At 40.3% G+C, this 72,089-nt stretch overlaps 3 protein-coding genes and 2 non-coding genes across 5 annotated transcripts; 4 read left to right on the top strand and 1 right to left on the bottom strand.

Moving 5' to 3' along the window:
• Positions 1-32,489: 32,489 nt before the first annotated feature.
• Positions 32,490-35,961, bottom strand: LOC110190116 (uncharacterized). Its single transcript, XM_020960434.2, has 2 exons — positions 33,934-35,961; positions 32,490-33,578 (listed from the first exon to the last, which is right to left on the bottom strand). Exons 1-2 carry the CDS (start codon positions 34,641-34,643, stop codon positions 32,633-32,635), a joined length of 1,656 nt encoding a protein of 551 aa, XP_020816093.2. The 5' UTR covers positions 34,644-35,961; the 3' UTR covers positions 32,490-32,632.
• Positions 35,590-35,661, top strand: TRNAD-GUC (transfer RNA aspartic acid (anticodon GUC)). Its single transcript has one exon. It is a non-coding gene; the product is annotated as a tRNA-Asp (tRNA).
• A 27,583-nt stretch (positions 35,962-63,544) lies between the features above and the next one.
• On the top strand, positions 63,545-67,571 carry LOC110190123 (capricious). The gene has a single exon (XM_020960447.2). The coding sequence runs from the start codon at positions 63,545-63,547 to the stop codon at positions 65,138-65,140; it is 1,596 nt and encodes a 531-aa protein (XP_020816106.1). The 3' UTR covers positions 65,141-67,571.
• On the top strand, positions 65,279-67,571 carry LOC110190131 (uncharacterized). The gene has a single exon (XM_020960458.2). The coding sequence runs from the start codon at positions 65,279-65,281 to the stop codon at positions 65,852-65,854; it is 576 nt and encodes a 191-aa protein (XP_020816117.2). The 3' UTR covers positions 65,855-67,571.
• A 102-nt stretch (positions 67,572-67,673) lies between these two features.
• TRNAL-AAG (transfer RNA leucine (anticodon AAG)) lies at positions 67,674-67,755 on the top strand. Its single transcript has one exon. It is a non-coding gene; the product is annotated as a tRNA-Leu (tRNA).
• Positions 67,756-72,089: the final 4,334 nt, after the last annotated feature.

Here is a 72,089-nt window from a genome sequence, read left to right as displayed (position 1 = left end):
AACTCCACTCAACTGAATTGTAGCTCCTGTGGTTTGGGTTGTTGAACTTTTGGCAAGGTTATCAGAGGAAAATGTGATGCTGGCAGTTGGCGAGGGTCACGTCAAGCTTTGTGGTTTATAAGAGATTTTGCAGCAATAAACGAGGATTAAGATTTAAGGAAATTGTATACAAAACTAAAGGAACCCTTCTTAATACAAATTTCTATAGAAAATTTAAATAGAAATACAAAAAATTGAATGAAAACTATCGAAACTAATCGAAACATAAAGGAAACTGTGTTAAGGATATTCTGGGACTAATTATCTAAAATATTTTGATATTATTTTATTAGTTTAACAAATTACAAATACTCTATCTGTAATATATGTAATTATTCCTCAAAAATCCTTTAATATTGTCCCCTAAACTCTAATCCTCTATCCCTGAGGTGTTTCCCAACCTAATCCCTAAACATGAGCTCTTCTACCCATCCCACTGACCAACCAAATCGCTGACAATTCCATCAATTTGCCAGACACGACTCAGCCATACCATTCATTCATTGGAATGGAATCAAAGCCAGACCGCAATCTCGCCTTCGATACCAATTTTTTGCCTTATCACCCGGCACAAAAGGCGGTTCTCTAATTAGCTGCTGACTGGATGGCTCCCAGACGTCCCCCGAATTCCCTGACTGGCTTTTCCGAGGAGGCGGCAATGGGAAAGGCATGCAATTGGCATGACATTGCCGTGTTAAAGCCGGGACAAAGCCCCCCAAAAACGAACTGAAAGCCAAGGAGGAGCGGTGCAAGAGGAGGGATCTCTGGACTATGTGGAATAGTTCACCCGGGACATAAAGGATAGAGATGGGTACAAGGAGAATGGTGGTGGTGTGGCATGTGGATGCGATGTTGATGCCGGCACGTAATGAGCGCATTACGCACCTTGAACGAGGCGAGGCGACAGGAACTGGATGATAACAAGACTTGCCCTGGCGACGTGCTCAACTCGTATTTTTCACACGTGGTAAAATACAACAAAAAATATATATACATAAAAAACTATATAGCTTCAAGCGCTTGCAAGTCACGTATCAGAAAGATTTGTTTCTAATATAAATAATATGCAAACTTGTTTACGAAAGATTTTATTATATTATTTATAATACTTATTCCACGGTGCAGGACTTTGCTGTCCAACTGGCTCGTTATCCTTGTCACATTATCGCCTTAGCCAAATACCTGGCGCATCTTGAGTGTGTGTGTGTGTGTGTGCCACATTGTTGCAATCAAGTCCAAGTCCCTGTCTATTACCATCTCTTTTTCGTCCAATTGCAGTGTCTGTCTGCTTGTTGTTGTGCACGCTCCGCTTTTCCGCTTTTCCTCTTTTATTTTTGCAGCTCCTCAGCCTGCGGTGAGGCTAAGGACAATGATCCTGCAACAGCCGCCCTCGTTCCACTTATGCGTGTGTGTGCTCAAGTAGCAAAAAGCCTCCGGCAAGAAAATCAAGCGGTATTCACATTTCTATGGCACTAACATGGCTTGAATTTGGTTTAATTATAAAAATATCAAGTAAAGGAAGAATATTTTGAACTTATTAATAATTTATTGAGCAAAAGAGCTAGAAAAACTTCTACCTATAGTTTTATTAGAGATTCCTAAAGGGTATCCCCAAGTTACACTTGATTCCTGGCTTCTTTGATGGAGAAGAGTCAAGAAAACCTTTTGCTACTTGCCTGCTAGTTTGGCGCTATGCCAAGGAAGGGGGGTTTTCTACTATTTTTCTACTATTTTTTTTATTATTTCTTTTTTTTTTCCTGCTAGTCTCGAAGGAGAAGGAGGAGGCCAATGGCGTTGCACCAGTTTTAAGGCCACGACAAACGCACAGCTGAGCTGCATTTTGCAACATGTTTCGGTGTGCCGAATGCAATGCCATGCCCCAAGCCGCAGCTTCCTCCGCCCCTTCCCCTCTCCCTCTCCCTCTCTCACCTGGGCTCTGATCTGGTTTCGGTTTTGCGGTCTCTCTCTCTCGAAATCTCGAAATCCGTCCGCTTGGCGCTTGACTCTTGCAGGTGTGCTTCACACGACTTGTCAGTGTCAGCGCGAATTTTTTCGCATGCACCGCGCTCTATTTCTTGCCGGTTTTTTTTTTCATGGCTTAGACAAAGAGTAGCTAACAATTTTTTTCTTTTCTTTCTATTTTTGTTTCTGTGTTTGTGGCCATATTTTTGGGTTAAATATTGAAAGAGCTGCTAAGGAATTTGCGTGGCCCAGATGGAAGGTAACTGAGAGATTGCAATGCATAAAGGAAAACAGAAGCCAACTTAATGGAAGAAAATAACATTACAGCTTAGGGGAAGTATTAGTAATGTTTCAAGTAAAATATAATCTTATTTAGCAACCTTAAATTGTAGCTTTAAAAGTATTAAAGATAAGTAATCGAAGAGAGAGCTCACTAAGTGTGTGCCTATCTTGCAGCACCTGTCCTTAATCTATTAATCTATTTTCCTGTAGTGCCTTGACCTCTGAACCCCTCCCCCATCAAAGGTCAGCGACCCTCCCCCAACAAAAAACAAGTGTCGCTACACATGTGATCGCCTCTCTAGATCGACCCTTTTTTTTCCTCAGCGCGATCTGCATATGGCTGGAAAGTCAGTCGACCAATTAACTAAACTCCGCCTAATTAAAGAGTTAATCGAGCTTGAAACTGCAGCCGAGAGACAGAGAGCACTGCACTTGGCAAATTGCACTCAAAGGCAGCTGCCTTAATTAGCTGAACTCTCACAGTCAAAAGGCGAAAGTTCCTGGCTCATAAATTTATGTAATTTGACGAGAAAATATAAAACAACATGAACAAAATACAATGCGAAATATCTAATGTGAGATAAAAATCGCAAAATCAAAGGCCAGAGGGGGACGATGTAGACCCCGGAGTCTATTAATTTGAAATGGCCCAAGATAAATTACTAAATGACTGTCGCTTACGTGTGATCCATCCATCAATGCCATCATTAAGGCAAGAGCATTTGACAGGATTGGGGAGACGGAGTCGGGAATCTATATTTTCTCTGTCCGTTTTTCCGAAAGGGAACTGCAAAGTTCCCAATCTCAGTGCCAGCAAACCGAACAACAACTCACTTCTGGTTTTTGGCTTAGAAGAAGGAAGATCAAAGTCTGGAGACCCCACAAGTCCGTAGTCTTTTAGCAACCGGACTGTCGGCGGCAACGTCTTCGTCTATGTCATTGGAACCCGGGTACCTTGTGTGTTTCCCTGGGTCTGGACCTCTTGGGGTTCGCTTTTAAGCTTTGGGAGTGATACCCTGGCAAAAGGGTTTCAAGAAGTTTGAAGGGTTCTGATTTAAGAGGAATTTATTGAAGCCATTTTAACTACTTATTAGAAAGTATCTTAAAGAAAAATGCATTAAGAAGCCAAACTACAACTTTAATTTATTTGTTACATTTGCTAATTTATTACTAAGTAGACTGCCTGAAGTACTTAATGGGTCGACCCTTATGCATATCTAAAACTAACCTAGGTTGCTGTCAATAAGGTTTCCCTCACAAAAGGCAAACCGCCGGCACTCGGGCGTGTCCAGGTATTTGTTGTTGATTATGTTTGATAAGTAACCGCCACATATTTTCCAACTGCACTTGTAATAATTTGTTTGCCATTCCGCCGCTCTGCCTTGGGTGTAATCAATGCCACTGTAAATCGCGGAGGGGACGACAGCCACGGGAAGTGGCATTCCTTTTGGACACAAAAAATGTGCCTCTGGTGGGAGCTGGCTTCCACCTTCCGTCACCCGACTTCCTGGAATCGTCCCTCTACTTGTGGCGTGCGGGTTTATCTTTTTGATTTCGTTTCTTTACTTTTGGTATTTTAATGAGTTTCAGCATAAAAAAAAAGCAAGAAACAAGAGACATCCAGGCAAAAGGTCTGCTCACATCAAAAGTTTATGAAACGGTTGCTATTAGCAGCATTTTCATCCAAGCTTTGATGTGAATCGAGTTCAGATGAACGCACGTGTGCCTCGGGATTTCCAATATCCTTCGATATTTGGCGCTCTTGATTTTGACCAAAAACAATGGTTAAATATGCAGATATGTTAATAAAGCATGGACCAAAGGGAAACTATTTAGGATTAGAAGCAGTTGACTGTGACGAAAATTAAATTATGGGGAAAAGCGAGAGCTATTTGTGCGAAATTTGGTTTTAAAATAATAAAAATGATATGTACTGCTTGGAAAATATTAAATCTCATGGGAATAAAGCCAAATCAATCATTACTTTAGAATTATTTTTATTAAATATTTATTGCTGGATTGATATAAGCTACATATATTTTATGAGATAATAGAATGGGATAATATACCTTTTTTATGATATTTACATTGCATTCTGTATGAAGATAAAAATACAATATACATAAGATCAAAGAAAACCTTATATTATAAAGCTTTTCTACCTTGTTCATATTTATTTAAAACATTAACACAAATTCTTAATAACTACCAACTTTGAAATAGTTTCTTCTTCTCCTCATTATTTTATAAATTAACATGTAAACTACAACAATTAAAGAAAACTTTTAAACCTTTAATAGAAAGATATACTTCTAAGAGTTATATCTCCTCGAAACCTTTCCACTTTTCCGTCCTTTGGGACTCTTTTTCAAGCTTTCGTTTGTCCCGCTTTAAAGACAACTTTTGAAATTTGCAATTTCCATTGAACCGCATTAAAAAATTCGCCATGCCATCGAGAGGACTGACCCACCCAGAAAAGTGGAATGAATCCGCATCCACCGAATGCAACTGTCCAACTTTCGCCGGGCCTAGATTCGAGCGACATTCAACATTCGACTACGAACATTCACCCAGGGAAAGGGCGGCTTTGATTGCAATTATTTTTGTACGCTGCCCCGCTGCTCTTTCACTTTCCAAAAAGACAAAAAGCCGAAAAAAGGCATTATAAAAAACAAACAAGAAAAAAGAACTTGGCATAATTTAGTCGCTTTGCCATTTAAATGGAGCACAAGTGTAACTAATCTCCAGGCGACATCCACTCGGTCTGCTTTTATTTCTATTTTTTGGTTGCCTTTCACAAACAAAAAACCGAAAAAAAACCGAAAAAAGCCAAAAGAAACCTGAATGGAGTACGTGGCCAAAAAGACTCCACTGAGCCGAGGTTTTTTGCCTCCTTTTTCTAGGTTAGCCACATGGACGGACGGACAGACAGACGGCTGAGGAAGGTGGCCAAGAGTGGGCCGGAGTGGGCAGGTGGGAAAGGCACCTGCGGCCAACAACCAGGCCAAACAGAAATATGCCAAAAGCGTTGACATTTCGTGCGGTTCCATTGCAATTAGAAGCTGTTACGAGCCAACCCAGTGAACTTCGATCCGAGATGAGAAACTGAGACTGCACTGAGGGAAAAGTATTGCAAGGTTTTGAGAAAATAAACATTGTTATTTTTAAAGCTAATGTTATATAAACTTAAAAATCTCCTAGCAAACTTACTTTAGCATATATTTGCTCACCTCTTTTTTTTACTTAGCTTAAAACTAACACGAGGCTGTTAATTTTTTTCCAGCTAGCCTTCGATTTTAGGCCAGTTTCCTTTAAATTGATTTATCTTGTCGGTGGACAAATAAAAGCTGGCCAAAATTGAATTAAATATTAGTTTAGCCACAGACCAAAGGCCGGTCATCCACATACATGGAAGCTGCTTCTCCTGCTGCTGCTGGCTAGCATTTAAATTTCTTATAAACAAATCTTTTCCATTATCTGGCCAGTTTTAGGGGACGGGGCACGTGCGGCAAACACGTGCCTCCTGTGGGTCAACGGAGGTCGAAGTCGGAGCCATCCATAAAGGCTTCGCTGGCTTTTAAAGAGGCCAACCAACCTAGCCAGAGAGTGCATATCAAACTATTAAAAACTTTGACCTAAATAGAATAAAAACAGAAAATTTACTTAGAGCTGGTAAAGTTAACAACCAGGATGACGAAGACTTGTATACTCTTTATGTGAAGTTTTGTGACTAATAATCATATTAAATCATATTTAAATTTTTAATCAGGTTTCCCTTTTGCATATATTTCATTTAAATAAACCCTAACCAAGTGAATAAACTACAAAATATGATGTACAGGGCTTTCTGCAGGTCGAGAGAGCACACCTCGTAGGGAATCCCAGTGAAGGGCCACTCCACCTGGAGCTCCTCCCTCCAATCTGTTAACAGCTTCCATGGCTCTTCCCTGCCAAAGTTGAGCGAAAAAAGTTATGATTTAGAAATTAAAGTTTGCATAGTACATACACTTTTTTTTTTTATTTCTAATAGTTTCACATGGGAAAGTTTTCACCTTGTTGGAAGGAAAACTAGAGCTGCTGCATGCCATAAAAAAAAAATAGAAACTGGCTAATGACAAAAGTATTAAGATTGTCGGGTTGTTCCCTAGCTAATCCATATGGAATGCTTTCGACTTTAGAACAGGAACGCATATAAAAGTTAAGTACAAGTTGCAAATCGGCAACTTTTTTGGAGGAGCAGGTGGCACTGTGTGTTGTAACTGTTCCATGTCCTTGTACTTGTCCTTGTTCTTATTCTTATTCTTATTCTTTATTCTCCAATATTTACTTGTAATTATATTATTCAATATCAATCAGTCCCCAAAATATTCAACAAAACATTAGTGAAAAAATACCATTAAATTAATAAATGTTTTTTGGTCAAGCCATCAAAAATAATGGCAACGAAAGCCACTTGACATTAAAACAATTGTGAATGCATTTGGACTCGATTTCAATGCCAAAATTAATATGCTACCATAAACTACATGAATGGGGCGGACTGTGCACTATATTTCCGTTTGCACACATTTTTACACTGTGAAAAACAAACACACATACTGGTTACATGATTTACTTCTCAGTTTTGAAAACAAATTTCGTGTTTTCTTTACTAATTAAGTCACAAAAGTCCTTAAGATAAATGTATTTCTCAAAATTGTAACTTATTAAAAAATTAATATTAGAATACAATTAAAAAAGATTTTCCTCAGTGCTTGGCGGGTGGAAGGGAGCAGGATCCATCCGGCAACCGCAGGAGAATATTCCCCAGGTGAAAGTATGTGAAAGCATGCCATAAATCGTTCCCCTTGTTGTGGGGCAGGGTGTGTGTGTGCATGGGGTGTGTGTGTGTGTGTGTGTGTGTTTGGGAGATGGTGTAATAGTATGCCAAGTGGGGGCGGGGCGTGAGATAGTGTTACAGCGGGGCGTGGCAGCACTCGTTCTGGCTAAAGGCGATTAGAATTGATGTGGGTTACTAAGCAAACATGAAAGGCTATTACGTTAAGCGTTGCGTTGCGTTACGTTCCGTTATGTTGTGTTACGTTTAAAAACGAAATAAAGACTCCCCCAACCCTTTTCACAGCCTCCCCAACAATATAACACCTCATCTCACCATAATCTCAAGATCTAATTAAATATTTTGGCAGGTGACAGGCCTTGAACAATTTATTTGCAAAAATACATCTCAATAACTCAAATATGTAGATTTAATACTACAAACAAAAAAAAATTAAAAGAAAACAATATTAATTACACATTATTAATTTGCCAGCTTTGGAACGTTGTCCGATGAACACGAAGGAAATGCAAAATGACTCGTTTCCTACAGATATTGTTTAAATGAATGGTTTTTAGCCACGAAAAGCAACAACAACAATAACGGGAAAAACACTTTCGTTATGCGTGCAAAAAAAAAGGAAGAAAAAAATTATATTTCTGCGTGGGCGCACAATATTCCGTTGGGTTACAGCATCAGAGATTCGGTGGCAACAACTCCTGCTTTTTTTCTGATCTGACCGGAGGCCTATCTCGATTATTGTTTAATACGCTGTCATTAATCAATTTGTTTGCCATTGTTTGGGAGCGTGCTTGTGCTTGTGTGTGTTTTTGCCTTGCCAAATTAATTATGGGCCCCAAAACTCGGTTCTGGCCTGATAAGCCTGATAACAGCAAAAAAAAAAAGAAAGCAACTCAAAACCAGTTCAGAATAGTGACAAATTTTTTTGTTTTTCGTTGGCCAACATAATAAATGACTTTGTTTTTCAACCAGAAAATAATGAAAATAATTGATTATGACATACACAAAAACTAGATGAACTAATTTTGTTATCCTTTTCACGGGTTACTTTATTTTTATTCAAAACGAGGATAACGTAAATAAGAAAAAATTTAGGTATCAAGAACAAAGACCAACGATTGATAGATGATATGACAATGCACTAAATCAATGAATCATTTTATATATTGCAAAGTGTATACTTATTAAACTAATATTATTACTGAAACGCATTTGAAAAGCAAGCAATGAAAACCATTATTTGCAATTTTACGATAACCAATAGGTCAAGATTTACAACAAGAAATCAAAAGTAAAAGATTGAGAAATCAAATAAAATTAAGGAAACGAAAATAAAAACGTTTGAACAGTTCTGCCGCCGAAAGACGACTGAAATTTTGCTACATGACTTCACTTATATATAGCATTAATAGTTTACTGTTAAGTCAAGGCCTACTTGATCTCCAATGGCAATGCTTAAAATATATATCTTTAATACCAAACAAAAGTGTGACCAGTTATATATTCCTTTTTGAGTGTGACCAATTATATCTATTCGTTTTAAAGAACAAAAAATAATACAAATGAAATGAAGTACTGCAAACAATAAATATTCATAACTATTGCATATTATTGCAGAACCTTGAAATCATTGCTATATCCCATCATTCTGGCAAATAGTTTACTATATATTTATGTTATTCATCAATCATAACCTAAGCACTTCACTCCGGTTCAAAGGGCGAGCTTTGCATATTTGTAATGCAAATATTTACATCAATTAAAGCGATTTATTTGCGCAATGAATGGACGACGACGAATGTGGAATGGAAACTAACTCAATTAAATGCGCTCGCATCGAAGTGCATCAATTATCCGGAGAGTCCTTGAAAGTTCTGTGTTCTGTGTTCTGTTTCTTTTAAATGGTATTTTCCCTCGCACCTCGAATGCACTTGATAAATGCAAATCGACTGAGGTGCAGTGTGGACGGAGTGTATCCAATGGATACACGAGTGTGTGCTCAGGCTGGCCAAGATTTCTTTTTGGCCATTTACAAATTGCTCAATGTCTCTGTCTGTACTGGCTGTAATAAATTATTTATGTTATGTTATTGCGGCGATGTCAATAAAGACACAAGTGCGCACAATCAAAAGCGAAACCCCCAAGCGAGTTGACACCCGAATCAAGCACAATTACTATATGGCCATAATGCCAGCAGCTGCAGGAACAACAATAACAGCAGTTAAAGCTCAATCCCAAGTGCAGGTCATAAAAAAATGGAAATAACACAAAGCACACAAAAGGCCGAAAAAAAGAAAAAAATTCCCATTTGACACCGAAATCAAATTAACATACAAAACTTACATTCCGCATTACAACGAAGCTTTTTGTAGCCCCAAACACACAGAAAACCACACAGAAAATTGAGTTGCAGTCGGGTTAACAAAAAAAAATATATATAAAAAAAAATCTAAAAAATCTCTGCTGGATGTCCGAAACCTATCATATAACACTTGTTCGACTCACTTTGTTTTTGGTCATTTTCTTGCCAGCCCAAAAAAAAACACATTCAATCAAATTGCTTGTTTTTCTTCTAGCCTTACACTTCATTTTTTTATACTCTTTCAGGGTGTATTTTTTTAAATTAAGTATTTACATTTATTAACCTAATAAAAATGAAAATGATGAAGCTTTTTAAAGTGAAATTAATTCATTTTTAGCTTAGTTTTAATAGATTTTAAGTTCGAATACACGATACTAAGGGCATACACACTTCGGCTTCTCAAAGTTAGGTTTCTTTCTTGTTTAGGTTTCATTTCATTTCTATATTTCTATAAATTCTTGTACTTTATAGCTTAAAGCATATGAGACTTAAAGTGCATTTCAACATTATCTATATCTATTTTGTACTAACTAAAAACAAAAATTTAAAAGAAAAACAATCAAAGTATAAATAAATTTTACAACATTTCTCTGGATATGATTAACCAAGATTTTTTGATTAAAATTTCATCCCCTATATATATCATATATATGATTTAAAAGTCAACATAATGCCAGCATATTAAAACCCCTTCAAGGACCTTCTCCAGTGCCACTCAAACTGTAATTAAAGCCAACGCGCTGTGTGCCCAGAACTCCTTTTCCTTGATGCCCAACAATGGAAGTTTAATTCCGGGGCCCAGGGCTTACAATCATATTCATTTTCTTTTCTTTTTTTGTGTGTGCCTGAACATGGATCATAAATATGTCGCAGACACTTGAGGCAGGCAGCCTCTTCCTCTCTCTCTCTCGTTGGTATTTGTGCCACTGCACCACTGGAAACCACCCCGTGCAACCACTACCCTTGGCATCGATGCAGGTCCTTGAAACGCGTACGAGGCCTGCACTCTCTCAATTATGTCTTAATTCGTATCTAATGGATATTTTCTGTGTGAATTTTCATGATTAATCGCTGCCCCGAGGGTGCGAAAGGGACAGTGACAACTACACTGACATAAAGTTTTAGGTGCTTTGCTGTAGGGCATTTTTTAAGGTGTATACCTTGAAATTATTCTTTTTTTAACGGGGAATTTATATATTTGATTAATTATTGTTGTACTAAACTGTCTAAGATGGTTACAAATTAAAGGAAATGCTGAAGAAAATTCATGAAAAAATTATTTGTAGATTATTAGCATTATTATTTGTATATATTATTCATAAAGATCTTCGATAAACAAGTAAATGATGTTATTAGGTACACAATATGAATTTTTTCAGATATTATTAATGAATATATTTGAATATAATACATATAAAACACTCGTTAATTTTCTCCGAGTGTAGCCCAAGTGGGGTGGTTTCAAAAGACTGCAGTTGTTCACACATGTTCGCAAAAAGAGTGCAAAACCTGGGGAAACTTAACTAAGGTGGTAATGGGGTTCGCACAATGGTATAACTCCACCCTCCCCCCCCCCCCCAAAAGGCTTCGCTTTCCTTCCCCTTCCCCATTTTCTTTTTTTTTTAAATTTTGCAAAGGGCGGCGGTGGAAATTTGCAATTGTTGGGGTGTGGCAGCGGCATTAACGGCATATGCAGGTTGTATTTCTGTGTGCGTAGTCTCCAACGATGGCGACGTGTTGCAACTTCCGGTGACGTCGCAAAAAGCGATTACTCGGCATTTGTGGCAGCAGCAAACCGGCGACGGTTTTTCCAAACATTTCCCAAGAATGCAACCGCATTGGGAACTCGCTCCTACCCCCCCGCCGACAGCCATTCTCTTTTTTTTTGGAATTGTAAACAAAAAGCAAAAAAGCATAGGAAATGCAATTCTTTGCGACTGCACGACGGCGCCATCTAGCCGCATTTAGGGGAACTAGTTGAGCGGGAGAGTGAGAGAGAGTAATAGATAAAGGAAACTCTCCCGAGTGGAGAGAAAAACTATCTATTTAGCCATGCATTTTTATCTCAGAGAGTGCAAGAGAGCCACCTTTCGGGCTTTCCTCTCTGTTTATCTTTGACTGCTGCATTGCATTTGTTATTGTTTTCTCTTGTTTTTGTTGTAGCTGCTTTGACCGCTCCCAAAAAATCAAATCAGATTTACATGCCGATTCTTTTCTATTTATTTACCTTTGGCTCAGCCTCGAATCTGATAAGACTCGTCGAGCAATGAACCTCTTGGAGTTCTAATTGGGCTTGGGCCAAGGCTAATTAGATGTGGGCGGCGGAAATGTTGTTGGAGATTAATGGCAAGGCTTCTCCTGCTTAGAATATTGTGGATACTTTTATGGAATCTTTTTATAATGTTAGGTGTAAGTTTCTAAAGGTATAAAAGTATGAAAACAATTAAAATGATGTGGAATTTGACAATAAAATTTAATTTAAGAAAATAAAATCTATTATTTAATTGTAATTTTAAAAAGAACTTATTTCTAATAAACAATCCTTAATCTTGAGCTTCACCCACGTTTCTAAGCCCCGATTAGCACACCTGTGTGTGCCCCAAGTAGCCGCACTTCACACACAAATTGTCAAATGACTTTGGCCCACAAAAAAACAATATTAAAAACCATAAGGGAAAAAGAGCAAAATGAAAAGCATTCAAAACCCACGAGTCTCATTTCCACAGCTTAGTCGAGTTCCAAACCGTCTTATCTGACTCAATGAGAATCCAATTTGATTCTCACTCAGGAGAGCAGTGTTTTGCCGGCTGAGAGATGAAGATAAATCCAACCCACTCTCCCTCTCTCTGGTTAGCTCTCTTCCTCTCTCTACCAACCATATGATTTTTGCACACAAGCCGAAGCTCTGGTTCGTCTGCCGAAGTGCCTTCGGCGGCCATTCGTATTCAGGTTTTTACCGAGAGAGCACAAAACTCTCCGCTCGCTCTCTGCTGGCGAACGTTGCGGCTGAGAAATGAGTAACCCCGAAACAGTTATAATTTTCCAGCACACGCGGCGGATGAATTTTTGCGGAGCGGCAGAACCAGCGGAACACCAAAATTGAGCAAAACCTCGGGGAAAACTGTAGGAAAACGTTCCTTCAAATGTTCTAGAGACCGTTACACAGTAACAAAAAATTCGCGTGTGCAAATTTTCCGCCCTCGGCTTTTCCTCTTTCACCTCCTCCTCCACCCCTTTAGCGGTTCGTCTAGCTTGTGCGGGAAACTTGTTTTTGGGGGCGGGGCGTGCGGGTCAATCGCGAAACCGTCGATCGTCAATCGTCAATCGTCAATCGATGTACGTGTGTGTGCAGAATTAATGAATTTACTCGCGCCGCTTCATCAATGAAAAGAGACTATTACGCCGCCAAATAGTAATTCCGAAAATAGCCAAAACGCGTGCTCTTTCCGATTCCACACAACAAATTTCTGTGTTTTCAACTCAACATTTTTGTTTGACAACAAAAGAAAACAAAGCAAAATAGTGCGTGCTTTAGCCCAACGGGGAAGTTTTCAAAGTTGGCAATACAGTCAGGGTAAGTCATTCGATATAGTCCTAAATATTCAAGTTTTAATTGGTTAATTAAGCTAATAACACTACAAATTAATTCAGATACATGTATCTGTGTACAGCTAGTTGCCTTTCTTGTGATTAACTAGTGAATATTGATTACATATTCCCAAGGGAACCTAATTGGTTAAAGCACTAAGCCATTTTTACAACAATTGGTTCATAGAAGAGAAATAATGTTAATAAAAACAAGTGCAAAGCAATCAAGTAATTAAATGAATTCCTTTTAAATAGGAATTTTATTATAAAATGTGTTAATAATATACGTTTCAGTTGTAAATGGTTTTTTTTTGCTGGTATATTATTCAATTGTGGCTATATTTAGTCTTTAATCTTGACCTAAACAACTGAATTAACCATTAACCTAAGCTAATTATTTACAATTCCCAGACTTTCTTTAAAATTTAGACCTATTTTTGAAGATTTCTTAACCTTGCATAACTGTCTCCAAAATATTCCCCAACTTTTGATTAAAATTTCGTCTTATTTAAAAAGGGAATTAAATTCAAAGCCCTCAAAATTTGCCTTGACATCAGCACGACATTCTTTTTTCTCTCTCTCTCTTCTCTGTTTTGTTTCAAGTTCGATCGATAAGTTTTATGAGTTTTGGTTGTGAAATTTTTGAAATCATTAATTATGTCCCGTCCCGAGTTTCCGTCCCAGTCCCCCGTCTGGGGAACAGGTTTCGTTAGAGCGAAAAACTTAAAGAAGAACTTTTGAGGCTTTTTTGTGTTGTGTGTGCAATTCCAAGAACTTGTTAGGTGCTGCCTGGACTCGTGTTTGTTTGCTGCTTATGGAGATGTGAATCTTTATGAATGAATGAATGAGGTGAGGCTCGAACTCTGTTCGAATGTCTCGGGCTTGTAGGCCTTCCTTGTTGACACTTTTGGGGAATGTTACCAAAGGGGGAATGGGTTAGACGTGAGCTGGCATTAAGTCTGAAGATGCTGGGATGCACCCTAGTTCGAGGAATTTGGATTGGGAAAAGGAAACCAAAACTAAGTCAGTGAGGGTTTCTAATGAAGAATAAGAGTAGAGAAAGGTGATTCAAGTTGACAAATGTTAATTGTTCTATTCAAGCTTACTTAAAATATAGTTAATTTATGTTTTATATTACATTTACAACAGCTTAAGGGTCCCAGAACTGTTTTCATTATGTTTTAGGGATTGGTGTGACTCTCTGTGCCTTTAATCAGGCAGTAAATGTGCTTATTGTCACGTTCTTTGACAAAAAAATAAAATATAACCAAATATTTATAATCTCATATTTCTAACTTAATAAATTCATAAGTAGGCTTGTCAGAAAATAGTTAGACATTCACTAGGAATGAAGCTTATCTTTATTTCCACCAATCTAAACCCCAAGCGACCTTCATTATCTCTTCTAACAAGCAACTAGAAGCAAAATCTTAAAGCAAAACCCCAGCTCATTGCCACAGATACCGTTTAAAGCTCTCAGCTGCTGCTGTGTTATCAGTGAGCCCCCTCCCCGAAAATGCCAAGGCCAAAACCCAGAGAGCTACCAACCTGCATTAGCCCAAAAAAAACACAGACAACAGAGATGAGTAAGGAGCTCTGAAACAGGAAACTTTTTAATTACCAACAGGAAAAGACATTTAAGATAACAGGCAGGTGAGCTGGTCGCCGTCTCTGTTTACATAAATTGAAAATATAGCAACTTTTAGGCCCAAACCTTTTTCCTCTTCTTCTCCCTCACTGCACATTGGGCCAAAAGGTATTTATGACTTTGGTAAATAAAGTGAAGAAGAAAAAAGAGTCGAAGGCTAGAAGAAAAAAAGTGCGGCGGCAGCAGCTTTTAGCCATCTCACAGCTACGAATTTTACGGCTTAAATATTTTTTAGCCATTAGATAAACAAACAAGCGAGAGAGGAGAGGTAGGTGGAGGAGAAAAGCAACGAAAATATCTTTCAAGTACAATGTTAGGTAAATATAAACACAACTTTACGTCGTCTTCGGTGGCTCCCACTCTGCTTTTTTTTACAACCATCTTCTTGGTCTCCACTGATGCTGCACTTCGGTGCTACTTTTTTGTTGTTGCTTCGCTTTATTTTTTTTAGCTACTTAAAGCTTTTAGAGCAGCAACAAAATGTAATATAAATTACATTAGCTAAGTGCCAGGCGGCAATTAAAAACAAAAAAATACCCAAGAACTTTTGCTTCTCCACCGTCGCTGCTCCTGTTGTTGTTCTTGTTGCTGTTGATAATGTTGTTAATGATGTTGCGGCAGCATCTTCTTCCTGCTCTTCCCATTCCCATTCCCATTCCCAGTAGCATCGTCATCAGTGGCATCATCATCATTGCGGCCATTAGCAGCATCATTAGAACGTCAACTTAATCAAGGTTAAAAAGCATGTGGCGTGCCTGCCTCAAAAATTCGGGAGGGGGGAAGAAGATGCGGGCTATATATAAATTTATATAGACTCCATTCACCGATTTCGATTTCGATTCGGATTCCGTTTGATGCTGTAATTATTGACGCCGCGATGATGATGATGTCTTCCTTGGATAGATGTAAACAAAAACATTTGCCGATGGCCCGCAATTTGGTAAGAATTTTTTCCGTTTTAATGCGATTAGGCCAAATTGTGCAAGGATTGGGCAAAAATATGTTGGGTAATATTTCTTGGGGCTTTAAGAGATGGTGTAATTTCAGGGGAAAACTAATTGAACTGTGAAGAAAATTAAGGAGAGAAAATATGCTTCACAGAATGATTAATTTTCAAATGAATAATTATCAAGAAATATTGCAGAATTGACTAAGAACTTGATATACGTTTTAAAAAGATATTCTTTAGTAAACAACTTGTTTAATTTGTTTATCTATTTATTAATGTTCAGTCAACCAGTTGAACCCCATACCTTTGGCCATTTGTGTAACCCCTATTTGCTTTATTTTGCAAAATGTTAATCCCACCACCATCACAATCATTTTTATCGTGCAACCCCATCATATTTTGCAAGCAGCCTTGACATTTATGATTTTATACTTGAAACTCTAATAAGCCCAGAGGAAAATTCACCCCAAAAATTACATGTACACTTCCCCGCAATGACCACCATTAGGCTTTTGGAATCAAAACATTTTTACAACCTCAATTATGTTGTTTAGGTTTTTTTTTGCTTTGTAATTTTGAGCGATCTAAGCCAAAGTCAAAGTAATTTTAATAACCAGACCCCGGCAAGTCCATTAAAAATAAATATCTCTCTATAGTTATATGTATATATTTTGCAATTAAATCCACGACAAACTGCAAATGAACCGAATCGAAACTGTGAGAGAGAACCTGCCCCATTATATGGGCATTATCTGCCTGCCCATAACTATCGGTTCAATCATAAATTTAATTAGCATAATTGACTCAGCTGGGAAACGGATGTTCGTAGGTTCTTTTTTTTCTTCTTATTTTTCGATTTTGTAGTTTTACAATTTCGCTCACGTAGCGGCAATTAAAATTTGGGTCTGGCAGCAGCAGGCTTTTCGTAGGAAATTGTTTCAAGATCAGGTAAGGGTAGGGGAAAATGCCGGGAGGAGAAAAGCTGGGCAACAGCTGGTGGAACGTGCCATTGACACCTTTTCGATGGGGAGTACGAAAAGGTATTTAAAGTGTATGAAATATATCATTTTATTCAGTGCTATATAAATAATATTGATAATTATACGTACCAAAGTGCTGACCTATTTCTCTCTAAGCTTTTCTGTTGATATTTACCTGGCTGATGAACCATAGAAACCGAATTCCATTTCCATTTTCCATTTCCCGTGTCCCACTAATAACTCCATGCGTCATTTGGCAAATGAGTTGAGTCGCTCTGTGCCCAGGTTCTTATCTTTTGTTTACCTTTTCGGCGATAAGGCGCCAACGCCAAAGGGGACGATAAGATAAAGGCACCTCGATAGGGTGTGACTTGGCTTCGATTTCTGATTTTCCCCTCAACAAAAAGTAATTCGCTGCACTTGGAGCTGGGAGCTTGGGAGTTTCTTGTGCAAGCTGCTGCCGACTGCCATGGAAATTTGCGGGGGGCGGGGGAGCGACATGGAACTAATGGACTGTTTACTTATTTATGGGCCCTGTGAATGTTGGTCAATATTTGTGGTTGCCAGCGGAACAAAGGCAACTCACTCAAAGGAAGAGCAGAGCACAGAAACTCGAAAGGAAAAGACACCAAAGCTGACTTACTTACTTCAATATTCTTGGTCAGTGGGTAGGGGGACATAATGTGGAAATAATTTATAGATAGGATAAGCACCCATAAAGAAAGTATTCAAGAAATGATTCTGATTGACAGTTCTTCGGGAGAAGTGAAGGTGATGATTCAAAGACGTAGAAATAATAGAAAATGTATGGAAACCTAAACACTCTGTGAAATGATTCATTATCCAAGTTTAGTTCCCCCAAAACTGACTGATTAATGAACTCATATTGCTTAAGATAATCATTCGCATTAACTAAACTCACATGTTTTTCATGGCCACTGGAAAACATCTGTTCCTGCGACTGTCAAAATGTAAACAATTCCGAAAATGTTTAAATACTATATATACTAGCTCTGCTGAGCAGTAAAAATCCATTAATATAATGTGAAAACCATTTAATAGCTCAAAAAAACAGAACATGATCCATAAAATCGAGGCAGGCAATTTACGATAAATATGCAAAAATTTTAAAGACGAATAGAGATAGATGGATAGATATATATATATATATACTATATATATAGTTGACGCCCACAAAAAGTCTGGTCATAAACCAGAGCAAATGTCGAGGCTGTGTGTGCTGGGAAATAAATATGAAAATGGGCTGACAACAACAAATTTATACACATATATATATATTTACATTTATTTCGTGTGTGTGTGTGTGTGTGGTGGCTTTTTTTTAAATTTATGGGTTTATTGATACTCGGGGAAAGGGGGGCTTGGAAAAATTTGCTTTATCAGCTTGTCAGGCGAGCAAGAAAATGCCCCAAACCGCAATCTGTAAAAACGTTCGTTCTCAACAAAATGATTTAGCTTTCCTATCTCTGTGTACCCCTCTGTCTCAGTGTTTTGAACAATTCTGCCTAGTCGAGCAAAAATATGTCAAAACAAATTGTCTTAGAGAGGGAAAATATATTGTATAATGAAAAACGCTTCGTTTTTATTTCAATTTTTCATTTGCTTTTGCGGAATTAAGAGTCAAAGCGCATAAATTGAGGAGAAATGCATAATTCGTTTATATTTATATGCTTACTAATTGGTCTTTACAGAGGCTCTGAAATTCTTCTAGCCATTTAATTGTCACTTTGCATTTTCTAGCAAATAAATTCCCAGTTCGATACCTGCAGTTCAATGAACTCTGGCCTGGTTTTGCTGGGAAACGCCTTCACCTGTGCGTAATTCTCCAATTTGCACCATTTAGTGGCCATTTGATTTTGCATATCAATTAACGAGAAGTGAGCTGCCGCCTCGGGGGCTCTATTTTCGGTCTGTTTGGACTAATCAGAGTCGATGGCGGCGATACCAACGATTAATTAAAGTCTCAAGTCTTTGAACGGCTCGTTTAGGGTTTCGACCTTGCTGAAGCCTAGACAAAAAAGATCATTAGTTAGAGCATCAAATAAAACTATTTGATTACCCATAATTATGGCTTACCGAAAAAGGCCAAGAGGGGGAGGGGAGTACACTTTTTTTGTCGCCCTCCAATTTTGATGCCTTCATTAGGAGCCAGAACGAAAAAGACAACGAAATGCTTATGTTGTGCCACACGGCGTATACATAATCGTATAATTAATTGCCATAAATGTTAATTGCGCATACGCCACGTTGTCTGAATTTATCCTTTTAATAAAAAGGGGTTTCCCACGCCCATGTATCCTTTGTCCCGAAACTTTTGCCAGTTAATTAAGTAAATATTTTCTGGTTCTTTCCGTGTTTACCCAGTTAATTTCTGTTAAGTTTTCGTTGACATGTTCCTTGTTTACTTATAAGCTAGTTTTCCCTTGCGACAAATTAACTTGCCTCGTGTTAAAGTTCCTGTGGTTAAAGTTTGGCCCAGGAAAAGTTGATCAACTTATTGGATTAGTCAGGTGTTTTGGAGACGAATTAATGAGATTAATTACAAAGAACTGAGACTAACTTTTAGGTGAGCATAATAATAACTTATTGCTTTAATTAAATACCTTAAAAAGAGTTACCATTTGCCCATTAAAGCCTTAAAGGGGTCTCTGTTTTTCAAGCTCTTAAATATAATGTTCAACTTTGCACTTCCTCAATGAAAACTTTTGAATTTCATAATATTATGAAATGTTCATAGACCAGGAAGCAAATCTCTGAAAATAACCAGTACTTCAGTCCCATTTCCCATTTCTTGTCTATTGAGCTTTTGACTATTGCATTGATTACTCTTGGCGTCCGTTTGTTGTTGGTTTAACCCAAATAATTTTCGAGTCAAGCAAACAGAAAATCAACAAACAAACAAACAGGCAAACAAGCAAACCCAGGCCAAACAAACAAAATGAACAACAAATCAGCAAAAACTCGAATGTAAGTAAAATCAATAATAAGTTTCTTGTACAAAAAGGGTGATGAGACATCTCTATATACTCGATGTTACCCCTTTTCTATGACTATATATATATATCTATCGATAAACTTTGGAACCCTTTAAACCGAGAGAGAGAGAGTGAAATTTTTCCCCAATGCGAACTAATCAAACTGTTTGCTTTTAATCAAGTTTCACAACATTTATCTAATGTGCGCTCATGTCGTACTAATTAATGGGTTAAGGCGGTCGCCTCGCAGTTCATTTGAATATTTAACAAACGACGACGACGACAAAGGGGCGTGGTCCCTTTGGGGGCGCCACCTGTCCAGTAAAATTATTAATCAATTATGCAAAGTTCTCTAGAGTAAACTCCGCATCAGCTGTGGAAATATCTCCTCTCACCTTGACGGAAAGCGACCTCACAAAGTGAAGTCATTAAGTTTGGGCCAAGATTCAGATTCAGAGATTCCGAGAGCGGGCATTTGAATGGCATTTGGCGAAAAACGAGTTTCGCTCTTAGTGAACAATCAGCACGTAAATGTGAAGCGTAACAAAATGCTTCACAGGTAAATAAATAAATAAATGAATAAATATAAATGTGTGAGAAACGGAAAGTTGAATGCAAATGCGACTTTAACTTTGTTGCCTTTTTTTTCGCTAGAAGGTTATGAGAGAATCCGAATGATGTAATTTTTTGGTGACTAACTAAAGTCGGAATTACTTGTTTTTTTATAAATAAACGTGGCTCTGCTTGGGTTATAATTTTAAGCAAAAGAAAGAAATAATTGGAGAATGTTCTGGTATAATTAAAATGTATATTTTTAGGATTTCCGAGTAGTAAAATAACATAATTATGTATGTTTTCATATTAAATGCACTTTATTTGATTAAAAGAATGTTTTCCCAGACTTAGTATTCCCTTACTTTTCATATCAATTCTTGTATTTGTAAATTAAATTCTAAATAGCAAACTATCTTTACCAAAAAGGGTAGTAATTCCCAAGTTTAAGCTAATTTCCTCAAGTGTACTTAGACCCTGCAATAAAGGCAATTAAAGTCGAAACCAAAGGAAAACTTAAAGTGTCTCCAAAGTCAAGCATAAATGTGCTAAAAGATGGGAGTGTGGGCCCCAGTTTAGGGAACAGGGAATGTCTGAAACCCTAAAAGGAGTGAGAGACACCCATGTACATAGACTGCGCCATGTGAAATAAAATGCTAAAGTTATTCATTTTGCAAATAAGCAGAGTAAATATTTAATTAACAACTTCAGCAGGCAAACAAAAGCCAGGGGAGAGAGAGACACACACATCGCACACTCACATCACACACACAGTACACACAGACAACGGGGGTCTAAGGTTTCCTCTCCTTCGCCGAGGGTAATATAATATTTATTTATATGCCGCACAGCCAAAGTCGACACAGACGATGACGACGCCCTAGAAATTGCCGCAAATTTTATGTTTCTGTCTCAGTTCCGCGCCGCTCTTCCTTCTCACTCTATGTTACGTGTGTGAGTCAATGACATTTATGGGGAGAAAGAAAAAAAAAACAAAAAAACTTCTGTCACTTCCTCATAGAGGCCATTGGGGTGAAGGTGTGCGACATAAGCTTAATCTAGCAAAATTCTACAGGGTTTTGTTTATATTTTTGATAGTATAAGTGTCATAAAAGGCGATCTTAGCAGGTAAATTACAGAAGAACTTGAATTACATAATTAAAACTATATTTTCTTTAACTAATATACAAAAATGCAGTATATTTTACCAGTTTTTGAAGCATTTTCAATGCTTTATAGAAGCAATTAGACATATAAGTTCCCAATTAAATCGTTTATCATTTAAATAAGAGTTTTTCAGAAACTTTTTCATTTAAAAATCTAATAAAACTTTTCAGTTTTTGATGCATTTCATTTAGTTTTACTTGCTAAATTATTTAAATGACTTAATACATTTACTCTCCCAACAAAATTGTACTAAAATACTTTATTTTATTAAAAAGCACCTTAATAAACCTGCATTTATTGTCCCCAAAGTGTATGTTTTGTTTCATTAAATATTTTGTGAGCTCATTCTCACACATTTCGCACACCTTTTGTGACTATTTGTTGTGCCAGAATGGTGTGTGTGTGTGTGTGTGGGTATGCGTGTGGCATTATTAAACATTGTCTCGCTTCAAGTCTGATTTCATTTGGCGCGTCTAACTAACCAAAGGAGCCCCAGACAGGGCCTAAATGGCTTACTGCCTGCTCCTGGCCGAAAACCTGAACTAATTAAATTAGTAAAGTCTGCAGGAAAAAAAGGTTTTTCTTGTCGCACGGCCTTTAATTGCCTTTTGCAATGAATCTTTAAAGCTTGAACTCTGCATTGAGGTCTAGGAAAATGAAGCAATTAATGGGAAATTTGTTTATGATTCCGGCGGGGCAAAGTACAAGCTCACATGAGGTGGAAAAAGGGAGGAAAACAGGAAAAGTGTTGGGCTTTCGTCATTGTTTCAATGTTTTATGAGTGCTCGTAAATGTACGGAAAATATTCGTATTGCTTTTCTTGTATTTTTATTTTTGCCTTCCTTGAGGATTTGGGCTAAGCTATTAAAATGTCATCATTGGTGGAAAAGCAAGCGAACTGTGAGCACGATAAGTCAGCGCACACACGCAATTCTTGGCCCGATTTTATTGACAAGGGAAAAGGAAAAAGGAACGATTCCTGGGCGTATTTATTATTTAACACCTAGAAAACCTAAGCGGGAAATGGCTATAAAATTGTTGACCTTTTTCCCCACCCACTTTCCAAGACTTTTCCTGCACTCTGTACTTTTTGGCACACGCAAGAGTTTTCCCAGGGCCCAGGCCCATCTTGGGTGGTCCAAAGTCGTTGCTTTTATGGGCCCGGCGGTACTCCAGTTATTTTTACGATTCCAAAAGCACACACAGCATAGGTTAAAATATTTAAAAGTGCGCTTAATTATGCCCGCAAAAAAAAAAGCAACGAAGAGGAAGTAAACTTTGCATTAATGGCCAAAAAACTGCCACAAAATTCTCAAAACGGCAAAAGGCACACGGCACATTAAGTAATAAACTTTATTATTATTTTTTTGCCTTGTGCTCTCCGAAGGGCAATCAACAAAGTCTTCAACGGATTGAACATGGCGTGTGGAGTGATTCCAGGTGGGTGGGATTCCCAGAAAGATGGATTTGGACAATAATTGAGCACTTTCTAGCCTTTCCCCAGTTTATTTGAGTTTCTATTTCTCCATTTACTCTTTAAATTTAGGGAAAATAATTGGGTTGTAAGGGAAAATCAAGTTTTATTAGGTTAAGAAATTAATTGCAACAGAAACCTTGAGATATTACTATAAATATCAAAGTTATTTACTCCTGTTTCTATATAAAATCCAGGTTTATTATGTTAAGAAATTAATTATAAGAAGAAATCTTCAAATATTACTATAAATATCAAAGTTATTTACTCCTCTTTCTATGTATTTCTTACAGATATCACAACCTGTTCCATAACTTAGGGTAAGTTTATCAAAACACCTCAATTCTCAGCATTTTAGCTGTCTGAAAAAACAGTTGTTTGACACCTTTTTTTCTGGGATATGAGCCGGAATACCGAATCATAGCCAAAATACTTACTGTGGCAAACATGACAGGCGTCCGAGTGCCACGGATCGTTGCACAAATATACAAATTCTGCAAAGTGCAGTTAGACTCTAAGCTCAGGTGATATATCTCACGACTCACGAAACTAGTTTACGCAACATGTGGCAACTTTGCATGCCACAGGCCGAGGACGTGCCACACAGTCAGGCAGGCAAAAAAAATACAAAAATAAATAAGAAACCGAAACGAAAAATTGACATTTTGACATGCGGCCTGTACCGGGCGGTACTTCAAGATTCGCCTCCGATAAACTACAAATGGCTAAAAAGGAGACCGGTTTCGCCGGCAATCCGTAAAGTGTCTTTTAAATACAAATGTTATCTGTTGGAGAAGCGGCAAAGAAGTCCAAATTGTTGTAGCTGTACGTGCCACATTTGTTGTTGTCGGTGCAACGATTTTTAATGGATTGACGGCGGACAACGAATGCACATTAGAAATGCAATCCTGGACCACGTCCAGTCCCCGAAACCGTCCAGGAATCGCGCGGGTCTCCCGAGTCGTGCAGCACATACACACATACATATGGGTCCCAGCCATGTTCCTGTCTGCATTCTGCATACTTCATGTTGCATACTGCATAGCATTTTCCCCCCATTGCAACCCGCCGCCCATCGGCCCGCCCTGCGTGCTGCGTGTCATGGAAAATGGTCTTGGCTACTGCAATTTTCCTTTCTGGCTTTTGCATTTCAATAACTGGATGGGTCAGTGGCTGCGGAGTTTTGTTTGGCACGTACGGCATAAAGTATCTGTATCTGTATCTGTATCTGTATCGCTTTCTGCCACATCCAAGTGGCAGCGGTGCATGTGTGCCACCTTTTTTTTTTTTTTGAGTCAGTGTCTGCATATATTTGCTTAACTTGCAGTGAGTGTTTGAGCTCTTTTCCACTCCAGATACACACTCGATAAAGTAAACTTTGAATTGGGTTCAGGTTTTCGGTCGACTAATTGGCAAGGCCACTTCAAAAGGTGGTTGGAATAATTGTGAGGGGGGAGGTGGCTACTTAAGGGAGGAATTAACCCCTAAATTACCTGTAACAAATATTTAAAGATTGAAAAAAGCCCACACAATGTGTTAGATAATTCATTTAAATCGTACCACAATAAATTGCTAAATTTATTATTCATTGTGTCAATGTAGAACAACAGGTACATAATTCCCCCATTTAATTAGCCAAACAGTCTAAATTAATACACAAATAAATAGAAATTAAATTGAACACAAAACACTCATTTTATTTCCCACTTTTAATTCCAATTTGTTACACAATTTTCATTTAATTTGAACCTTTTTAGAGCCCCCCAAAAAAAACCCAAAATATTTCCATTTCTCAGACATAGAATTTATCTGTTACAAGCAGAGGAAGGTCGAATGTGATTCGAATTTCCGTCATTTTATGGGCGCTAATAGAAAACGACCTTCATCAAACTCGAATCGCCATTGACAAAATGCAAGTCAATATGTCAGGCGGCCAATCAACACCCAGAGGGAAATCAAGAATAAAAATCAAAGCGAAACCAGTTCAAATTGTCATAAATTCTACTCTTTGTGGTATAAATAAATAAATAAGTAAATAGATAAATTCATTTCGATTCATTTTCAAATTCAAATTAGCAAGAAGTCAAAAATATGTCATCATCCGCAATGGAGATGGACTGACCGCTAAGGGATACACTCTGCGAAAAGGGCAGAGGGTTTGTTCCTAGAGAACCATCACACATAAAAGTCGAACAAAAGCTTTGTAAAACCGACTACCAACCAACCCGAGAGTCGGATAACAATCACAAAGCCATAAAATGTGTTGAAAAAATATTTGCATACAGTCGTAAAAAAAAAGAGAAGTTGCAATGCTGCAGGCCAGGAGGAGTCATTAAAACAAGTCAGCAACTATCAAAAACTAACTGGCCGGGAGACACTTTTTGTCCCAATAAAAAAAAAATGGGTAGCTTCAGGCATGATTATGCTCGAAATTGTTCAGTTTTCATGTACAAGCTATGTTTTTTTGCAAATTAAATTTAATCTGGGTCAACGTAATATATCAAATATATATTTTGTTGTATTTTAACATGAATAAGGTGTTCAGTTTTCCATTAACTTTAACGATATGGCATTAAAATCAATGAAGCCTACAATGTACTATGAATGTTGATGGAAAAAACAGAACTTTATTTGTAGTAGTTAATAATATTTTATGGGAATCGATTCTCTTAAAAAATAAGCCCACAATTAGAGTACAAAATGAAGTGTTTTCAACTGGGAATGTTTAAATTTTATTATCAAGAAGTGACAGCTAAAGAAATATTACAGTAAACCTACATTTCAATGATGATTAAGAAACTTTTAAACTATTGAAATGATCTTTAAACTCTGACTTGTATCTTTTACGAGGTATCTCCCAGTCTGTGCAACTTCTGTTTCCCCACTAGTCTTTTTTGCAGTGTTTTTCTTTGCTTTTTTTTGTTGTATTTTTGCTTCGTCGTTTGGCTTGTAATTAAAACTTGTTGGCAGACTGTCAGGCAGCGAGTTAACAAGTCGGCGGCTTCACAGACGGGGACAGCGATGAGCCGTAGAGGGGAGCCGAGGGGAGCGTGGGGATGAGCCGCGGCTGTGAGTTGGCGAAAATATTATTTAATTGTCAGGCCAGGCGCTAATTAAAGTCCAAGCCCGGCCGCCAATTCTCTCGCCCCGTTTGGGCCATAAAGCCGAACACTTAACGATGAGGCGAGGGTCGCTCTACGAGTCGCCTCTTCAGCCCGATATTTATATTTATTGACTGCTGCTGCTGCTGCTGCTGCCAGCGACTGACATCATCATCAACAGCATCCGCGGAGGAGAGAAACCAAGTTAGTCATAACACTGTGGACCGAAGGTCTCCTAGTCTCCCTGCCTGCCTAGTGGAGATGTCAGCTCAAGTTATGGTAATTGCTGTGGATTATTTATTTATTTATGCACGTGGCAGGGACAGAGCCACGTTTGTCGCCTGATTATGTGCTTATTTATAAGAGCCAGGTACACACGCAACATACAAGGATAAATGCGGAATTCAGCGACTGTCGCTAATGAGATGCAAGCAAACGGCATCGCGTTGCATATGAATATCAATTACGGGGCGGTGGTTCCTTCCGGCCGGATCAACATCATTGTGGCCGTAATCGTAACTCAGAAGTGGGGACCCCATTTTCCGGCCCGAAAATTGAAGTGGCTAAACAGACGTCTAGACGCTAAGCGCGCATTGGTCGTAACAAAGCTTTTAAGCCAAAATGTTTGGCCATTTGCATAGTAACAAAAGGCCCAAAAGTGGCGGATAAAGTACACACAAGTGCAGGAATAGTGCAGACAGCCAGCAGATAAACAGATAACTGATTTCAATGACTTTCAGGGGGAGATATTACAAATTTCTTGGCAAATTTAAAGTTTACAGTTGAAGAAGTTTGCAGAAATCATTTTATATGTCAAATAACTTTGCAAGAAGTTGCCATACGTTTCATAATGCATTTATGCCTTAAAATCTATTAATTCTTCAAGTATTTCCTATATTTTAAACACTAAAAATAACACTTTTGAACCCTTTAAAATAAACGTTTTAAGGAAAGATAGTTTTATGGGGTCTCAGTCACCATTTTCCTTGAACATCTCAAGGCTTAAGTGACATCAGCGCCATCAGCCATCAAACGTCAAGCCTTTTGGGTCATTTCGACACTTGATGCCAACGCCCATCGCAGGACATTGCGGATCCTTTTGGCCTCTCCTCCCCGTCCTTCCCCGCCCTGCCCTGCTTATTTACAACTTGACATTTCACTTGCGAGTCGCAGGGCACTTTAATGCGCTCCAATTGCATTTTATGACAGACAAAACTGACCTACTTAAGGCTCTTCTCTCCCACGCAGAGTCACAGGCCACGCCCACTTTGGGTCCTTAATGCAGAGTTCTTTTTTTTCGCCTTCTCTCAATCGCATTATAAATTTAATGTGTTTGACCTTTTTCCCTCGATGCTCGAGACCGCAATTTCAATAGATTGGCAAACTGAAATCTGAGGCCAACGGAAATCGCCATAAAATTTAACTAAAATGTCCATAAGTAGCTCAAGTGTTTAAGGAATGGAAGCGAATAATGTTTTTCTTTGGAGAGGGTGAAATTCCTAGGGGTTTTTAGTAAAGTAAAGGATCCACAAGTGGAGGAAGTAAATTTGCAACTTTTCCCTGGCTCCAAGATGCGCTTATCTCGGTCGCCTTCTCCTTTCACGCTCGTTGGCTCAGGGGCCATGGCCACGCCCACTGGTACCCACAGCCACCGCCACCGCCTTCGCCATTGTCAATACCCTGGCAGCCATTTCCTGCTTTGTTTTTTGCCTGCAAAGGTCGAACACTTTTTGCCGCCACTGTGTTGTCCAGTCATGGGTAAAAATTTTTGTGACTAAAAGTCTCGAGTAAGTTGGGCCAAGAGAGTTTTCTTCTTTTTTTTCTTGCTTGGCATTGAATAAAGCGCCGTCGACTAAAAGCAAAAACATTGAAAATTGTTTTCCCTTTCTGGGGGTTTTCCTTCTCCTCCTCACTTCCTCTTTCTCCGTTTTTGTTGCCACAGAACCTGTGGCACCCTTTCCTTATTTTTGTTAAATTCAGCTCGCCTGTCATCTTTTCCCTCGGCTGCTGCTGCACTTGAAGGACTTTTTGTGCTCGCCAAATGTTATTTCAATGCCTGGGCCACTTTTTTTCGCTGTTTTTTGCACCCCTACCGTATCTATATCTTGGGGATTGTATTGAAATAAAAGTCCCCGAGATGCGCTTCAATGATTTTTGGTTCGTGCAAATATTTTATTGACTATTATTCTGCCTGCTCTTCAGTTCCGTTTTGGCCGTCCTTGTCCTTATTGTCCTGTGTGTGTGTGTGTGTGTGTGTGTGTGCCTGCGAGTCCTTCAGGGTCTCCGGCTATTTTCCTCTCAAGGGTTTATTTTGGCTCTACGTTTGTTTTCATACACATACATATTTTTGTTGCGCAATTTCGCATTTTTCCGAGATAAATGTGAGAGAGAAAAGCGTAGGAAAAACACAAAACTGAATTTATTTTCTTAGAAGCAGTTTGCTTGTGCAAATGGAGCAGGAAACTCAATGGGAAAGGAGGACGGGAAATTGCCAAATTATGAGGAAATTTATGACAAAATTTAAATCAGGCTTTAGGCATAAAAGTTAAAGAAGTTCATTTTGAACTTGAATGTATTTAAATATATATTTTATATTAAGGAAACACTCAAATTATGGCTTTAAAAGAAATGTATATTTATTTATAGGTTTAATTAATTGTTACATCATTGATTATAAGGGTATGGCATAAGGCACTCTGTAGCGTGGCACAGTGTAAGGATATCCATTGGAAGAGTCCTTCTCCGCAGCTATAAAGGTCAGCAGGCAAATATAGATGATAATCGCAATGCACTTCATTGTGGCTAAAGGCAGACTAAGTTAACTTTCAAAGATCAGCTTTATATAGTCTGGATTTTGTAAAAATTATAAAAAATTGTCTAGCTAAGCACTGATTAGGTTTTCCATTGAAATCAATGTGTGCGGTGCTTTTTTGCTTGGTCAAAGAAAATCAAATATGACAAAGAACAGAGCCCCTGCATTTCCTGGAATTCATAAAAAATAAAATGCAAACTAATCAAAATTAAAGAAAGCAAGTTTTCTGAAGTGGAAACATGTGAAGTCATTTTTTAAAATAATGGAAATGCAAGAAATTATAAGAAGTATCAAAATAATTTAATAAAAACTTGACCTCGATTGCATAACTAATATAATAGTCACAAATGAATTGTTTCTTTGCTTAAATGTTCGAATGTGCAAGTCTTTAGCTTAAATTTTATAACATTTGCGAAATAAATATCGTGTTTCGGACCATTCCCCTTCGCTTCGATCCGTAAAACTTGAATGAATGGCGGCAATTATAACATTTAGCACGCATTTCTGTTCAGCTAACACACAGCTCATTTATCATCATGACCGAATGTCTATCTATGCAGTGAGAGAAAAATAGGATAAAAACTGGATTCAATAAAGAAATATAATATATATATTATAAATAAGAATACTAATTAGTATATATACCCAAGGATGTATCCATTTAAAAGATATAATTAATTCAATACTAAATAACACACCTTTTGAGAATTAAATTCTAAATATACTTGACTTTATTTCACAAGTAAATCTAGCTTTATTTTCCATTAATAAATATTTCTGTCAGTGCTAAAATTTGTATATAAATGTGCATAGAAATGTCGAGATATTTTTCCAATATTGGCTGGCCTCTGTCTCTTTCTATTTTAATTGGCAGTCTCAAACGGCGCGAAACTAATGAAAAACTCATCATCAAAGAACAGAGACAGCGGAAAAAAAAACAAAAGAAAACAGATGAAATAAAAAAAAGAAAACGATCTGGGGAAAAATGGATAAAATGAATGACAGTGAGTTCGGCAAAACATGGCATTTTTAAAGTCATTGCTACTAATTTTATGAGACTTTCCTTTTGGCACTTTTCCTTTCTTTTTTTTTGTTCCTTTGGCTCGCTTCTGTACTTCCGTTTCCCTTCTAACGCCAAATGATTATTGCAAGCCATAAAAGGAAAATGAAAATGAAACACAAATGGACGCAGCTGAAATGAAACCATCCTTGAAATCTATTGTCTGTCTGCCAGTCCAGACAATTGCAGGAATAAAAAAACAAACAGACAACGCAGGGGCAGGATCAGGATCAGGAAAAACAGCCGAAAAAAGAAACCGTAGCTTAATAAAAAGGAAAACAATATCGGAACCTTAACATAATTGAAAAACATCAAAATGAAATGAAAATCAAAGTATCTGCGAAGAGTATCTGCCGCTGACATCTTCAAATTTAAATACCTTTCATTTTATAAGCCCGAACCCAAGCTCGGAGCATAAAAATCAGCATAAATATTTGTTGTTCTTCTCGCCATAATTACGGTGTCGATTTGCCCCCTCTCCTCCCCTCTCCCCCCGGGCGACTGCAAATGAAACGAAAACATGCAAAACAATTAAAAACAAACAACAAAATGACCAATAACAACAGCAAAAGCAAAGGCAGCAGCAGCTTGTTATTGAAAATTCACCCAAACTGGAGCTTGGGTGGACCTGCAGCCAGGGTGGACCGGATTAAAACAACAAGAGCATGTCGAACACCTAGACAAAGGTATATACACGCACACACGCACATACAACCCATCAACATCAACAGTAAAGCTACAACAATGCAAAGCAACAAACTCCAACTCCATTTTGTGCTGCAATGGTAAAATAACTAAATATTCATGTTGGAAATTTACTTGTAAACATGCAAATTGTAAAGCAGCCGCCAATGAAGGATATGCCCGTGCAGGACCCACAGCCAAAAGGACCAAAGCAATGGCTTTGATTGTTCTGTTTTTGTTTTCGGCAGTTTCAAGTGCAGGTCAAAGTCGGGCTCCTAAAATGTGGCAATTTCAAGTGAATCCTTGAAAGCAACAAAGCCGGGAGTTCAATTGAACTCGGTTGGAAATGTTTTAAGCAGTTACATAAACAGAAATGGGGTTTATATAGAGAAATTAGAGAAACAATTTGTATTTATAATTAGTATTATTCGTGGCGTCTTTTACAAATGCTTAACTAAACCATAGAACCATTTAAACAAAAATTAATTCAACAATTTGTAAAATTTAATAGCAATTAGCTTCGATTATTAAAGAGACAACCAATTAGCAAATATATATTTCTAAATACTTGCTGGCCAGAGAACAAATTGTACAAAGTTTTTACTGCAATCGATTTTCGAAATATTTTTGCCAGCTCTGCAACATTAAAGGAAACCATTAAAGTCCGGTCCTATAAAATTTGCCCTCTGGCTTAAATAAAAGCAACATTCATGTGTATATATATGTATATGACCATATCTTTATGCACATGTGTGTATATATATAGATTCAGCAGCTTTATTTATACACAGGCAAAACGTAAACATTAATGTCCGCCATCCGCGCTCCCATGGCCAGCCATGCCCTTGTGGGTGGGGGAGGGAGAAAAAGCCAAAAACCCACAGCAGCAGACTGAAAACGAAACCGGACACTCTGGGTTCCAGCTCCTGCTCCTGCTCCTGCTCCTGCTACGTGGGCTATAAACAAGGACACGTACGCAATTAATTGCAGAATTATTACAAATTTCATTACATGCTAAAATATGCAAATTGTTTGACGTTGCCTCGCCTGCAGCAGCGGCAGCAGCAGCATCTCCTCTTTCCTCCTCCTGCTCTGTGCTCCCCACCGCGTTGCAATTAAATGCATTTGCATACATAATAAATAAATAATGCAGATGCAACATTGCGGCATTAACTTTGCCGCTGATGTGCGAAAAATGAGAGAGGGCGAAATTTTCTTCTTTTAATTATCTTTTTTAATGTGTTTATGAACATTTAGAATAGTAAGCGAAAATTGCTCCCTAAATTGCCAGGGACAGCGAGGCGGGGGTTGCATTCTCAGGTGGGTGCAGGGGCGGGTTGGCTGTGTGTGCTTCGAGGGGGTATCAAGGGAGGAGGAGGAGGGACAGCTGCATTCGTTGTGCACTGAAATGCCATAAAATGGCAACAATTTGCACGCAGCTGTCGCCGACGAGGGGCGTTCGAGTGGTTCGAATTGAGCCAGAGAATGGGTTTCAAATCGTCTCGCCACTGACTCTTTAATTCACTGAAAGAAATTTCAATGTATGTGTCTTTTTTTTTATATAAAATGAGTATAAAATAAATACTTAAATGAAGTAACAGAGTTTTATGGAAAATTTACACCTGATTTAACACAGACAGGAGGAAAAAGACAAGTAAAACAGGTGGTTTTTTTTCACTTTTCTCACAAAACCATGTCCCAGAATTTAGACTTGGGAATTTCTAGCGATCACTTTACAACTACAATTTAAAATAATATAAATCAAGAGAGCTTAGTTGATAATTAAAGATAGAATAGACATTTTCAGGCATAATTACAAACATTTCCCCCACTTACTAATGCTAAAAAATTAAACCAAATAAAAATGATTCTCTTAACAAATTTCGTATATAATTGACTGATTTCTTTCAGTGCTTTGTCTCTCGCTCTGTTGCAAATTGTTTGCTGCCTGTCTACATAAATGTTGCATGTCTACAAAATATTTGGGTTAAAAACATTTGCACAGAGCCGGAAAAAAAGAATATATTTTTATTTGCATGATTGCACAGTAGACAAGGTATAGACGGAGGTGGGCAGGTGTATATGGAAATGGATGTGAATGGAAGTTGAAGTGTGGGTGGAAGTGGATGTGCCATCACATCAAGCTTGGGATATGGATTGGTTGGTCTTGGAGTTGGATTTGTTCACATTTGAGTTGAAGGATACCGTGTAGCTGGACCTGGAGTTGGATATGGTCACATCGGAGTAATTGGATCGGGAGAGATTTCCTCGGGAGTTGCTCAAGTTGCCTTGGGTTTCGGAGGCGCGATTGCGGCTTAACGCCAAGGTGGAAGCGGAATAGTTGACCATCCCAGATGTGGTGGGAATTTCATTGAACTTTATTGAAGGCATTTGGCCAACTTGGGTAGTAATCATTCGCTCTTCCGATTCCGTTCTATTGACCCACTTGGGACGTCGGGTGCGCTTTGTAAGTTCCGGTTTCTGTTCCGCAAATCCATGTATCCGTATCCTTGGTACAGGTAACTCTTCCGGCTGCTTGGAACGAACATCGCTGGTGCTTAATCTCTTCAACGATATCCTACTAAACATCGAGCGACTGGACTCTACTTTCGGTTGTTGTTCAGGCTGTATTGAAGGACGCTCGCTGAGCACGGAGGCGCAATCAGGACCGCCACGTTTACTTCCCGGGCAGGATATTCCCGATCGATACGCCTCGTTCTCGGCGTCGTCCAGGCGCCCAAACTCACAGTACAGCTCGTCCAGCTTCCGCTGCAGGCAATTGCGCATATTGTTCTGCCGGCAGAGTAGCTCCTCTAGCTCTAGGATTCGCATCGCTTGGTCCTTGATCACCTTGCCCAGTTCCCTTCGCACCTGCTGTTCGCATTCGCAGCCACATGGCGGCTGGTCAAAGTACTCTGGCTCGCATTTCGGGCAACATTCTGGCCGGCAGCAAGGATCTGGATCCGAAAGGCCACAGGTCTTTTTGCACTGATCGCACTTGCAAGGACACACGTCCGTTTCGTGCTGTCCCCGACCCAGGAGAAGGACATCCGTGCAGCCGGGAAGGCAGCTACCACGACGTCTCCTAGGAAAAGTTATGTTTAAATTGGTTTCAAACTTAAAAAATTGCCTAAACTGTTGAATACTGTAGGTAAAATATGATTTAAAATCCAGTTTCTGCATCTAACGCAGTCTAAAAAAGCTTTTATGGAAATTGAGTTACGCATTTATATAAATATAGCACGCGAAAAACTAGTTTGATTGGTTATTGGCAACATAAAACAAGTTTTAAGAACTTCTCGGCCATAATCTCGGACAAAAGGCAATCAGAAATGTGTTACAAAACAATTAAAGCCAGTTTCAATTTACATATATCAAACAAAGTGAATTCAGAGCTATTTATAGTATCAATTTCAAAGCTAACTTGGTTAAAATCAGACCTGATAGTGGGATCTCCATTCTCTTCCACCACCTCCATCATCTCCTCCCGCAATTGCGTCAGCTCGTCCTCCTCCTGCGTGGGTGCCCGCAGGTGGGTGACCTCTGTGCCATCAATATCCGGAAATTTGCCGCCAGTGTCCTGAAAGCCAGACTCCAGCACAAAGATCTCCGTGTCCGAGCACTTGGACTTCACTGACTTGATCCTTTTCGTTGCCTTACCCTTGGAATCGCCTTTCTCAGCCGGACGGGAGTCCACGCAGCAAGAACCTTTGCTATCGGCACAATAGGTGGGCAGCGAGGATCCGTTCAGGAGCAGGACACTAACCGAGGGTTTCTCCCGTTCCTCAGCTGGTTCCCCACAATCCGGACACTGAACGCATTCATCCTTCGGCTTTTCCTCTGGCTCTTCCTTAGGTTCTTCATCGGGCGTCGAAGCCCCTGAACATTTCGCTTCCCGTTGCTTCTTCTTCTCAGCGCTCAGCTTCCTGCCAATGGCCTTGGCCCGGGTCACAAACTCTGGAATGTGCTCCACACAGACGCAGCACTCCTTCCTTATGCTCCGCACGGAGCACTCCTTGGCCGCCATGCTAATTTGCCAAATGCGAGCCTCCTCATCGTTCTTGGGATACGCATACGCCACGTTGCCCTGGGCATCCATCGGGGGCGGCCTCTCGCCACAGATCACACAGCGTCTCATTGTCATGGTCATTGTTGAAGTTGCAGAAGTGCTATATGGAGTTTTTGGGGAATTTGTTACAACTAGGATGAATTTTGAATGTGTTTGTAGTGTTTTTTTTTGGAATTTATATATTGATGATGGGTGTAGCAAGTGTAATACTATTTACTTGTGAGAGATGAAAGATGTTCCGTTTTTTGATTGTGATAGAAATGGAGATGGTGTTGCAATCAATGTGGCTTGTGTTATTGCTTTTCTTTTCCTATACTGACATTTTTCGTTTGCATTGAATGCACTTTTGAGCAACTTTGTGTGTTGCGAGCATAACAAAAACGCACCTTGCGGTTTTTGCGGCAAGTGAATTGGGCTGTGAAAGCCAAACTCGCGCCGGGATTGGAGTGAATTGGAGTGAACGGGGCGGCGGCGGTGTTATGAGGTGGGAATGATTTCGAAATCGCTGCACTTCATGTCTGGTCTGGTTGGGTCTGGGTCCGGGTCTGGTCTCAGGGGCTCTCAGAAACGTAAAAAAAATCGAAACTCCATGGAGAACAACGACTGACTCTGGTGTGCGGCTGTTAAAGTGGAGCAAGCATTCGATGATTGTGCTATGCTGCTGGAAACGCATTAAAATCAATTGATTGCGTTGGAAAATACAACAAATATGCGAAAAATCCAGATCAGTAATCTTTAATCAGGGGAAAATATAAACAATCTGTACAATAATTGGTGATAAATTGTCGTATTTAAGCTGTTATTTTAAAGTTCTTTAGTATGGATCAAAGTAGGTGGAAAATACTAACAAATTCAGTTAAGTAAAGCCAGAAAAAATGTAAGAAATGTATTTATAAATAGAAAATGTTGTCATTTTAGAGCTTTATATTAACTGTTCTCAGTGTTCTAACTGTTCTCACTTATCGATCGAGGCACCTGAGAACAGTGCTCGCGGCTATGAAAGCATTTGGATGTCTGTATTTCAACATCCTCGATAGTATAGTGGTTAGTATCCCCGCCTGTCACGCGGGAGACCGGGGTTCAATTCCCCGTCGGGGAGAGATGTAAAAACATTTATTTTTTATTTTTTCTTTTATATATTCTTCGAAATATTTATTTCAAATATTTTCTTATCTACATTTACTTTAAACATATTTTTAAACTAATATGCATGCCCAAGTAAATGTTTCACAGTTTTAAATGTTTTATTTCACATTTGTATGGTCTTTAAACCAATGGTGAAATAGTGAATGGTGAAAACCATTGAATTCCCTTTGGGAATATAACCACACAAAACGCTAAACAGTCAGAAAGTTGCGCCCACACCCACTATACATAGATAATAGATAAAAAAACGAAAAAAAAATCAAACTAAAAAAGTGCGTATCGATTGAGTCAAGCCCTGAAATCTGCGCAAAACCGCAAAACAATAGTCGGCGAGGGGGACAAAAAAAATCTATGTCAACCGAGCAGCAATCTCTCCCTGGCTAAATCGGCCAACGGCCAACGGCCAGTGGACCACAAAAATCACGTTATTTCAATTTGAATGCCAAACAATCGGCTCTATCTCTGGCCTGGTTTGGCATTCTTCAAATGCCTTTTCTGTGGGTTAACGCCCACGGCAGAAATTTGAATAATCTGCTGCCGTAATATCGCCAATTTATCACTCGGCTCCTCGGCTCTCCTCGGGAACCCCCAAAAAATATCCACTCGACTCGTAAAACGAAAGCAAATGTGGGCAGTTTCACATTTCACTTTCGTTTGGGAGGAACTACTACTACTACTACTATGGGGCAGACGCCTCTGCTCTATCGGGTTTTCCAATTTATCAATGGCAGCACGGAGGCGCTGTTAATGAAGAATTATGCTCATAATTTTCAAATTTATTGTCGCACATCTTCGGCCGAACAAAACTGAGGATCGCCTCGGATCCGCGCTGATGATGGGGGCTGTCACACACTTGAGTGTGTCAAAATGTTGTTGCTGCCATGTGGCATATGGGTACAACGTGCCCCCCCCCCCCCCCCTCTCGATGGAACCATCATCGTGTCAGTTACACAGACACTTTTCAAATATTTATGATGCGTCTAGCGCAACACACACTCCACACACTCCACACACTTCGCCGCCCTTCGATAACTCCATGTTCACGGTTCACAGTTCAAAAAGTCATTTCAAGTTTCTCGTTACGGATTCCAGTGAAAGTTTTCCCTGTTTTTTCCCCCTTTCCCTACATGTTTTTCTGATTTTTGCGTTGGGTTTTCTCGACTATTAATTTTCACTTAGTCAGCGTCAGCGTCAGCGTTCTTGGTAAAGTATTCAATTTCCACTCAATCCTTTAAATCGAAACAGATGCCAAAACATTTTCATTTTGCCATTGGCAACGGTTTTCAAGTGGATTTAATTTGTTTCAGATTTTTCCCTCTATTTTTAGGTACTCTCTCTCTCTAATTTAGTGTTCGGCTTGAATGAATTTTTTGGGGGCTCTGTGCCTATATACATAGTGCCCAGTATATAGCTTTAAGTGCTCATGAGAGAGCGGAAAATTTATGTGACAGCTTATTAAATTTATATGTTTGCTCTTCATTACAGATTATACCAAGAGGAGTGATTGGATACACATGTGTTCGCGGGTAAGTGCTCAGCCGAATGGCTCTCAATATGTTGGCTTAAATGGCTTTAAAACGGGAGCTTAGGTTAAGTCCAAATGATCTCGACCATGTGTCATGAGTGTTTGGTGGAAATTGTGATCTATTTTGGATAGAAATGTATTTGGGAGAACTTTTAGAGAAGGGAAAAGTTTAGGAAACCAGAAATTATGTTGGGAAATGTTTAATTAATCATTTATGATGAAACACATAAATACGAAAAGTATTACAGTGATTTCCCTTTCAGTTTGTAATTATTTATAAACCATTATGTTGGATTTAAACAAATTAAATACTATTTTATGCAGATTTAACTGCAATATATTACTTTTGATTTATTTTCTTCATTGCTTGTTTCCGTTTTAGCATAAAAAATTGCTATAAATTGTGTCAGTGGAGTTTAAGCAATAGAAAATGCTTTAAAAAACTTAATAGTTAATAATTTATTGGCAACATTTCACTTTTTGCCAAAGAGGCTTTTCCTTAATGTTTGTTTGTTTTCGGTGCCATTTCTCTCGTAATTAAGACCCTTAATTTTTGGTGGTTTAGTGTGTCATCTGCTTAGTATTCAAAGTGCTCTTAAAGCCGTCTCTCAAGCACCTCTTAACTTGGCCACAAGCCCGCTGCTAACCCCATTCAATTGGCGCTTAAATCAACCTTCGCCCACCTGTCAACCCTGTCCGTTCGCACCTTTCGACTGGCTTTCGGGATGGCTCAACTTGGCCCTGTCCGGTCTTAACTTGGTGCAATCGCTTCGTGTGTTGGCCCAAAAAAACTGCAGTGAACTTGATGTGAAAATTCACACTATTTCACACACTCACACACACGCACACAAAAAATGTCGAGTGTCGCCCGAAAAATCGTTGGGGCCTGGCACTTCATTAAATAGACGCCGTGGCGGCGCTTTTCCGCACACAAACAACAACAACAAGCAAGAAAAGCCTCGAATAAGAGGGGGGGAAAAAAAGAGGCAGGGAAAAAAATGAGCAGAAAAATTTCGTGGATGTCGCTGGAGTTGTTGACGACCACACCCCCCACATTACTTGGACGCCCAACTCGGAAACTTGCTTATTTTTCACACATGCGCGTCAACAAAAGTAGCAACAAAAAAAGGAGAGGGGGTGGGGGGAAAAATGTAAGCAACAAATTTTTTGTTGTTGTTTTTTTAACATTGTTTATGATGACAATTCGCCGTGGTTGTTGTCGACATGTGGCCATAAAGTTGTCGGTAAATAACAAACAGGCCTCGCCTCTCATTCAGCCTTTTGCCTCAAAACCAAAAAAAAAAAAAAAAAGACTGGAAATGGCCTCTGTAAAAATTCAGAGCATCCTGAGAGGATTCCATTTCCCAGAAAATTGCTCAAGTTAAAAGCAGCTCAATGCCAAAAGAATCTTATAAGTTGCAGACAGACAAAGGCGCAACATTTAAGTTGAACTAAATATTATTTATATATATTTATTTCGAGATACAAAGCCATACTTTAAAGGCTAACAAATAACCAAATTTATTTTTAGATTCCCCCAATAGTCAAGAATTTTACCTTTTTAAAAACACTTGTCTTGAAGCCATTAAAATATTTTTAGCCCATCTAAATGACTGTCTGAGATCATCGAAATAAAACCGAAAACAAAATTATAAATTTTGACATTGCCAGAACAATTATTTCGTATTCATTTTACCAAAATATTTCATCTGAGATCATTTCAGTTGTAAATTAAACCTGCACTTGACTAAGTGAAATGAATTATGGCGACGACCTTGGGTCCAACTCGATTCCAGATGGAAATAATTCCATAATTTGCTATGCTGATTACTTCCCGCCTGAGCTGACAAACGCAATTTGTTTTCGCAAAGAATTCTCAACGTGTAATTGTCATGTTGTCGGGCAAACAATGGACCCAATGGAAAAACAAACAAATCCACAAAAACCGACTTGAGGTCCCACCCAAAAAGCCACCTATTGTTTGACTTTTTACCAACAGCTGAGCTCAGCTCGAGTTGGCTCGCATAAATAACCAGAAATTAGCGGGCAAATAAGTCAAGTGGCTGAATGTAAACTCGTTTTTGGCATTGAAACACCTGCAAACTGATTCTTGGCATATGCCGAGTGCTAAATCACCTGCCCCTGGGGCCGGTCCGGGGCTAAAGTTGAACCATCTAATTTGAATTTATAGACCGGAGATCCAAGCCGAGATGCTTCCCCCCTGATTTATGCCCGCCAGATTGTCACTAGAAGATAGGGAAAATGATATATATGTATAAAGATATAGATATCTCTCTGTGTGCTTCGATGGGAATTGTATGCAAATGCGATCCGCTTGATGGACCGCAGATAAAGATGCGATGCTGGCATTAGTGTTAGCAGAAGCCCTTAACAGGTGTACAAAGCTCGAAAGAGATCTGGCCCCAGTGCCACCTGTTGAACGGATTTAAGCCCATTCCATTCGATTGCAAAGGTAAACCCAAGATGATGCTTACTCTGGGATTATTAAACCGACTTGAAGCAAGCGGCGGAATCAATCAACCAAGATTCGAGGTAATTGGAGCTAACAAACAGCGGGAGGTGGGTTACACAGCGGCAGGCAGGCAAACATGTCTAAATCACTCATAAAAAAGAAATTCATCTTCATAAAAACATAAAACATAAAAGAAAGAAACAAGTAAGGAGGAAAAAAATACAAGGAAAACAAAAACCAAAGGCAGAGGCAGAGTCAGAGAGTTATAAAAACCGGCAGCATATATCCAGCTGCGAGAGATAGTTTACTTGCGGTAATCACGCAAAAAAAAAAAACAAAAACCAATGCCCCTTTTGGGGGCACTTGAAAATCTGTTGGAAATTTCTGATGTACACACCACTTACAAGTGGATCTGGCGGCGGCCTTTTCCTTTCCTTTTTCCCCACACCCCACCACTCGCTGCTCAGTTTTTATTCCAACGAAAATTACATTTAATGTGTGCCTGAGATTTCGATAGAGGCGTGAACCTGTTGAAATTCGTCTGCAGCAGATACTTTCAAAAGTATCTTGTATCTTATAGGTTGTATCTGGTATCTGGTGTCTTGTGGTTGCCGTTCTGAGGTTCACCATTTGTTAGAACCTGTCGATTCGGATCCAGTTGGCAGCTCATCGACCCTAATCGCATTTGAAAGTTATCGTTTCTACAAGCTGCCATCGAGGGCTATCTGTTAATTGTCAGAGAGTTGGCTTAAGCGCGGCTTTCTTTCTTTTCTTTTTTTTGGTTAAAGTTGGCTAATTGCCATATTAACCTTTTGGCCCCCCTGCGATGATGATTATGATGATGATGATGATGATGAGGGCGATGATGATAACCCAAGTCCGGCTGCGTGCTCGACTTGTAACTTGCTTATTTGCAAGTTGGATTTGATGACGGCTGTTTCAGTGACTGTAACTCTGCCCCTGGGTCCAGTGAAAGTAATTAGAGGCCCGAGGGTGAAAGCTGAGCCTTTAATTGCTTAGCTGTCGCTGCTCTGACCGCATAATCAATCAGCCGGCAATGTTATTGAGCTAGGCTTTAAAGAAAACGAAAGTGATTGGTTGGAAAATTCTATGCAAGTCATAATCAGGGGTCAAAGATCATTCACACAGCAATCTGTGAACCTTAGATCTTAAAGAATTCACTCTAAAAATGCAGTTTTGCCTTTTTATAACCCTTTATTTTAGTTCTTATAATAACATATCCTCGAGAACAGAAAACTAAACCATAAATAAGCTAACCCTTGGCAATAATTATGCCTTCCCTCGGAATGATCATAAGAGTTATAACCAGAATAAAGCTCTCACGCTTCCTCCTACCTTTTATATTTCTCTTTTGGGTAATAAGATCTCCCCCAACTTGGTTCCCAGTTTTGCTGCACTAAATCAACCCCCAGCATTCCAAAGTGTTTTTGTTGCAAAAACAAAAAAAACTGTGCCAAAGATCTCTTACTGAGATCTGCAACGATCCTCCCTCCCTGTTTCTGGTGCTGCCATGTCGATGGCATCGAAAAGTGACCCCATACCGACGCACAACTGGCGGATGCCAGCGATCCAGATCGCGAGGAGATCACCGCGAGAAAACAAAACCAAGTGGAGTTGGAGTAGAGTCAAGAAATGAACATCAAGCTGAGATGATTGTCATAATTAAGGATGTTGAATGTTGCCAGTTCGACGACGACGACGACGACGATGTTGGCATCTGCCAGACGCAATGGTTTAGTGCAGCACTCGAGGCACTTGTAAAACCAACAGAAAACCGTAAGAACGAGTTATTCTTTTTTTTGCCTTGTTGCTGCTCTGCTTTTGATTCACAAAAGCCGAGGCTTCCGGTGAAGTTCAGGTTTCTCTCCTCGAGATCAGCCCCGGCACATCTCATAATTGCAGCTAAGCTAAATTATATAGCCCAAGTCGAGTCGAGATCTGACATCGGATGAGGAGAGGGAGAAGCAAGAGCATACGTAGTATATATCGCAGTTTGTCTGTGCAAATATTTCCAGGCGATCGCTCCTCGGACTTCACTCTTTTTGACTCTGCCACAACAATTACGGGCCGGCAATCTCTGTGGCAGGCCAGGGTTAAGGAAAGAAGCAAAGAAAGGGGGGAATAGCCTGGCACTCGAGACAAATGTATATCATTCATCAAATTAAAAGTTCAACTGCATTGCAGCGTTTTGCCAGCCGACTGACTGCCTGTCTGCCAGCCGTGAGTTAAATTGATAAATGGGTTGACTCAAAACTTCTGACACAAGAGAGTGTCCCCAGAAAGATCAGGGGTCAACATGTGTTGGCAAAAGGGGAAGTTTGAAAGCTAAATGTTAAGCTGACATCGATTTACTTTCATTTAATATCGATATCATGTCTAAGTAATGTTTAAATAAATTCAAGTCTTCATTTGTTGTAGGATTTTTAACCTAACTGAAATCTCTGAATCTTAAACGTTCAAACTCCTATGGCAACCCTCGCTGCCCGTCAGCCAGCTTGGCTGTCATCTTGAACGTGCAACATGACCGCAACTCTGAGGCAAGCAACAGTTGCTCTATTTTACAGCCTGTTCTGCAACGTTCCCTCCTCCCCGCTCGGCGCTGCCAATCATTGGCCCAGGCTCATCTCTGGCGACTCCATTCACTCAAACATCAAGCGAAGTGGTTTCTCCTTAACCCTGCAACACTCCATCACCGCGGCGCTCTCCAGTTGCCACTTGTTGCCCTCGCAAGTTCTTTACTTTTTTGTATTTTTATATTTTCCCCGTCTCGAGTCTGGCCAAAATGCTTATTAAAAGGGCTTTTCAACTCGAACGGTTTCCTTTTGCAGGGCACACACACACACAAGGAATATATTTGGATTACTTTATGGCCCCAGGAACCGACCAACTTGTATTTGAAAATAGCATTTATGAGCTTAAGATGGCTTAAGACTTTTTATTGGTTATTAGTTTGTTGCCATTTCTAGCCGGATTTATGTTTCAGTTTTTCGGTTTCGGGCTGCAAAAGAGTTGAGGCCCAGAAGGGCAGGAGCCCCGGAAATCAGAGCTCTCTAATAAGCTTAGCACGTGTTGGCCATCCATTTCCAGTGACCGGATCTGGATTGCTTCTCCTCCTGCTAGACTTTAATCTTTAATTGCTTTTCTGGGGGAGATGTGAGCTTTTGGTTTAGTTTATGTTTACCCAAGCGATTTTGGCTTAAAAGGAAAAGTGACCTCCGGTTTGGATGAAATTAAACAACAACAGAGAGGTCGAAAAAGGCATGAAATTTAATCTTTGTAAGGAACTAGCAATGCTTTAGTTAGACTTTAAATGAAGAAATTTTTAGCCTGAGAAACTCGAATGAAATCTTTAATGTTTCACATGTCTTCATCGATAATTATGCCAAAATATTGGAACCTCCCCTATCGATCGAAGGCCATTAATCCGGAACCAGTTTCCGTGGGATGATTCATCGTTGGCAATTATCCCCAAACATGGCAATTATGCAATTTTCCACCCGGTCCCCGGAACACTTGTCGCACTTAATGGCCACTGTAGCCGATGGTCGTATCCGATGATTCACACGCCTCCCAGGCAGCCGGATTCCGCATGCCCAGATGCAGATACATCCCATAGATACACCGATACAGAGCAGGGCACTTGAAGACAATGAAAATCTGAGACGATGATGCTGGCGACCGCACATGACTGCGATGACTGTGATGAAGATACCGATGAGATGGCGATGAAGATGAAGATACATACCTGGCGGCACTCCACAGCAGCGGCGGACTTCAATCGAGTGCCGCCGCTCGCGTATCTGCAGCTAACTGTAATTGTATCTAACAGCCACGTTTGACAAGCACAAGTTCGAGAGACTGGCAGCCCAGGAAAAAAAAAAAACGCTAAGAGCCAAGAGCGCTTCAACATGGCAACGCGTCGCCCTGGAACTGGAACTGGTGCGGCCTTTTATGGCCAACAGGCAGCAGTTGCCGCCACCGCCGCTTCGACGCGTGCTGCCAAGGCTCTCCGCTGTCTTCTTGGCCACCCAAAAATGGTCAGCGTAGCGCCACTCGAACGAACGAATCCGACAGATACAGATGGTTCTAGCAGACATAGCTTCCCTCTGGCAGCCAGAGATACAATTGCCCACCCCAAAAACTTCGATCTGTGCCGTTTTTCCTCTGAATTATGGCTGGAAATCAGAAGAGAAACCATTATTTAAAGCCAGAGAGAGGGGGAGTACCCCGAACAGTAAAGGAAATGGTAGAAATGAAGCGAAATTCTAGGGAAAATCTATGCAAATAGTTGAGGAGAATTAAGTCAACTCAAGGTATATTTGTAGGTAACCCTAAGATAGTCAATAGATTCCATTTTCCTGTGTTCTTCCTGAACCTAAACCTTATATTGAACTAAAGTTCTGCCAGAAAACAAATAGAAACAGTCAAGCAACACAGTAAACGAGTTACGTAGAAAACTATCAAGTGGAAAACTGAAATGGGGAAAAAAGGAGCAGCTGGCAGAGGAGTGAAATCTGGGGGAAGAGAGTCGAGGTTGGAGTCGAAGCCAAGTCAACACGACAACACTTGGCAGACCGACAACAGCCCGGGGAAATGCAGGAGTAAGACAGGCGGCAGCGGTCTGTATCCAGCGTCAATTGAGTGGCAAACTGGAGGGAGCTGCAAGGAGCTCCACAAACACATCCTGTCCCCCTGGACACGCCGCTATTGTCAGAGTAAATAATAACTTATGTGTGGTGTCAGGGCCAAAAACAGGGCACTGTGGCCACGGAAATCCTAGCCAGGGAAATGTAAATACAAACCAAGGCTCCCTGCAAAACTTTAACAAGAACTCATCATCAGTCGGATTTTTTAGGCAAGAGAATCTGAATCTATCGAGTTTCGTCAACGGAAAAGGCAGGAAAAAAATCGGTTTTCTGAAAGGGAATTTTCAATGAAAGTAACTGAAACCCGGCCAGAGTTGGGAAAAACTGGTAACTAGTAGAAACTCCGAACGAGCCAGAACTCTGGCATTAAGTGCAAATTATTGGTTCGAAATTAGTAGAGCGAGAGAGAGACCCGGAGTCGGGGCTTTTGTGGTTGCATTTGCTAATGGAAAACTCTGCTGCTTTTTCCTCGTTGTCTGGATTTTTCCCCTACAACCCCTTTTTTGTGGCTAAAAAGCTCTCACAACTAAAGCGTGGCAGAAAATAAAAACCCAAGCCGAGAGTCTGCATGGAAAGGCAGATAAATTTGCAACACTTTCCACCAGTTATTATTCCCAGAAATTCTCAACGTAAACATTATTTTCACTTAGAGAGCTGAGGGAGCTTCCAGCTCCACAACATTTGATTACTCCGATGGCAGCTGCTATTGCAAATGCAGCAAAAACAACTGAAAGTAAACATTATTATTAAGGCTGGCATTCTTGGCTGAGAAACAATATTTATGTGGAATCCACTTCATAGAGTGGTTCAATTTCCGCACAGCGGAGACGGAATTTGTTAAGCGCCTTAAGAGTTGTAAATAAAATCAATTGATTTCTTATTTATAAAGTGAATTCGAGAACTGCCACCTACTCAAAGCCCTTGGCAAACATGACAAAAGAAAGCCGACTCGCAGAGATCCACAGATCCGCTGGCGGAACAAGTAAACAAGCCCATAAATAAATTATTTGCTTAGGAGCAAAAAGTCTTGAGCGAGAACTAGGCCTCAATTTTGGGGGAGGTGTGCAAATATATATAAATGCTGCCACTCTCCGCTTTATATATACACATTTTGTATATATATATATTTATTTTTTCGTGTTTCCGCTTAGTAAACACAACTGAAATGACAAAAAGGCAGCCAAGTCTTGACCAACTCGAAGGAGAACTCCCTCCCCGTCCTGGAAACATTATCAAGGCAAACAGCGGCATAATGGAGGACTCACTGCCCCGAGGAGTGCAAAAAAAACACAACAAGAGGAGGAGGAGATGAGACGGGGAACTATTACGCTGTGTGTGGTCTGGGAATAGGGCTGGGTCATTGTGATAAATAAGTAAATAGCCGGAGACAGGCTCAGACCTCAGATCGATTTATGCAAAGCTCCCTCCGTTGGCCAAACAGCGCTTTTAGTGACATTAAGGGGCGTGGTCCTAAATGTTTAATGGCCTGCAAATAAAAGTTATGCCAGGCCAGGCTGCGCGGACATTAACGAAGCGGAAGATTATATCGGAGGAACAGGAAAGAAAAAACTCATAGAGGAAATGGAAATCCTCCGATAAGCCTTGCCAATTGTCGGGGGGTATAATTAGCCCAAATCACACATGACTTGCAGGAATGATTCTACAATTTAAATGCTTAATATACTAAACTCTAGCCTAGAGCATTTCTATATACGAATAAATATTTATTGGCACGAATTAGCATTCTAAAATTTATGCAAAATTCAGCTTTCAGCAAATTCCAAAATAGAAAAAGGCAGAAAAATTAGCCAAGTTGTTTGTTATTTGCTAAATTAATCACTGTCAATAGAAGCACACCTTTAGACTTCAAGAATATGCATGATTTCTTGGGAATAAAGATTATACACAATATATATATGAAAATAAAGCTCATTATGTCATTGTCACCCAATTAACCTTAACAATAGTAATAAATAAATACTTTTCAAATTCACTTTTGCCGGCTTATCAAGGGAAATCACTCTTCTATATACATATATACAAATGCATTTGGAGGATTTGCATTGACTGGCGATCCGTAATTACGCTAAACGTTATGCGCATTTATTTCCCATTGATTTTGCATTTTAAATTTCAACGTTTGTGATTTTATTTTGTGAGCAGATTTTTGAAGGTACAAAATGGTAAGCGTGAATTTATATAGTTCAAAGTTTGATTACACTGCGCTGTGCTTTGTGTGTGTGTGTTTAAATATGCAAATCTGGTGTTTGAACAACTTTAATATGCAGCTTACCAAAGAGCCAGAGAAACTAGTTTTGCCTCCATATATTTTTTTTCACTGACTGCATAATTTCCCCCCCGAAATGACTTTTTTTTTTGACTCTTAATAAATGAGAGCAAAAGTGGGTGTCACATACCGTCCTAATGAGCCCCCGAAAATGGTTGAATTTGGTCACTCTGAGCTCTGAAATATGTATAATATATCTGCAAAATAATTTCTTGTTGTTTCGATTTGTGTTTGCTTTTTGCCTCTCCCCCGGGCAGCCGGCAGTTGCATTGACCCAATTTGTTTATTTATTGAAATTGCTTTTATGGGCAACCCCGTCCGAGACAGAGTGTCTACCTCCGCCTCTATCTCTTCAATCTACAATCATTTGCTGCCTCCTGCACTCTCTCGCCTTCAATTATTATTTATCGATTCCAGCTCAATTTGTCAAATATATATTTTCCTCTTCCACTGGGTCACTGGGTTGGGTATTTGGCTATATTCGATCGAATTCATGATTCATTGATGCTGTGATTCCATCGAAATCCATCTGAATTTGCTCCAGATCGAATGGGACTAGCAAAAGTCCTCGCTCCGTGGAAATTAAATTATAAATTTAGACAGATAAATTCGGTTGATACCTTTGGGGGGGGGCTCAACAAACCCAAGAATTTCACTTCTGACCAGCCGAAAATCGGAATAAATGGTTTTTACAGCCCGGGGGCATTGAATGGGATAGGAGAGCGCATGTAGAGCTTATTTTGTGGAACCAAAAACGTGCCGCCCCCTCAAACCCAGTGACATTGTCACCTCAACTCGACTCCAGCCTGGTTTCATGTAATTGCTTAGTCTAATTTATGCCGGCGGACGAAGGCAAAGTCAATGTCGAGCTGGGCAAAAATGGGAAGCCCAAAATGGTCGAGAGACCCAAAACAAAAACAAACAGCTTTTAGGGGCTGGGTCCGAGGGGGCGGATTGTGTATGGGCGGGGCAGGCACCAGACAGCGACATGAAAAAGCGTTTATCTAAGCAAAATGTTACCAACAAAGTCCGTAATTACAATTTATTGCAGGTAATTATGTAATTTTCGTGACGGATTTTGTTGTTTAGAGATTCAACGAGACGAGAGACAAACCAAAGTGCGTGTGTACACTGAGGAAAACAAGGGGGCTGGGAGTGTAAAGTAGCCTTGATTTTATAAATTAAAGGAATCAATTTTTAGAAGCTCCTATGTGCATATAAATATATCTTTAATAACATGTTGAGACTATTAGGAATATGTTCTGATTTAAATCATTTAATTAGACAAACAATATGTACAATAAAATATTAAACGTTACAACAAATTAATATAATTTCAAGCCTTTAAAACATAAAAGAAATTAAATGATCTATTTCTTTAAAGTTATGAATGAAATTCTATGATCTTTAAGCATAAATCATAGTTTTCTGTATGAAACTAATATCAATTTTTCCCTCTGTGCATGAAAGTACTTTAAAATCCCCCATCTACCAGGTGCGTACCTATTTTAAATGAGTTTTCGGATCGGAAAAACTTGGACGACCGATATTTCGTAGTCCATTGCATGTGGCATGCAACGTTGATTGCCACTGACCATGCGGGAAAATCTTCGATGGCTATGCTCCTTGGTTTTTTGTTTTTTGTGCTGGTCTCAGGTTGCTTCTCGTTGATTTCTCGTTTGCTCAGTCAGCTCGTTGTCATTTCCTGTCCAAGGTTTAAAAAATGGACATGTGCTTGGAGGATGATGGAAGGTGACTGATTTTCTAGCCATTCACTCTTGGCTCTGCAAGATGTTCTCTTTTCGTAGTGCAACACGCATTTCCTGCCGGTAATATTACCAAGAACTGTGACAATTTAATCGATTAATTATTTGTGAGAAATCAAATCAAAGAAAAAGCTAAGAGAGACGCTTACGAATCTCTTATTTAATCTGTCATTCAGGACTGAGTCTCTCCAAAAAGAAACCCCTTGAAAGAAACAACGTAATCTGCTTTTTCGGCTGATATTCGCCAATTAAAACCCCCCAAAAAGCTATCTAAATCACATTAGACCCAAAAGAATGGTCGAAGCAGAGAAAAACCTTGTTCAGACCGCTTCCGTTGAAAATGGAAATTGAAATTTAATTTGCAGAGCGAGCGAGCGAAAAAAAAAAACGCCAGCTCATCAACGATGGCATTAGTTTGCACATATTCAAATCAGTTTTTTATTTGCCAAACAAAGGCTGCAGAAGAAGAGGGAAAAAAATCGTTAAAATAAAAACAGTTGAAGAGGTGTTTGGGTAAGCCGTGGCTGCGCCAGAGACAGGAAATACGTTTGGGCCAACTAAACAGAGGAAAGCCGGCGAGAAAAACTGGAAATCATTGTGCGCCAAGACCGCTGCCTCCTCCGCCTCTGGCATCATTAACATATATTTGAAAACGCAGAGGAATGCCAGTGCTGTTCAGCGGGTTTTGTGGGTCCTCATGAAAATTTGTAAGTATGTTGGACTTGTCACTTGCACACTTCATGACCATATTTGTCACATTTGCGCCATGTTCGCGTTGGCCAAGGAGCCCGCGGGGGCAGCCGGCCAGGGGTCCAGCATTGGGTCTGCTCCGGCTCCGGCTCCTGCTGCTGCTCCTGCTCCAGCTCCTGCTCCATCCTGCTTCCTGGTACCCACCAAAACCTGCGCCATCCCTCGGCGGGCAAATCAGATGCGCAACTAACGAGCAACAACCACGACAACGACGTCGACATGGAAATTCGTTCGCTCTGCGCTTTGCCATACTGAGTGGACACAGGGTAGCAAGGGGTAGGAAGGGACTAGGAAGGGTATAATTTGTGATCTAATTTCATTAATATATATACAAATATTTCCCCATTTTGTAGCCATAAATACCATTTATTTGTACATTGTATGCTTAATTATATATTAAGCAACGGGATGAGTATCAGCCATAGCTGCTGTGACTTTTGGCTATACCTTAAAGTATATATTGTATATATTTTTTGATAGCTCATCGTATTAACTAACTACAGGGTATCCCCCATTTGAATAACATTTGGTACGCAACAGTCACAACTTGCTTTTATTGTTCTGCCGGCTGCTGCTCCAACTGTTCCAGCTCCCGCTCCCGCTCCCGCTCCTGCTGCTGATTCCACTGCTGATGCTGATGCTTTCTGCGGTTGCCGCAGACGCCTTCTGGCCATATTTGTATGAATAAATGCGTATTTAAGCACATACTTACAACACTTGCCATGTATGGAGAGCCAGCAACCCAAAAGACAAGGGACACAAGCTGGGACAGCAGCAGCAGGAGCAGGAGCAGGAGGAGGAGCTGGGGACACGGGACATGGGACATGGGTCCTCTGGGTATCCCAGACAAGGGACAGTTCCCAGTGGCAATAGGCAGGGGTGAGGGGGAGTAGAAGCATTTTGCATTTTTCCTCCCATTTTCACATATTTTCCCGGTGCGGTTACATTTGCTTTAAGCCTCCTTAAAATGTGGAAATATATTTCACTAAAGAAAGAAAAAAACAGTGACACAATTTATTAATTAAGCCCAAACAATTTGTTAAGCTCTTTTTATGCTGCCCACAAGTTATTCAAATGCAAAATTGCCATTTGAGTAATTGAATATTAAATAATTATCTAGAGTTTATCTAGGAAAAATCAGCAGGGAGAGAGGAGGCCATGTCAAAATGCATTTAATGGAAAAATGTGTAATTTATGCACATTATTAAATGGAATCAAGTGTTTCGGGAAATATGGAAAATGCATAGGCCCCGCAATCGTTTCCCGTTCAATGGAGCCATTAAGGCATTACCATAAATAAATAATTAAAATTGAAATTAAAAGCGTAAAGAAATCAGAAACGAAAAAAAAAACAGTATAACAAATAAAAAGGGAAAATTGCGCAAAAAAAGAGGTCTCTCCGTTCTGAATGAATATTTTAAGCAAATCATAAATTGCCGACATGCAAATCTCTCTCTCTCTCTCTCTCCAATATTATTAACAATTTATGGTTGAAATTAAATAATTTATGCGTTCTCTTTCGATTGCAGGTCCTGCGCCACGATCAACAATATGTTTGACAACAGTTTCCGGCCTTGAATTGAATTAAATAAAATAAATTAAGCCAGGCTGTGGAGCGGGTCAAAAACACACACACAGTTTGAATTGTTAATGAGCAGAAGCAGCACCATCAACAACAACAACAACAACAACAACAAGTGTTAAATGCAGCCCCCGTTGACGTCGCTGCCAGCGCCTCTGATTCAACAGTGCTGAAAAGTCAATTAAAGGTAATCAAATCGAAACTGATTGCATTACAGCAACAGCGACAATAATTTTAATTCGCATTGATGTTGTGTTACTTATTCCATTTCAATTTCTGCTAAATACAACAATTAATTGGGGACAACAGCTAGAGGGGCTCCCCCCTTTTAACTGCGCTCCTGCCCGCGTTTAAAACCGCACTGCGGTTTTAAACGCGCCAAATGACAAGTGTGCGCGGCTCACGCGGTTTTTCTCGCCACTGTTTGACGTTTTTCTGCTTTTTTTTTTCCACTGCGTTGGCAAATTTTGGTTTCAAATTCGTTTATTCGTTTTTTTACGATTGAAATTCGAGTTTTATGAATAGGATTTATGATGTATAGGCGGCTTAGGAGTTAAGCCTGCGGGCTAAGGCCGATTTTGCGGCATTTAATTATTTACAGGGATTAATTTATACTTTAATGAATCATTTTTATCTTGCTTGCTATTATTTTAAACATTTTTTTAGATGTGATGAAGGCAAAAAACTGTTTAAAATCAATTGAATTTCATTTAATATTTGTATATAATAGATTAATAAACAAAATCTCATAAAGTTGGTAAAGAAATATACTTTTTTGCCTAATTAAAAATCAATTGAAAGTATTAACTTTATTGACTTTGATCCCTGTTTAAGTACAGTTTTATTGACCCAAAGTTAAGCAGCTTTTCCTCCTTCCGTTTTCCCCGACTTTTCAAGTTTGACTTGGCAAACTTACGTGCCTTTTTGGGGTTAACCAGAACAACTGAAAGTGCAACAAGATGTGGCCACTAATTGCGAGTTGTTAATGTTGGGAAAACAGGGCGGGCAACTCAATTGAAAATCTTTGGCGACTCTGGAAACTTGGCAAAGTAATATAAATCACCCAAGGGTTCAGCCCGGTCACAGACCCGGCGCTCCCGGGGTCTGAATGGCTGCCGGTTTAATGACGCAAGTAATTGCAACGACCGGGCACAACTTGCAACTGGCAGAAGCAACTTGCAACTTGCAACACAATGGGGGGGGGAGGACGGGTGAGAGGAGACTTAATGAAAATCAAACAAAACAATAACTCAAAGTCGGTCAACTGTGCTGGGGAAAACGCAACAGCCGTCGATGTCGATGTCGATGATTCTCCCCTCTCCGAAAAGCAATAATTGATAAACGAACATCGGCGAACAGATGTACAAGTGTTCAGATGAATGAATCAAGCTCAATGACGATGATATCCACGACATGCGAGAGCCAAATCAATTGATTTATGCAGCTGGAGAGCTGCGTTTAATTGAAAGCAGTAATTAAATTAATGACTCTTCGTCTCCGTCCAGTGAAAAGTCGGTCTTTAATTAAGTCACGGAATGACGGTCCCATCTTCTAACATAGTCCTAACTAGACACTCTGGCATGTTGCATTCCCTGTCTCCCGGCCAATGCACTCCACAGTGAACTCAGAGTCCATTCAGAATGCGGAAGTCCATTTAATAATTCTTGGTTTCATTTCATTTGAAGCTCTCCCCAAAAAAAATATTATTAAATGAAACAGCGCGTGAAATGCTCTTGAAGAAGCTGACAAAAGCTGACAAAAGAGTTTTAAGACGTGACTTTTCTGCCAAGTGTTTAACAAAACTGATAATACTAATAATGTGATAAGTATAGCTTGGATATATTAATCTCTTTTTATGGTGTGACACTTGCAGCACATTCTGAGAGGAGAAATGATTTAATTTTCCTTTTATTATGACACTTTCATTTACCTATAAAATACTTGACAAAGATTTCCCAAAGAAAATGTAAAAGAAAGTATTTTTGTTAAAGGAAAGTACAGAGATTTTAATTATAACACCCCTCTCCCTTGAATTATCTTCTTTAAATTCAAAATGATTTAATAAAATCTGAAATATTATTGCATTCCGCGGCGAAAAGTATTTCTTTTTTTTACGTTTCGCATCTTTACCTCACATATATCATGGCCTGGCGCGTCTTCTTCATGCTTATGTATTCATAATTAAATTAATTAAATTCTTGCGCTTCAATTAAAATCTTATTAAGTTTCCGTATGCCTATCCATCCACCAACATACCCCGCCCTCCATCCTGTCCCCCGTGGCAGCCACAGTTTTCCCCCTTTGCAACAAAAGGGGGGGTAAGGGAAAAACTGAAAAATTGCCGAGAATGAAAGCAAGAAAGAGCAAGAGAGAGAGAAATGTGCAGACAAAGGGAAAAGCGGGAAGTGAAAAACTTCTTACAAAGCTTACTTATTCACACATCACGCAGACAACTGCAGACTTTTCACTGGCAAATACTTTTCCTGTCTTCAGCACCATACAACACCCGCACACCCGCACACGTTAAGCATTATTCAACGGCCAGGATGAAAAAATGGCTAAAAAGAGTGTCCTGCAACGCGGCGGCGTTGGTCCTTTTTATTTTTTGGGTGCTGGCAGCCAGCACGGGATGCCAAAAGCAAACAGGACGAAGAAAAATGCTCCACCGACCATGTGGTTCAGTTGATGTTGCTGCCGCAATGTTGCTGTTGCTGCTGCTGCTGCACATATTGCTGCTGCATTCTTCGCATAAATTTTGCCATCGCACTTAACTCATGTCTCGGGGTCTCTCTTTAAATGAGTCTGGTTAGCTCTGGCCCTTAAGGCACTGAAAAAAAGTTAACTAGTTCTCTTATAAAGCAAAGTAAGAAAGATTTTTACACTCTTGTTTTGTGCTTTAAGGTTGCTCAGATGCATTATCATTAGAAATCTTTACTTTTTAATTTTTTTTAGGGAATATACTTATGAAATTTCCTATATTTTCTCTGACTGTTATTATCTGCATCTCGCTCTCGCTCGCTTTGAGCTCACAGCATAAACAATGGCGCTGTTTAAAGCAAAAAAAAAAGGAGTAGTGGCGCAACTTGCCCCTTGCCACGTAGAACTCTGTACACATGTGACGCTGCCGCTTCCCGCATCACCGCCCACTAGCTCCTCTCTCCCCCCTCCTCCTCGCGGCCTTGCCTCATGTTAAATTCAACGCCAGCAGAGGAAGAGCTGAGCCAGCGACAGCGACAGAGGGCAGTAGGCAAAAAGTTCAGTCTTATTTTATACTCTTTTTTAATTTTTTGTTGTACTTCATCGTGGAAGTTTAAAAGCAAAATGCAAACAATATGGAACATTTTAAATGCACAGTGTGAAAAGCTGACAAGGGAATTGGGTAGCAAAATCGGAGCAGCAATCTTGTAAACTTATATATTATCATTATAAATAATTAACAAGAGAAAATTAATCACAGAATTCATGATTAATTGATAAGAAGAGCAACATTTTGAAACTAAAGAGCAGGTTTCTCTGTCCAATTGCATTTTGTTTATGAAATAATGCAAAGAACATAAGCTCAATTTATCCATTAATCTGATATATCTATGCTTTTCCATAAACTTTGTATTCTGTTCACTATTTCCCACAACCCATCTCACTGTGCACATTTACTAGACGGGACAGCACCGGCCAAGTAAATCACCGCAACTGTGAAACTAAATTTCCAGGGCACTAAATTTACGCACATCCAACTAAACCCTTGGCAGTAACGGAAACCGAAACCGAAACCGACACCCGGGCCCGAACCTCAGTTAACCCCAAGGGACCAGGAGTGCCAGAGGAGGAGAAGGAGGAGGAGGAGGAGCAGGAGCAGTGTAAGCTGCCTCGCTTAGATCCTCGTCTCTGTCTTCTTGGACTCGCTTCCTTTCCCTTTTTTGTTACATCCTTGCCGTGCAATTTTCACCATTTTGTGGTGCACTTTGCGCCTGGCCGCGATTTTCCGAAAGATTTATGGCCCACGACATGGAAGCGGAAGCGCAGCCATCCTGGCCACTAAGTCCAGCTGCAGGTATGCACCACCTCCTAAAACCACCGCCACCCACCACCCACCACCCACCTGCTTGTTGAGTCAGCAACAAAAGGGGAAGAAGCAGGCACTGTCGCGACGCTTTCGCCTAATGCCTGTCAGCAAATGCCGTTGTAAGGCGCTAAAGCTGTCCCGCCACTCAGATAGCCCAAAGCCCCTACACTCGGAGAAATATAGTGGCCTGAAATTGACCTTAGGACCTTAGGAAATAAGGCATTGAATGCAGGTAACCTTTAGTATAAAGGATTTCTCACTTACTATTACTTCTTTCCCATTTCAGCTTCATCTCTCTTTTACTTTATCCAAATGTAACCCCCTTTTTTGTTCGAGTGCATAGCTCCTTTTTTTGGCCTAAATCCTCTAGGCCCTCCTCACAAGTTGGCTCGTTTTTATTTAGCGCCCTTTTACCTTTTTACTATATAATGCTTAATTTAAATACAAATCCGATCTGTTTGCTGACTTTTGTCGATAAGCGGCACCAGAAATGATGGCGAAAGTTGGCAAACTTTTTCCCATCTCCAAAACAATCATAAAAAAAGGGAAGAAAAAATTGGCATTGGCAACGGCAATTTAATTTGCTTTGGCTTAGAGCTTGGCAAACTTTTGGGCACTTGAAATGGGAGTTCAACGCAAAAGGATCCCAGGGTCTAGAGTTACGCGGCTCTCTTAAGGATTCGAGTTTTAGGTAAACAAAGTCGCAAGGGAAAAAGGGGAAATTTAATAAATCGGAAGGATGGGGAGATATATCTAGCTTTACTCTTTAACAGCTGTAAGTGGAATTGTATTTACTGCTCATATAGTTTAACTTTTATTTTCTCAATTTACATTTTCAAAGAAGATGTAAAAAACAAATCTGTAACTCTTTTTCGTAATATATATTAATTAGTGCATGAAAATAATAATATTTTCGGTACCAGTTTACTCCGGTGCGTATAAGTAATTTTTGGGGCTGCTATAAATACATGAAATATAAGAAATGTCAAGTTTTCTATATTTTTATACTTTTTCTCTAGTTCTAACAGTTTTTATTCAATAATTATATACTTCAATTCAAAATACACCTGTGCGTATACGTAATTTTTGGGAGCTGCTATCAATGCATGCAATAAAAAATTAAAGAAAGATATATACTATTGCTAAGTTCCCTATATTTTTATACCCTGGCATGGTATTATAATTTTAGTCTGAAGCTTGAAACTTAATGAAGGAGTCATTTCCGACCCTATAAACCATATATATTCTTGATCAGCATCAACTGCCCAGTCGTTCTAGCCATGTCCGGTCAAAAAATAAATTTTTGACATTTTTCCGAAAATTGAAAATTTTATAAGGGGTTACATCATTAAAATTGTCAAAATTTGACACAAAATTGAATTTTTTAAATTTGAAAACGGAGTATGCAGCTTTGTTAATCTACTAAAAACTAGCATAGAACAGCTTTCTGAATTAAAATTAATGATTTTTTGGCATAGTTATGAGTTTTTAAAACTATGATTTTCGGAAAAAATTGTCCGTTTTTATACCTTTTTGCTGGTTTTTATAATTTTAGTCAAAAACTGACAACAGCATCAACAAACGCAGTATGCAGGTTTGTTAGTGCAATAAAAACTAGCACAGAAAAGTTTTCCGAATTAAAATCAATGCGATTTTGGCTTAATTATGATGTCCGAAAAACTTTGATTTTTCAGAAAAATGGTCTGTTTTTATACCTTTTTGCTGGATATAATTTAAGTCAGAAGCTTGAAACTTAATGAAGGAGTCATTTCCGACCCTATAAACCATATATATTCTTGATCAGCATCAACAGCCCAGTCGTTCTAGCCATGTCCGGTCAAAAAGTAAATTTTTGACATTTTTCCGAAAATTGAACATTTTATAAGGGGTTACATCATTAAAATTGTCAAAATTTGACAAAAGATGTAATTTTTTAAATTTGAAAACTGAGTATGCAGATTTATTAGCGCTATAAAAACTAGCAGAGAAACGTTTTCCAAATTTAAATTATTCCAATTTTGGCTAAGACATGATATATGAAAAACTTTGATTTTCCCAAAATATTAGCACTAAAAATATATTGACTTAGTATACCTAGAATTTGCATTCACTCACCTAATCTCTTCTCCATTTGCCAGCCTGTGAGAACCCCTTCCCACTTTCCCCAAATCCCTCTTCTCGCCACCCATTTCCATTTCCATTCTCTATTCATGGAATTTATGTCTCAACTTGCCTAAGCCATGTTTGTAGTAAAATCTCTACTATCGCGCCTTAATTTTAAAGCCCTCAACGCTAAATGCTCCTCCACTCGGCGACCCTGTGTCCGTGCCAGGAACCCGAATGCCGAAATCCGAGCCTAGAAACCGGAGTTGCCCTGGCAAAAAGCCCACGTCGCCATCTGCAGATGCGAGCGAAGTTTATGTTCGACATGCTGTAATGGCGCCATATGCGCGTTTATCAAAAGAGTGAGGGCAGAGCCACGCCCCGAGTAAGTCCGGGATATATATGGGTTAGTTTTCCGCTTGCCATATAAATTTGTTTAAGACATATAGCAAGGATCAATAGCTCGCGATTTATTGTCTGCCACATATAACTTTGTCTTTTGGGTTTAAACCCGCAGACACGCGGAAGTGCTAAAAGGGCGGGCAAGGTCGATGGGCGAAACTTTTTTACCTACTTTTCCGACTTTCCACTGTCGCCGCGGCTTTCATGGGCAGAAAGCCAGTCCCCGCGCGACCTAAGCCACCAAGGAACTCAGAGAACAAAAAAAAAACGAGCCAAAAGAAGAGAGATGGCAAGAAAATTATGGCTAAAATGGCGACGTCGTCTGGGCCAAGGAAAAAGCACCACGACGACGTCGGCTTGCGGTCGTTTATATGTAAAATATTTGGTTTACTTTATGACTGCTTTGGGTATTACTCTTTACTTTCTTGCACTGCCAATTTTGGCTTTCTCTCTCACTCTCTTTGCCTAGCTCTTTTGGGCCAAAACTTTTTGGCCAGGCAGTAAAAACAAACAGATGCGAGATGAGGCTAGAACGGTGCTACGAATTATGCCATAAAAGCATCGTCGTAGTTCCAACTTTTGCCAAATTCTTGGCTTGTCGTCGACATCATCCTCTTTGTCATCCTCCGGCCCCTATTCCTGCTTGGGTAGCCTTCGTCGTCTCCTAGTCTCAATGTTCAAGGGAGCCATAAAATACTTTTTTGAATCCGGCAGAGCGCATTGCTCCTGTCCCTATTTACCGGGTGGGAGGAGGGATTACCGCCAAGGGAGTCGCCATTGCAAGGACCAACAAATGAGGCAGCTCAGTGGGGCGCCTCTTTAACTGCTCATTTTGGGGGAGGATGTTGAACCCACGAATGGATTGCGTTGCCCAGGAAGGTAGAGTCCTTCTTAGTTAAATCTATACAGCATATTATAATTAATCAAAGGTAAATGTTGATTCTTAAAACAACATATCAATGGAATAGTGTCGTGTCTTTGTTCTGATTTAGGTCACTTTACTTTCTGCTTTTCTTTGGGCCAATAAAGTGGCTTTTATTTGTAGCTGAAAAGTGACTTTCTGCCTGACTCACTCTGAAATTAGCTCCCCCCTTTGCGCTGATTATAGTGACTGCCTCGAGAGCTCTCATATAGCTTTTGCGGTTCAGAACCAGAAACCGTTCAATTCGTGAGCCAAATTCCAAATCGAAAGCCAAAAAACCAAAGCCAAAGCCAAAGCCAAAGTCCAATTCAATTGCTAAAGGAGCGGGAGTGCAGTCTCTGGTCCCGATTACCATTACTGAAAATTGAAGTAACATGTGTGGCGATGCGCAATTGCCAAAAGCCCCCCGGCGGCCACTCACTTTGGGAGTCCCCCCATCTATTGTTTCGTTTTCTATTTCACAGACGAGTGGATGTTGCCTCGGCGACTTTCACTGGCACACAGCCTTCAGCCTTGAGTCGCGGAGTGGGTGTTGGGAGTATGGAGTGGGTGGTGGTGCTGCAGGAGTGGTGTTTTTTTCGGGGTGGCCCCAAATTTCAGCTTCAAATACGTTGCCTCACGCACAGAGCTCTACACGTCTTTGTTTTGTCTTCCTTGCAATGGCAAATATTTGGTGTGCTCGTGCCGCGCCAGGAAAAAGTATCTAGCAAATGCACACAAAAAGTATCTAGCAGATGCATAGCCTTGAAGTCAAAGTTTTGAGAAGCAGAGAAACAAATTATGAATAAGTAGAAGACAGATAAAATGTATATCCCAAAAGAATATAGGAAAGAATGATAACATCTTCACTTTTAGCTTAGAACCATTAAAGTATTTAGGGTTACTTTCAAATCTATTTCCAATTTCTTTCTGTGTATAAACCGAAACTGTAAACTGTGCAAATAGTGCAAATAGCAGGGGTAGAGGGGCAGGACGGGGTACCCAGTACATGTCTTGAGCGGAAACTGTGCCAAAAGACGTATGGCACAAAGCAGGATAAATTTGCCAAGTTTATCATAGCATACAGAGAGAGAGGGGGAGTGAGTGGAACTGGAACTGGGGGGAACGTGGGCGTGGCAGGACTTGAATGTTGGCAAAACATGAGCCAAGGCATTGAGCATAAAATATTGTCGGCGATATTTTAACGCGCGCTCAAGCGAAATTGTCATATAAATAACACCCGGGGAAAAGGGGTGCTTCTTTTGCTCGCTAGCAAGGACTCCTCCCGGTTTAAGGTTGTTTTTTAGGATATTGGCTGGCGTTACTTTGAAATATTAAACATTTGGCAAACACGGGCAAAAGTTGAAGTTTATTGCCGACAGTGATGGGGTTCTGCGAGTTTTGCGGCGGCAAGCAGGGAAATTGGAGCAGCCGAAACCTGGAAGCCATTATGGGGACTCGATTCCGTCGATTCCGATGCTATTTTTAAGCGCCGCCAAACTTTTTTTCGCCCGCAACAGATAAAAGTGGGCACAACTGTACTTGTATATATCCATTTCCCATTTTCCCTTTTTCCCTGACTGCTTCCCCTTGCCATTAAATCAGAAACATGCATTTATTTAGCAATTTCCAGCAACTGCAACAGCAAAAGTTGGTGGCAAATGATTCTTTTCTGCTTCTCTCTGTTTATTTTTCTGCTGGCAAATATTCAAAATGAAAAAATTGTATATATATTTTTAGAGAGAGAGAGAGAGAGAGAGAGGGGGAGAGAGTGTTAAAAGGGGGGTGGCTCTGTGAAGCGGAAGTCATAGTGGCAGGGCCAAAGCTAAAGCTAAAGCAAAAGCAAAACCAAATTCCGGGGGACCAAAAAACCGACAAAAGACGGAACAGAAAACGGCACCAGACAGATACAATAAAAAAGGGGGGTTTTGTCCACCCGCCAAACCGCCTAACTGGCCCCATTCCCACATCCTTTTTTATGCTCCTTTTTCTATTTTGGGGCCATGGCCGAAAGGCAGGTCCTGTGACACACAATGAAAAAATACAATTTCCGAAAAGAAAATTAAGTGAAAATTAGTTTTAGAAATACATTTTCAAACTTTGCCAAGGTCTTGAATTCCCTATTTTATCTAAACAACAAACAAATAATTGTCTCTGCAATGCTTTAAAATTAAAGTTTCCTTCAAATATATAATTGCTTCTAAAAATAGCTCATTAAATTGTTTAAATTTATTATATTTTCCCTCTGTGCAGAGTTCAACTCGCAGTCAAACATTTCCAACAATGGTTTAGAGAAGATATAGTCGTGGGTGCTTTCAGAGGGATGCAACTTGGACACGAACGGAACTAATAAATGAGTTCAGCAACAGTAGAAAACCAAATAAAAGTGTCCTAAAAAAGGACAACAAAGGCTGCCTGAATAAAATCTCAGCGGTAGACCATAAAATATTAAGAGCATACTTTGCCAATGAAATGGGAATTTGACTGTCTGTTCAGATACAAATGGGTAACAATTTAAATAGGTACCCTCTTTTAAAATAGAATTAAATTGTATTATTACTAATTAGAATATGAAGTGAAAGGTTTTCTATTAAAAATATTTAAACAAATGAAAAAAGAAAGCTAACTTCGGGAAGAAGTTTATATACTCTTGAATTTGGTTCAGAAACTCCAACTTAAGTAGACCATAACTAAGCCAAAAATGCATTAATTTTAATTCGGAAAGCTGTTCTGTGCTAGTTTTTATAGCGCTAAGAAATTTGCATACTAAGTTTTACAATTTTTAAAATGCAATTTTTTGTCAAATTTTGGCAATTTTAATGATGTAACCCCTTATAAAATTTTCAAATTTTTGAAAAAATTAAATTTTGATCGGACATGGCTAGATCGATTTGGCTGTTGATGCTGATCAAGAATATATATGGTTTATAGGTTCGGAAATGATTCCTTCACTGCATTGCAAGCTTCTGAATGAAATTTTAACACCCTGAAAAAGTATTGTATAAACCTAAATTAAAAGTTTAGGGGAATATACAATATTTAACCTTGCCCAATCAATATTTACTTGAAATAAACAAAGCTCCTCATCCTAACAAAGATCAACCTGCTTTTAAATATGTACATTTTGTGAATTAAAATTCGCTCCTGCATATTTCAGCTTCATATAAGATGGTGTTAAATGGCCAGGCATAAAGATAATACTATAAACCATAAAAAAGGATCATAACCTACCATCTTAATGTGCTGTTAGGCCTTGAAAATTTTCCCTCCACTTTCCTTAAGAGAAAATAATACCCTTAACCCAAAAACCCAACCGATGACTTTTGATCCTCTCGACGACAGGTCCTGGCTGCTGGCAGCTCATTGAAAACCAGGCCTGCGGTATCGCGTTGGCCATTTAACGGGATTTTAGCAATTTAAATATGATTTCCCAGAGCCCATGCTTCGTCCTTGGTCCTTGCTTCATCCTTTGCTCATATGCATTCCAAGCAGCTGTGGTGCAAACAGAACAACAAAAAAGAAAGGAAAAACTTCACAGTTTTTGTTTTTATTCGCCCGAAAAATGTTGTCGGTTGTTTGTTCTTCGAAGAGTCCCGGACTCTGCACTCCACAGGACTCAGGACTCAGGACTCGGGACTCGGGACTCGGGACTCGGGAGTCCTCTCTCAGTCTCAACAAGTTGCTTTATGGCATATGCATGATAATGATGAGGAGTCGGTTGGAAACGGAAACGGAGACCCTCTCCGCCACGAGTGCCATTTTCTTTTTTGCGGCCTTGTTTCATATGATGGCCGCTCCCGGGTGTTTATGTGATATTTACATAATAAAAAGCGAGAGTTTCAGCGTGCGGCGGATGGGAGTTATATCCTTTTTTTCGGCTCCGCCTCCCTCTGACCCACATCTATGATTATTTTCATAGCGCCTTTGGGGCCCAGCCACGCCCACGCTGCATAAAGTTGAAAAATATGAAAAAAGGGGGCGATGATACACACACAGCCTCATCCTTTGTCTCTCGTCCCCAACAAATAACTCCTACCCCCCTTCTCCCCTCTCCTCTGTTAGCGGAGAACAACAAAGGAAAAAGAATTTCGCTTTTGTTTTATTTATTTTATGGCCCGTTTGGGGAGCCCAATGCCGATATCCTTTTTCTGGGGCCCATCCTTGAACTTCTCGCAGTTGCCGCGCTAAATTAAGTTTTGTTTTGCCAGTTGTCCCCAGACCCTGCCCCCCATTCCCCCTCCTGTAGCTGATAAATGTCCCCAAAGCAAACAAAGTGCAAGTTGTTTTTTAAGTTTTTGGCCCCAACTATGCGGCATATCTTTGGCCTGGCCAGGGAATTCGCTGGGGGGTGGCGGTGGTCCGGCCTTAAATGGGGTTTGGTTCTGGGGGAATTCCCACTCTTTGGGGACCTGCCAGTTGACACAAAGGGTTGCCGGGGCTGGCCCCTTGTCTGACATGTGAGGAGGAATAGGTTTGGGCAGGCGGAAAAAGTGACTTTGAGGACCTTTCCTGGGGTTTGGGACTTCAAAGGGAGGGTTTTCTACATTATTGTATTTAAAATTAAAGCTAGTTTAGCGAAAATTGGGATACAAAAACCTACCAAAGCTTCTTAGGTAGCTTTAATATAAAATAGTATAGTAATTGTAATTTAAAAAGAAACATTTGCAATGAAAAAGTTTGAAATTTTCCGCTCTTTGAAATGCTCCCCGTCTAAGCTGCTGTCAATCTCTATTCCCATTCGATCGATAATGGCTATCTGTGAGCCTTGCAATCCGCATCCGAATCCGGCTAACTGCCTGGCAACCATTAGGTTGGCAAACAGACTGTGTCTGTCGGGGGAAAAACTGTTGAAGTGAAACTAAGGCAGCGACTTCCATCCGCTCCTGGCCGCTAATTCCGCTTCCTAATGTCCAGGCCGTGGCCATTTAAATTGTCTTCATTTGTTTACTACCGGACAGACGGACGGACAGAGGGATAGTTAGTTGGAGGAGCAAAAGGGAGCACAACTCCAGGGTAATCCGCAAAACTACCGATTAACTCCCGACGGGGGCGATGGGTAGTTGCGATTGGGGATTGCAGCTGCCAAATCCAATGAAAATCCGAGAGTCGAATCGGAGCAATTTGGAACTCTAATGGAAAATCAATTTAAAGAGTCTCTTTTTTTCGTTTCTTTGCAGGCGAATGCCGGAGTCTGGACCTGAAACCCATTGGCAAACTTGGCCAGAACGTAGTTAACCGAAAAAGGGAGACCAGAAACACGAAACTAGCAAGAGAAGAGAGTGAATATAAAGGAGGCCAGAAGCAGCGGCCAATTACCATGTCGCTGGCCCATCATCTCGGCCTCTTCCTGGGCCTGTGCCTCATCCTCCTGGCCAGGCTGCAGATGGCCCGAGGACTGGCCAACTGCCCGACTGGCTGTGAATGTGACGACGACACCCTAATGGTGAATTGCGGCGAGGGCACCCTGGATGTCCTGCCCATCGCCCTGAATCCCGCCATCCAGCGGCTGGTCATTAAGAACAACAAGCTGAAGACCATCGACTCCTCGATGCAGTTCTATGCGCAGCTCACCTTCCTCGATCTGTCCTTCAATGACATGGTCTCCATCCCAGAGCGCTCCTTTGCCTACCATGCCAAGCTGCAGGAGCTGCATCTGGACCACAACAAGATTGGCCAGGTGTCCAATAGCACCTTCCAGGGCCTGAGCACCATAAGCGTGCTCAATTTGCGTGGCAATCTCATCGCCGAGCTGGAATACCGCACCTTTTCGCCGATGGTGAAGCTGGCGGAGCTGAATCTCGGCCAGAACCGCATTAGCCACATCGATCCTCATGCCCTCGACGGTTTGGTGAACCTGCGGGTGCTCTATTTGGATGATAATACCCTAACCACTGTGCCGAGTCAGCTTACCTTTCAGGCGCTGCCCTCGCTAGCGGAGCTTTACTTGGGGACCAACTCCTTCATGACCATTCCTGGCGGAGCCTTCGAGGACCTCAAGGGACTGACCCGCCTGGATCTGCGCGGCGCTGGGCTACACAACATCTCGGAGGCTGCACTCAAGGGTCTGGAGGCCTTGCGCTTTATGGATCTGTCGGATAATCGCTTGATGGCGATACCCACAGCCGCCTTTCAGACACTGGGACGTCTGGAGGAGCTGAGCATTGGACAAAATGACTTTGAGGTGATCTCCTCGGGAGCCTTTGCGGGTCTGAGGGAGCTGCGTCGCCTGGAACTCACAGGTGCCCAGCGTTTGAGGCGTGTGGAGAGCGGCGCTTTCACCGGCAACACCAATCTGGAGCACCTGAATCTGTCCAGCAATAAGCAGCTGAGCGAGCTGCCCGCCACTGCCCTGGGTGGACTGCCTCACCTCAGCACGGTGGTGCTAAAGGCCAACCAGCTGAGCACCCTGGACGAGGGCCTGGTGCCCTGGGCTGATCTCCAGACGCTGGATCTGTCGGAGAATCCCTTCGTTTGCGACTGCCGGCTGCTGTGGCTGCGCCACCTCTTGCTTAGCCGGAATTCGAGTGGTCAGTATGCCCCAGTGATGTGTGCCTATCCCTCTGCCCTGCGGGATCTGCCCCTAGCCCAGCTGGCGGAGCCCCTGCTGGGCTGTGCCCATGGAGCGGCCAGTAAGCAGGCCATTATCGGTATCCTAGTGGTGGTCTGTGCCGCCCTCATCACAACCCTAGCCCTGCTCCTCTACACCTGCCGCCGTCGCATTCGTGAGATGCTGAAGGGACACTCGGCGCTGGGAAGGAAGGAGCGCGAGTATCAGAAGACCTTCTCCGATGAGGAGTACATGGCCAGGCCACCGCCCGGCTGTGGGGGAGTGCATCCGGCAGCCGGGGGCTATCCCTATATGGCGGGGCATGGCAGCAGCAGCGGCAGGCCGATTCCGGTCACCGAACTATAGCTAGAAGCACCACCCCCGCCTCAGCTGCGGGGCCGGGGTGGCGCCAGTACCGCCAGCGGGGCGGTGCAGCAGCTGCAGGTGCCCAGCGCGGTCGATCAGGCCTCCAACTCCTTTGCCCAACTCAGCCACATTCATTACATGACCAATAACGGGGCGCAGTCCTCGAAGATGCATCACTCGCAGCAGGACATGCGACTGCTGGCCTGCAACGGAGGCAAGTCCTTTAATGCCACCTCACTGCCCCGTCATCGACCGCCGCCGGCACAGGTGCAGGTTCAGGTTCAGGAAAGCACTCTGTCCCACTACAGTCACCCGGTGGCCAATGGGATAAGGCTGACCCAGGATCACTTCAACCACAACCAGCATCCGACTGCTTCAAACCAGAGTCACCACTATGGCGGCGTTTATGCCAAGCCCTGTGATGCAATGGCCGAACCGGGTTACATCCACAACAATTCGCATTACTCCCTGCCGCTGGATCATGATCTGCCACCCAGTCCCACACCCACGCCACCGCCCCCAGCCTTGCCGTTGAGGAATGGTGTGGGCATGGCACTCATTCATGGCAACACCACTGGACGCAGATCCTTTAATAACAACAATAATGTGGCCACCTTGTCGAACAACAACCATCATGGCGGTGTAGCAGTGGGAGTGGGTCTTGGTGTGGGCAACAACAACAACAACAATGGCAGCCTGAGACGATATCACTGATATCCGGCCAAGACGTGCGGCACCTTGGGCCGCACCATTATCAAGACCAGACCGGATCAGGATATCGAACTGCATTACTTCTACAAGGGCTGAGAGGGGGGTATGGAAATTCCACGAGGATCGCCTCTAATCTTATTTAATCAGGGCTATATACATTAATCCCCGGACATTGTGGGGTTAAGAGTGCATCTTTGCCGCGAAGTCCAGACAAAAAGTCCTGGATATTCTTCAATTCTAGTTGTATCCTACGTTACGTGTATTCAGGCGAGAGAGCATTCTGTATAAATTTAGGCTTTAGTTTCGTGAGGTTGTAGAGGGGGTGGGGGTGGGCAAGGAATCCGCAGGATATGATGTATATAGATATATAAGTGGAGGACTTGCGCACAATTTTGGCAGGCAGACAGTGAGTTTGTCACTTCTCGGCCGCCACAATTCATTTGCATCCAGTGATCTTAACTATTAAGTTCTGCTTAAATTAATTAATTAAAAACCCTTCAATTTATGTACATAATTAGAAGCTTTTTTTTAAACAAAAAATGCGACAACCGAAAATCAAGGAAATTTCAATGAAAAAACAAAAAAAAATTAAATTAAAATCAAGTAACAAGGTAATTTACTTTATAAAATAACAAATTAGCCAAGCGCTTAAGCACCAGTCATTAAAACTATGTATGTATTTAGCCTAAAACTATCGACAAAATATATTCCAAAAATAAATGCAAAAAAAAAAGCAAAAAAGAAAATAAATTATATACGCAAAACCCAAATAGAACACAGCCGATTTTTATAGTTAATAGACTCAGTAAAGAATAAACTACTCATCGGAATAATAAACATGCAAGTTGTTTACACAGTGGAAAAAGGAAAATAGCGAAAAACTATGGAAAACTGCAATATTCAGGCAGCATCTACGCCGCATTCACAAATATGAATAAGCAATTAATGCAACGGAAATAAACAAATGCAAAATACAAAGTAAATCTATATATATACGAATTATATGTGTAAATAAATGAAAAATATAACTATGCTCGAAAACAAAACCTTACCGATTTTATATTTTTTTTGTACTCTTCATTTTCCAGCCCTTAATTTTCCCCCTACCCCATTTTCCCAACGCCAGGAGTCTGGCGAACCCTTTGATCGATTGTACATATTTAACAAATTTAATGGAACAAATTGCAAAACCAATACAAGGGAGTTGAAAGTAACCTACAGATAGAAGAAACATTGATTACCATTTATACATACATACATGTAATTGAAAGCTTATTCAAACGCAAATTTCATATTCATATTTCATATATATGTACTTCATAACGAAGCAGATCGCCCATTTAGCTATACGACGACGACAAACACACACACACACTATGAATAAACTAAAAAATTAATATTAAATCAATTTCAAAATACAATTTAAGCAAATTACAAGGGAAAAAAGCGTAGTGAAACAAACACAAGCCAGATGGCACAAGAAATATACGAACGAGGCATAGAATATAGCCGAGTCAAACCAAAATTTGTGGATCAGCATTAACTAACCGTATCATTAAGCGCATTAAGAAGTGCAACACGAAATACAAGGAACTCTCTCTTAATGTAATCGATAATCGCAGGTGCGAAGCAGAAAATTGACAAAAGAAAAAACAAAATTCAACAGTGTTCAAGAACTAGAAGATAAATCAAATAAAGAACAAATTTAACAATAAATAAAGAGTGTTGTTTTGTGATGAGTGGGTGGAACAATGAGTGAAAGGTATTTATATTCAGGTCTTATCTATTTTTGAATCAGCATTTTGCTGTTCGAAATAAAACAGGTAGCGTGGCCGAGCGGTCTAAGGCGCTGGTTTAAGGCACCAGTCTCCTCGGAGGCGTGGGTTCGAATCCCACCGCTGCCAAGTTGGTTTCTTTTTATTTATTTTTTCTTAATATATACATATTTTTCACAGCTTGTTCAGCAATCTGCCAACGATTTTTGGGGCAAACTAGTTTCGTTCAACTGTTTCTAGTCTGTGTCAAATGCAAATACCTAAAAACACTTTTCCATGCAAGTTTAGTTAATGCACACCAGCGCCAAGCAGCCACAAACTCTAGAGTTTGAGCTGCTGCTGCTGCTGCTGCTGGCACTCATCTGCATAATTTAATTACATTTAACAATAACAAAAACACCACACACACACACATACACACAGGACGTGCAGCGTTTTGCGCTAATAAGCGACAGGGTCACCCTGGACCCCCCTCAGCGACCCCTGCTCCCGCCCGCCATGCCAAGTTGTCAAGCGATGCGATGCGTTGCGTTGCTCTGAACAAAAATCTCAAGTGAGAAAGCTAATGCAGGTGGCTTCGTGACACGATGCTTGTTTTAGGTAAAAAATTATATATAATAATAAATAAAATATTCCTTAATGCTTGCTCTAAAGGTTCTATTTAAATGTAGCATAATATTCCCTGAATTTAATAAAGTATTCTTGAGATACAGTCTTAAGATCTAATTTTTCCCCGAAAAAAGATCTTTTTAAAAGACTTTAATACCATAATATATCATAAATTTAATATAATATATTTAGTGGTATGAAATATTTTAAAATATATAATTTTTAGACCCCTAAATATTCTTTTTATGTGCAGATTCATAGCTCCTCTACAACATATCCTTGCACGATCTCATCACCACTTGTGCCAGCGGGAGAAACAGAGTTCGTTCTGGCATAAACAGTTACACATTTGCATGCAGCATTCTGCCCCCCTTCCAGCTGCAGCTCCAACGCCGCCCCTGGGGTATGCCTTCAGCTCGGTTCGTTGTTGCTGCTGCTTGTGCATATGCGACATTAGCGCACGCAAACAACGTACACACAATTAGAAGAATTAACAGTAGTTAAGGCAGCAACAACACGCTCAACTTGTTGGCAAGATGTGCAGCGGTGTGCAAAGAGGGGGTGGCATAGAAAGGGGGAGGGGGCCTCAGACTTATCCCACTGCTGCCGAAGGCTGTTGTTGCTTCTGTTGCTGCTGCTGCTGCTGCTGCCGGTACTTGTAATTTAGTTTCGCAACGAGTTCCGCTGCATGTCCGCTGCTGCTGCTGCTGCTGCTGCCGCAACTTATTGGCCACAACATGCCAACTTATTAGGCAAAAGCGCAAAAGTTATAAATTGTTTTACAAGGCGCACATTGTTGCGGCCGTAAATATGTGGATACCACCGAGCCAAGGACAACAGGAAGCCAGCAGAGTTGCCAAAGGATGTGGCGGTTATCGCTTTAAAATTAAGGTGTAACCAGGAGTCAAAGGGATTTGCCAGCAATTACTTAATCGGAGAATAAAAAGAAGAGTCTGCTGGACAAAAGATAATGTAGTTATCACTAAGATTCGAACTATGACACTACATTGCTGTTTTGTTTGATTAAAGGTTTCATAGTACAAAAAAGGAACACTTTTCTAAATTGTTTATTAAGTATGCATAGTAAATACCCATTATTTTCCCTTTCTATTACACTGTAGTGTCATAAACTAAACGTATAATTAAAATATTTGCATACCTTTGATACCCTGCAAATGGTAAATGACACTACATTGTTTCTGCATTTATTAAAACCATGGTCATTCCTGCTCTTTTCTTTTTATCCTTTGCATAAAGCAACAATGTATTATAAAGCTACTCTACAACTAAACAAGATTTAAACATTATTCCTAAGGGAAACACAAAGTTATAGTAACTAGATCAAGATACAAAGACTAAAAATAAAGGTAAAACGATACTAATACTAAGATTGTTCCTAAAAGTATACACAATTCAAAAGATATTCCATATAATTCCTAAGAAAAGAACTTGACATCTTGTGTTATTGTCCCCTTCGCCCATTCAATTGTTATAAACATTGTTGCAACATTTAATTAAAACATTTCGCTTCGCCCCACCACAACAAATGCACTCGGGTGAGAAAAATTACAAAATATTTTTAATTGCCAGTCTGTAAATTTATGCCACCGAAATTGTTTTCAAAAACAAAAGGAGCCAGATCCTCCTACCATTTTCTTTTAGTTTTTTTTTGGGATGGGAGGGAACCTTCGCCCCAAAAGAACACTTTGTCTGCTGTGCTAATTTATATGTTAATTTTTTTCATATTTCCATGCACAGCGAGTGAATATTATTTTTGTGCTATTTCATATTTCGTTGATGCGGTCGCTTTATTTTGAATACAAAAACCGGAAAGGATGCCGAAAAGCCCCGCTGAAAAACAACGGCACAGGCAACATAATGCCATCGTCTATTCAAAAAGGCGTTTTGGTTTGGTTTGGCTTTTCCTTTTTCTCGGTTTTATTTTCCATGAAATTTTCGCTGAACTCGCACAATAACAAGCCGGCGAGGGGAATGGGGTTGGGGTTGGTCAGGGGGATAGGAGGACAGGGCAAAAGGCTCATAGGCAGCTTTTTAATTTTCAGCATGAATTAGAATAATAGTCAACGGATATTACACAATGGCCGACCGACCAGAGGGGGGCGGTGGCGGTAGGGAGGCTTTGGGGATTTCCGGTCAGCAAGGGTTCGGTTTTTTGGCCTTGGGGCTTAGGGCTGCTGCCGGCCATTAAGGGAATAGTTGATGGAGGAATCTTTAATGCGAAACTAACTAACTAAGCTGGCAGTCCTCAGGGATTAGCCCAAAAATAATAATTAATTACAATTTCCTAAGCTGGAAATTGGAAATGCCTGCCGTTAATCATTAATTTTAACCTACGAAATATACACAGCACTTAACATCTCTCTCTCTCTCTCTCTCTCACTTTGAATGCCTCCGATTTCTTTATTTCCGCTGTGACAAATATAAATTCACAAAAAATTCAACCATTTCTTGGAAACAAGCAAACAAAACAAAAACAGCAAAAACAAGGACCCCAAAAAGTGCTGACACCTTTGAAAAATTTTCACGCTAATAAAACACAAAACATGCCAGAGCAATGTGAAGAGCGTGAAAAGCGCGGAGGAGTCAGCAGCTCCCGCGACGGATGGCGCTAAAGTCAGAGGAGGGCTCCGCTTTTCCACCCCTCTCCACCGAGAAAGAGGAGGAGTTGGTCCGGAAAACCCAACAAAAGGAGCAGCAGCCCCAAGCAACCGCAAGCTGGGAGAAAGGCGAGAAAATGCGGGAAAACCCAAAGAGAGAGGACCCTGTTTTGTATTTGTCCCAAAAAAAAAAAGAAAAATATACGAAAAAGAAGCGAGGGAAATTTGTTTTAATGCCGCGCGCTCTTTTTACGCTTTTCTTTATAACTTCTTTTCAGCTTTTTTGTCATGTTACAATTCTGCAGCGACAGCAGTAAAAAATAATAATACCCCGCCCCGCGGCAACCGCAACTTGTGCAACATCATAAACCCATTTGCGTTTTTAATTAGTAACATCGCAACTTGGCCCAGTGAAGGGCTGAGGGCGAAAAGTAAATGACCATGCACAAAATGTTGCACCGAGGCAACAACTGAAACAGATAAGTCCTGGACTCCAGCTCCTGGACTCCAGCTCCTGTCCCAACTCCACTCCAGCTCCACTCTCTACCGAAAAAAACAGAAAAACTGGAGCAAATAAGGTAAAAATTTTTAATTGCCGCAGAAGCGAAAAATTATTAAGTTGCGGTTTTGCCAGCGTTTCGAGTAGTCAGCGGTCCCAGCTAGCCGGGGAGCTGCCCGGTGGCCACCGCTGCTACCAGTTCATCCTCATCGCCGTCATAAAGAGAGTCCGCGAAACAAAGTTGAAAAAGCGCAGCTCAAGTGGCGCAGCCTTTCCCGCCGTCCAGGAATGGTTTCGGTTTCGGACCCGCTGATGGTCTCCGGTCCTTCAGTTTTCCCCTTATATATATACAGATATATATATTTTTTTGTTTTTAGTTAACGGAAATGTGGGGCAATGACCGGAGGGGTCACTGCGACTGACCAGCAAAGAGGAAGGTGCCAGCAAGTGTCCTTCAAGTGGAAGGGATAATCCCCAGGAAAAGGCAATGCTAATTAAGTTTAAAGCGAATATACTTTTAAATGTAGATTTATAAAAGATAAAATATGTTAAGGAAATGGTATTAACATGTATTTGCTGAGATGTTCTCTAAAAGAATACCTAATTCGTGTATTATAATTTCAGTCAGAAGCTTGTAAAACATTGTAGCAATCATTTCCGACCCTATACATCATATATATTCTTGATCAGCATCAACAGCCCAGTCGTTCTGGCCATGTCCGGTCAAAAAATAAATT

This window comes from Drosophila serrata, unplaced genomic scaffold (assembly GCF_035046125.1).
Source record: "Drosophila serrata isolate PLE 108 unplaced genomic scaffold, ASM3504612v1 contig_272, whole genome shotgun sequence".
In the NCBI taxonomy this organism is placed as follows: Eukaryota; Metazoa; Arthropoda; class Insecta; order Diptera; family Drosophilidae; genus Drosophila; species Drosophila serrata.
The sequence above is the reverse complement of the archived record's forward strand: the minus strand, read 5'-3'. Positions and strand labels throughout refer to the sequence as shown.

What these genes read in the sequence shown, in the direction of transcription:
- LOC110190116 (XM_020960434.2), bottom strand. Translation starts at nt 34,643, where the DNA reads ATGACCATGACAATGAGACGCTGTGTGATCTGTGGCGAGAGGCCGCCC. An exon ending in AATGGAGATCCCACTATCAG is followed by an intron (nt 33,579 to 33,933) that starts GTCTGATTTTAA and finishes AACTTTTCCTAG; the next exon opens with GAGACGTCGTGGTAGCTGCC.
- LOC110190123 (XM_020960447.2), top strand. Translation starts at nt 63,545, where the DNA reads ATGTCGCTGGCCCATCATCTCGGCCTCTTCCTGGGCCTGTGCCTCATC.
- LOC110190131 (XM_020960458.2), top strand. Translation starts at nt 65,279, where the DNA reads ATGACCAATAACGGGGCGCAGTCCTCGAAGATGCATCACTCGCAGCAG.